Below are 72,089 nucleotides of genomic sequence, written 5' to 3'. Positions count from 1 at the left end.
TAGTAAAATATTCCTTTAATGCAAATTCTGTTTCCAAAAAATCTTTTCAAATTGGAGATCTCATCCTTAAATGAGACAAGGCACATGAGGAAAAAGGAAATCATACTAAATTCCAGAAAATTTGGCTTGGACCATTTCAAATTGCTGAACAAGTAGGCCTATCAACATTCCTGTTGCAATATTTATCAAGAAAAAGAGATTCTCTTCCTGTCAATGGGCTTATTTTGAAAAAAATATTTTCTTAGAAGATTACATCTTCTACTGTAACATTATTGCATTTACTTTTTGTGTTTTTTTAGAAAAATAATGTTAAATAGCATCACTTTTGGCTTTACAATAAAATATGTTGAAACATTTTGATCTTGCGCTTTGAAAGTAGAAATTCTTAAGGAAATGATCACAACATTTGAAAATTAGCTAAGTATCATAAAACTCTAAAATTTTATTTTCCATTGAAGTTCTAAATTCTTTGAAAACCTCAACTTTATAAAATCCTTTTATTCTATTATTAGTCAAGAAAGGTTATCTCTAACAAAGTAAAGACTATTTACAACTAAGTACCTCTAAATCAAAAATTGTCATCCAAAACTCTTAAGGAGGTAATGATTCTCCCCATCCATTAATTTTACTATTTTTAGAGTGTAATTAAAAAATATATTACCCTTAAAACATAAGGGGTCTCATCACGAGCCTACTTATCATGTTCATAGGGAAATAATAGACTGACATTACCAACACTGAATACCAAACCAGGGTAATGGCTTATGATTATTTTAATCTTAAGACAAGGGGTCTCATCACGAGCCAACTTGTTCAATTCAATTACAACCAGTGAATGGCATTGTCACTTTCTGGTCATCAAACCAGGACAATGGATTTTAGGTAATAAAAAATTGTTAAAAGAAAAGTAAATAAATAAAAAAGAAAAAATGAAATATATATATACTTTTGAAATTATCTCTAAAGACTACACTCTTATATGGATGGGATTTTGAATCATTGATGGTTAAAAGGTAACACTGTCGAGGCTATAAACATTTGCTGGCAGCAGTGGCTCTACCTGTGACAAATGAGTATATTAAAAACACTAAGTTGTAAAAGGCCCCTACTTTATCTTTACAACTAATTAGTGACTGATATAGACAAAAAGGATTTTCATCTACAAGAGGATATAAAAATAATTATAATTAAGTGACTTTTTTATGTTCAGAGTAATGTTACTTATCTAAATATTTCAAAAATAATTTTCTTTTCCTAAATGAATTTTTCTTAGAAAAGTTTTATAAATTTCACTATTATAAGAGATAATTGGTTCTTCCAGTGAATCACCAATTGTTTGTGTTGTACAACAACCCCCCATTTATTTGACATAAATGACTTAAGAAATTGTTACACAAAATATTGTCACCATGACATTCTGCAGTCAGTGTGAGTCTATCACCACTCATACTGTCCTCCTTTGCAAGTCTTAAACCTCAGCTCTTCATGTGAAGCCTTGAAAAATGAGAGAAAGTCCTTGAAAATCCCTAAAACTTTGGTTCTGCACTCTCTTAGCATTACATGCGGTCCCGCACCCCTTGGTCATGTCCCCTGCGGACCTGCCTGCTCTGTCTCTAAAGGAAAGGGTTTGGACCCCTGTAAAATTCAAAAAGGCGCAAGTTTATTCTTAAAAACTCACTTTGGGTTAATTCTGGACGCTTCTAGAAGGAATCTTGAGGTGGCAAGTTCGCTCCTAGGTGGTTCATGTATCCCATAACTAAAGGAGCTAACCCCTTGATGTGAGGAGCTTATCCCTTTGAAGGAGGACTCTATCCCTTCATAGGTGGACCTGGTAACTTCCTTCCTCTGCACTATAAAATGAGGCATTGGGTTGGTTACTAAGGGGGTGGAAAGCTGAATATTTTTTAGGGTAAATGCTGTTGGAATTTACACTTCCTAATTGAGCTTGAGAGGAGAGATTACATACCTTTTGATCTCATTGGGAAGAGTGTGAAGCTTGTCAAAGTAGAGGAGATTCTTGCTGGACCCTGGGAGGAGCTTGTACAACATCAAGGCACCAAGGTTGTAAAGTTCTTCTTTGTTTAAAGTTAATACAATCAAGTTTATTTTTCTCAATAAGCTGTCTCTTATGGTTTATTTCATGGATTCCTTGATCACCATGATGAATATGATTTATTATATTGGCTATGCAGGTGTTATTTGATGTGTGCTTGTTTGTGTTTGCAGGTTCTCAAAAGGAAACTCATTTGGACGGTCGAAGCATGGCTACCACAAACTAGCATTGGACTTAAGGTAGGGTCTAAAACACCTCTTGGTTTTTATTTATAAATCGCAATATTTAGAGAAAGGTAGATTTGCTTGTTCTGCTTGTCGCTAGATATCAGTTGATACTAGGGAGATCGGTCTTGTCCGCAAGAACGATTTATCCGACCGACAAAATGGCGACTCCACTGGGGACTTGAATTTTGGTTTTTTGCCTTTACTTTTACTTTGACTTGAGAAACTTTTTCTTTGTTTCTAGTTTTTGCTTGATGTGTGTGGGATTGGGTAGTTTTTAGATCCTGAATTGTTTTTTGTTTTTTCACGCTTTTGAAAGAGGACCGCACGTTCTGTTTGTAACACAGTGCAGACATCCCCACACTGTTGCTTTACTACACAGAGTGGTACCACACCTTGTTATACCGAGATCCTGCGGACCCTGTCAAAATTTTGAAAAACCTAAAATCTTTTCATCCAGTTAAGCTTAGGATTTGTTTATGTTTTTTAGCCTCTGCCCAGATCTACATGTGTCTTGTCAGAAACTTCTTGTAGGGGAGTTCCATTGGCATTTAGGTTTTAGGTGATTTTCTAGAAGTTTTGTGTGCCTGGCTTGATTTTCGTTTGGTCTTTGTAGTAACTCAGAGATTAGAACCCTAAGAAACCTCAGATTACCCTGGTTTTTGCTGGTCTTCTTAATGAGTCTGACCAATTTGTGAAATCTTCCTTTGGTGAGGAATAGATCAATTCTTCTCATTGCAAATCTTTGAAAGAACTTGTTTTGAAAGTTTTGAATTTCAATTTTTAAAAAGAAAACATAAGCTGGTTGTTTTTTGATTAATTTGTTATTCTGAACGAATTAGTCCTTAGTTTGCTGATAACTAAGTAAAACATCCTCGAAAAGAAATTTTGTAAGCTTTTACTTCAATTAGGTTTTTAGAAGTTGTAGATCTCAAGATTAGATTTTTCATAGTTTTGAGTGTTTTCTAGAAATTTTAAAATCTCTTTTGAAAAAGAATTTGTTTTTGTAGTTTTTGAGTGTTGAAAAGAAAGGGATATTTTTCATGAGCATAATTAGTAGTCTCATTTTTGAGTTTATTGAAAAAGACAAAAAAGTTTTTCTTTTCATTTATATGTTAAGGAAAGATTTGTTTTTCAAGCATTTGCATTCTCAACTCTTTCTTTAGCTAGAAATTCATTGAAGAAAAAGGATTGTTTATCATCTTAGGTGCATTTTTAGTGTTTTGGAGTCGAGTCTTCACACCATAAAGTTTCATCTCCACACCTTTTGACTTAAGAAACAACCATAAAAATAACGCTTAAAATAAAATTTATCTAGCAATCTTTTTATTTCTAGGGCTCTTTATCACCAACATAGCTTAGGCTAGTATCTTGGAGTAGGGAGTAATTAACTCTCCAAGATAGTTAAAACAAACAAGTAGCTATATCTTGCGGTAGGAGATAAATTCCAATTGTTACATCTATGCTCTGGGAAGCTCCTCTTATAGGAGTCAAGCACGAGATCATATCCGAACCAGTGGGGTAATCAATCCTTCCTCATTGGGAACGATAGAAGATATACACGTATTAAAAACGGTAAACCTCGGATTGACCATTGTCAAGGAGCCTGGGGTCACTTGTTGGTAAACCTTGGATTATGTCAAGGAGCCTTCAAGGGGATTGAGCTTTGCTACTCTGCCCTTGCGTGTGTATCGGATCACAAACTGTTCCCCCAGGTATATTTGTTTCTGTTGGTAACCATAGTGACCATAATCTATAGGATTCTTTCCTAAGTTGACGGTGGAGGGAAGATCCCACTGTACCTGGAGTAGATGTCGATTAGACTCACTTGGACTCTCTGGGGGGTTCTCTTCACTCGAGATGGTTTAGTGAAGAAACTTGTGCCAGTCTGTTTCATTAAGCAGGTTGTCGGGGTAACTGTTCCAACCGCCATTTCTGTATTGAACTCTGTGACGTTGGATTTCATCACCAACTAGTGTTTTCGGTATGGAAAGCTACTGTTTGTGTGTGATTTGAACTCCTAGATTCTTTAGGCGTGTGATTCAAATTGTTTGGTTCCTTAGAGACTTTAGGTGGCTTTATTGAGATTTTTCTTTGTTTGCGTGTGAAGTAATTAAAATACTTAATCGTGGCTGAATTACCGAGACAATCCTGTAGACTTCGGGGGCAACCGCCCGAGTATTCACCAAGTCAGCTTGAAGGGATACAAGCTCTTGTAACTCCTAGTGACAGTAGAGTTGGGTCACCGGAAGAAGGCGAATCTTCTTTAGTTGTGCATCTTGATTATCAAGTTCTAGCAACAGAGTATATTACTGAACCAATTTCATTTTTCAAAGTCACTGGTAGTGTTTCCTCTACTAGTGAATTAGCTGAAGAACCTAAAATTTCTGAACTTGAAACTGAACCTGTTGCTACTCCATCGTCAGGAATTGCTTCTCCAACTTCCAGTGGTCCTGGTTCACCCAGGGTAGGAATGATCATTACCCAAAATCTTCCTTCTGGACTTATTGCTATTGAAGAACTTGTTAACCCGGAAGAAGGTATAACTATCCCTGAAAATCGACCAACTATAGAACTTAGGGAGCGTGAATTGATCTTTTACAGTCCACCTAGGAGGGACACTTGGTATCTGTAATTGACCAAATTTTTAGAAAATCTGGGTCTCAGTTTTTCACCACCTCGAGTTCCTTATCATCAAACACCTAGAGGTTATTATCCTCCTTTGAATATGTCGAGACAATCATCCATGTTTTCTCAATCTCCGGAAACATTTTTGTATGGCAGTCCTTCTATTCCTTCTGGGTATCAGTCACCCACTGGTACTTTTTCGAGAGCATCTCCTCAACCTGTTGAACAAGGGTTATTAACTGGTAATTACGGAACTAAGCCGTTGAGTGTAGAAGACATTCATATGATGTCAGGTACCATTCCAAATCTGCAGCCTCAAGGTAGTCGGTTACCGCCTAGGGGGCAACCTCAAGGTACTCAATTATCACCTCGGGGGCAACCTCAAGGTACCCAGTTACCACCTGGGGGGCAGCCTCAAGGACAGTACATACCTTCGGGACAATACATTTCTCAAGGTCAACCCCAGACTCAGTACGTACCTCAAGTTGAACCCCAGTATCAATATATGCCTCAAGGTCAACCCCAGTTTCAGTACGTGCCTCAAGGTTATCAACCTCAAGGTCAGTACCCAACCCAAGGTTTCCAACAACCTTCAGGTCAATCATTTGTCCAAGGAGCTGGAAATGTACCTTTGAATTATCAACCCTACCCTCAACCCGGTTATGGTCCTCAATATACTCAACCTTCTATGGGTCCATACCCCAGAATGAACGTAGTGTGGGATCCATCTCAATCTCAACAGATCTTGCAACTGAATGTGCAGTTGTCATCTCAATCTGGACAACCTTTGGTTTCTAGTTCAACCCAGTGTTATAGACATTTTTGTGCCTAACAGCATGGAGCATGAAATGTCAATAATCTGAGGGATCCAAAGTCCCTAAACATGTTGTTCTTACCCTTAGAGGAACAAGGTCTGCAAACCACAGCACTGAAAATCAGTTCTCCACCTGAAAACACTCAAAAACAGGCTATTTCTGGATCATGTCAGCTGCTCCACTGAGCATCTGCGCTGAATGTCAACTGCTCCTCCTTGTACCTGCGCTGAAGGTCAAAACTGATGAAGGCTACCTGCGCTGGGTGAGATTGGCCAAGTGGCACAGTCATTCTGCAAGGTGTCAACTACCCAGGAAGCTTCCAAACTGACACATGGGTCAAGGAATTCACCTAGTGATGAGTAAGAGGGTCTTGATCTCCAAGTGGAAGCAAGATTCTCCAAGTGGACTCAAGAACTGAAGATTAACTAAAGTGGGAGAGGACACAAGTCAGCTTCAGGCCAGTCTCAAGATGACTCATCCTTTCTCCAAAACCCTATATATAGATCTCTCTCATGAGGTCTAGGGAGGCTGGAATTTTGTGCAAGTAAGTAAGTGCTGTTGGTTTGTGCATAGAGCTATTGGGTGTTTTGCTTGAAGGAGGTGAAGAGGAGATTTCTTTCAGCTGGGAGGTGTTGCTGGATTGGGCCTACTGTGGTTGTAACTCTCTCAGAACTTTACTTCTATTATCAATAAAGTATTTGAGGTTCTTCTATATGCATGTATCTTGATGATGAATTGATGCTTGTATATTTGGTTTATGCTAATCCTTAGATCGATTATGGATGTATGCTTCTTGTAGTTTCCTTTTCTTGTGATTTTACAGGATCTGTGCGTAGCTGGGCCGGTGAAAGGGCAAGGAGCTAGGAGCAAGCAGCAAGGAGTGAAGACTGGATCGACTATTAGCGCAAGATAATGGTTAGTAGATCATCCCTTTCTTCCCTCTCTCATCTCATAAAGAAGAAACTTTGAATAGCTTTGCATTCTGTTGTTGCTGAAGTACTATCACCTTCAGAGTGGGATAGAGGCATTCTGCATTAGATACTTTTCCCCCCAACAAATTGGCGACTCCACTGGGGACCGTATCTTCTTGTTGGTTGTTTGTGGTTTTTTGCTATTCATTTCATAAACAAAGGGAGTACTGAATCGAACTGTGTTTGAATCCATCAAACACAAAGTAGATGGCAGCTACTCTAGCTCAGTTTCTGGGCAAGTTTATGATTTGAAGAGCTGATCCACAAGGACTCTAATAAGCTCTTAGTGATAGCTTTTCATCCTCCTTTACATCCCTTAGTGTGTCCTTGACTGATAGCTTCTGATTTGAGCAAAAACTGTGAATTTTTGAGCAATCTGTGACCCGGAAACCAAGACGGACGAAAGTCTCGTTCTTCATTGCAGGCTGTACAAAGGTTGTCTGCATTTCAGCGCAGTTCCCGAAGGGGCTACCTGCGCTGAAGGTCAAACAGGCAGTGTTACACCTGCGCTGGACCAGTCTTGGCTTGAGCTACTGGGGTTTCCTGCTGTGTCTTGCCTTGTTTTCACTCTTGTTTTTGCTGTTTGTTGCCAGTCAGTGGGCCTATCTGAAACCAACTTCCTTTGTCATTATTCCGCCTCAGTTGTATAAAGAAACTGTATTTGTTCTTTTGTATTTCTTGTGTCATTTACAGTTTCCAATAACGAAAATGAACCAGTCTTGCATTGACCTCTTAGATCTAGACCTGTGATTAAGTGTCGTTCTGATCTTAAGAGTTAGTTTATTTGCTGTTCATAGCTGATTGAGTTTGTCGCTTTCGTTATATGGTTTGGATTTATATATTTCTAAGTGTCGAAACAAGTGAATCGTAGGGTGTCTTTCGATTTTGGACAGACTTTTTTGCTTTCGCTTGAAATTGAATTCAAAGTTATACAACAGCTTTCTTTTTGCATTTCATCAACATTAAGAAAGAGAAAAGAAATACTTGCATTGTGCATGTGCATTATGACAGTTTTCATGTTGATTTAGGAAAGTGCATTAGTGTGTGCTCTATGATCTGTGTGAAAAGGTGTTATCTTCCTTCTCCCTCAGTAGTTAAGGTTTTCAAAGTTGAAAGATTGAAAAGCTTGCTTATCATCTTAGATTGCATTCAGGAGTGTTTCTATACATCTCGTGGTGATCCATAAAGGCAAACTGCTAAACAAGATCAACCTTAAAATAAATTGAATTTACATAACAACGCATTGAAACATAACGCAAACATCTAGAGGTCTAAGCTAGAGACGTGTTCCGGCGTCGTTAAACGTGATATCTTAGCGTTGAGTGGTTGGGTGATTCCTCCACGGTGAAGCGATAAGTATCAATACGGACTTGTGCTCCCACGTACCGTCGCGTATATATTGGGAGACCCCTATAGGATCAAAGCCTTTATCCATAGGAAACCGTGTCGGCCGCCCTACTGATCGCAATGCAGTGAACACAACATTCACGAAGATCGACCACTCGTACCGTAAAACGTATTCTGTGGTTTTGCGAAAAGTTTGGCACACCCTCTACCTAGAACTCCAGAGCAGTTTCTTTTGGCCTTTTTCAAACTCTATAACTGAAAAAGTCCATCCAAGCATTTGTCACTTCGGGCTCGTTAATACATCGAAGGAGACTAGAGTCATCTTTAGCTTTTTCTCGACTCTTAAAAAGTGAAAAAGCAAGTTGTGTCTAAGCGTCGTTATAAAATTTATTTTAAACGGAACATAATCATCTCCTATTCCCGCGTTGATCTTTAAGTTGAGAACATGGAACGCCCCAACCAAGGAACTCCACATGATGGAAATCCTGGTCCTTTCTCCTCTTGGGGAGAAGTTGGTGCGCCCCACATGGCCACATTGTCGCTTCCAGGACTGACAATTGGCCTGCCTGTTTGGCTATTCTCAACTAGTGTAGTTCAGAACACCATGGTTCCTGAGCAGTCGAGTCAACAGTTAGATGAGTCTAGAGCCTCCCACCAGCCTTCTACTTCCTCTAACCCTTCCTCCAATCCTTCATCTTCAAAAGGTGGGGCTGGCAAAAGCCAAGCTCCCATGGAGAAGAAGGAAAAGAAGAAGAAGGAAAAGAAGAAGAAGGAGCCTAAGGCGACTGGGGGAAAGCAAAAGACATCTGACAAAAACCCACACACAACATAGACCGGGCCTAAATCGCCATGTGTCATATGTAGAGGAGACCACTTCCATAGAGATTGTCCCTGTATTCCCCGGATACTAAGGGACTGGTCCCCTCGTCTGCACAATTCGGGGGCATCAACCTCTGATAGCCATGTTGATTGCTTACCGTCAACCAGCGAAAGTGAAGGTTCAAGACAAAGAGGGGGAGCAAGATCCCCCTGCAGACTGTGTGAAGGCGGTCACGCCATCCACCGTTGTCCCTTCTTAGACGAAGCGAAGAGAGTTTTGGAAGATCGTCCGGTTTCTCCGGTAGTACTTCCTCCTGGATACAAAAAACTCGTGCCAAGTCCTTCGTTGGTTGAAAATACAGCTGGCCCGCTCAAGTGGTCAGCTGAAGCGTCAGTCATTGAAAATGAACCTACTGAATCCAGACCAGACGAAAGTCTAAAGGTCGATACGGCAGTTGACCCGGTTCTTCCTTCAGAGGTTTCATCCTCAAATGACACCGTCACTGAAGATTCATCTTCAAATGACACCCTCACGGAAGAGAATAAGGATGACACCATCCAGATTCTTTTCATCAACACAGATTCTAATGAGCATCAGGGCAATGCGCCCATTCCTTTATCGCAGGAAGGAACATCGTCAGGATCGTATCCGGCCGTGTATTCGGTCCCACCACCAAGCAACCTGGTTGTGTCCTTTGATTGGAACCAACTGGGCAGACCCCGGTTACCAGCCAGTATACCATTCAGAATCATAGTCCAAATTTATAGAATGGTGATGGCTGGAACTATCATTGATGAAGGGGCATCTGTGAGTATCCTTTCCTCTGTTGCTTGGAAAGCACTGGGTTCCCCGGCGCTTTTGCCTGAGATAAGAAATCTCTCGGGCTTTGATAAAGGAACCAGTCGACCGTTAGGGATCCTCCCCAATGTGCTTGTTACATTGAAAGGGAAGACCGTTAATTTGAACGTGATGGTCGTTCAGGGACCCTTGGATTATAACCTACTCCTTGGACGTGACTATATATATTGCATGGGAGCTATAGTCTCCTCACTCTTTAGAGTAATGTGTTTTCCACACGAAGGAAGGGTGGTCAAGCTCGTAGACCAACTTTCATTTCCGGGATCACGCATCGCAAATAGTCAAATACCAACCCTCAATGGTCTATTCACCCAAGAAATGTCTCCACCCCCAGTCCTCCTTCCCGATGAATGCGAGTGATTCGGAAAGATAGAACTGGAACCCAGGGGGCATGCATCCTGGTCTGCTTCGGGCAGAGGAAACCTTGGGTATAAAGTAGAATTTCCGCGAAAGAATATGACTAGTCCGTACCCCGTCCGTGGATGGAAGAGGGGTTGTTCTAGAATAGGATTCTTTTGATAAGGTTACTTGTCTGACAAAGGTCATTCAACTTTGTCTAAACAGGTAGGCTACCAAGGAAAGAGATTCTATTGTGGCAGCAAATGGTAACCAGCTTTGGGTAAAAGGCAAGCCTCACCCATTAAAACTAATTTTTTAGAGGATAAGTAGGGGCAGCCTCCAAAGAAAGGGATTCCTTTGCTGCAACAAGTAGTAACCATCTTTGAGTAACCTAATGATAGACATCGCCGAAGAAAGAGTTTCATTTGCGGCAGCAAATAAAACCATTCTTTGGGTAACCAGAAAGAGGCAAGCCTCACCCTTTAAAACAAATGTTTTATCGGATAAGTAGGGGCAGCTTTGAAATTGTACCTTATACCTGGGGGCATGCAAACCTTTTGGAGTGTAAGCAAAGAGCGGTCATTGATCGTTTCCTAACTTACATAAAGAAAGGATGAGAGGGAGCATAGCTTTGGTAAGGCGCAAGCTCTATAAAAAATGGGATCTTTCAGGAGACATTCTTATCTTATGACTGGTATATCGAGCAGTTTTAGCATAAAGTTCATGCTCGTTAAAAAATAAACGCAAAATCCGAGCAGTTTTAACGCGGTCTTCATGCTCGTTAAAAAATAAATAAAAGCAGTGAGCAATGTTTCCCCCAGAGTTTAAGCTCATTTTTAAATAAAAAATGAACCTATTCCGGTAAATAACCATTGTGATCGTAAATTTATTAGCCATAAAAGCCTTGGTCGTGTTTTTCACTTGCCACCTCCATTCCATTTGGCCAATCGTTCACCTCCATATGATTGTTTACCCATTTTGAGGAACAGCTGCGAAGAGTGATTTCACTTAGCCATCCTTGTGACACTGCCGTGATTGGAAAATTCCAACCTGTACCTGGAATCTGCTGCTATCCCTGTTTATCACTCGTTCCTCAAAAGACGAGTCTTCTTTGAGCTCTTTTCATCTGACTCGTAAAATATGAAAAGTTTGCCGAGTTTTGGCCTTCCAGCTCGTTAAAAGGACCGGAAGAGCTATCCCTCCTCTAGATTTTAATCTTTTTGGACCTGAGGGATTATTGCACAAAAAGGTCGAGCGCTTGTTTTATTCGGCTCATTAAAGTTATCGAAAATTCATCCCTTTTGTATTGTTTTATACTTTTTCGGACTTAAGGGATTAGATGACGAAAAAGGAATTTTGGAGTTAACTTTCTGTACCTTTTCAGACTCTCTAAAAATGAAAAGGACCGAGTTGTCTTTGTCGCTAGACTCGTTAAAATGATTAAATAGCGACAAACTTGTCTTTAGATGAGAACGAGTTTCCCTATCGCTAGGCTCGTTAAAACATAGCGATGGGCTTGCCCGAAGGGCAGGTTATAGAACAAGCATATGTTATCCTCCTCAAGCTTGACAAAAATAAAGAGGTACTGGTCAGAAATGACTGGGGAAAAATTGGGAGAACCTCAAAAGCTTTGATGGTAGCAAGTCACTCTTGAACATGACACTTTGTCCTCCGTACCACATCGGGTTGGGTTGTTTCATTCACCGGTCTCATCACCATGGTCTTTGCCAAACCATCCATATTTGGGGTAATGCTACCGATCCATCACATTAGTGTCGTTATATGTTCAAGAGATGTGTTCAGAAAGAGTCAACCGTGTCCCATCCACTGCCATACATTATCCTTCATCCATCCATGATCGCCACCCTGAATCATATCTCACAGATTGTTTTCACCTCCACTAAAATCATTAGCTCCGTTCCGTGTCACTGATGTGGGATTCATTAAGGCCCTCCTTTGACGGATCACTTCTTGTCGACTTCAGCTCATTATCCAAGAAGTTGATCTAGGAACACCCCCCCCCAGTACTTTGAAGCTTGCATGCCTCAATGGCAAGTTTCTCACTTCCGGCGACAGGTATACATCAATGACCTTCGACCAGAAGATTTTGCGTGGTGTTCGATGCCAAGTCCTTTATTCACACCACGTGAATTGTACTGCAGTACCTTGAGGGTCATTGTCATTATTGGTGATTCCTCTCGCGCTTGTTAACGGTTCACATTATTGACCGGTAATCAAGCGATGTCTTTCCGTGTTCGGCTTCAACGCAATTCTCACATGGATCGACTTGTACTTAGAGTGAAGATCGAATGAGATTGAAGACCCCGGATCTAGTTTCATCCATCTGGGCTGCGATATATATTCAGGAAATATAAAGACATTTGATATGTACATTATTGCGGCAGATGATCATCCTACTCAAAGGATGATAATTTCAGCAGAGAATTATCAGTCTATCATCAGACGGTCGTCTGTTATATGTATCAAAATGAATTTATAAAGCTGAGCATGGGAATGCCCGCCTCGGCTAGATCATGAAAGCTGAATGAAAAATAATGTATTGTATTTTATTTTATTGCAGGGCACCTCTCAGCGATTGAATGAACTTCGGATCCTCCTAATAAAGCATTTCACCCGATAAACGACCTCATACTTTAGGGGGCAACTGTTATAGACATTTTTGTGCCTAACAGCATGGAGCATGAAATGTCAATAATCTGAGGGATCCAAAGTCCCTAAACATGTTGTTCTTACCCTTAGAGGAACAAGGTCTACAAACCACAGCACTGAAAATCAGTTCTCCACCTGAAAACACTCAAAAACAGGCTATTTCTGGATCATGTCAGCTGCTCCACTGAGCATCTGCGCTGAATGTCAACTGCTCCTCCTTGTACCTGCGCTGAAGGTCAAAACTGATGAAGGCTACCTGCGCTGGGCGAGATTGGCCAAGTGGCATAGTCATTCTGCAAGGTGTCAACTGCCCAGGAAGCTTCCAAACTGACACATGGGTCAAGGAATTCGCCTAGTGATGAGTAAGAGGGTCTTGATCTCCAAGTGGAAGCAAGATTCTCCAAGTGGACTCAAGAACTGAAGATTAACTAAAGTGGGAGAGGACACAAGTCAGCTTCAGGCCAGTCTCAAGATGACTCATCCTTTCTCCAAAACCCTATATATAGATCTCTCTCATGAGGTCTAGGGAGGCTGGAATTTTGTGCAAGTAAGGAAGTGCTGTTGGTTTGTGTATAGAGCTATTGGGTGTTTTGCTTGAAGGAGGTGAAGAGGAGATTTCTTTCAGCTGGGAGGTGTTGCTGGATTGGGCCTACTGTGGTTGTAACTCTCTCAGAACTTTACTTCTATTATCAATAAAGTATTTGAGGTTCTTCTATATGCATGTATCTTGAAGATGAATTGATGCTTGTATATTTGGTTTATGCTAATCCTTAGATCGATTATGGATGTATGCTTCTTGTAGTTTCCTTTTCTTGTGCTTTTACAGGATCTGTGCGTAGCTGGGCCGGTGAAAGGGCAAGGAGCTAGGAGCAAGCAGCAAGGAGTGAAGACTGGATCGACTATTAGCGCAAGATAACGGTTAGTAGATCATCCCTTTCTTCCCTCTCTCATCTCATAAAGAAGAAACTTTGAATAGCTTTGCATTCTGTTGTTGCTGAAGTACTATCACCTTCAGAGTGGGATAGAGGCATTCTGCATTACATACTTTTCCCCCCAACACCCAGCAACCTGTCCAGCCTACTATTCAAACTTCTACACCTGGTGTAGTTTCTCAGCCTGGGCCTAGTTCGCCTCGAACTCCACCTCAAACGACTGCTGCAACTACTGCAGCATCTGTTCAATCTACCCCACCTACTTCTGGAGTATCGGCTGCTCCAGTTTCTACTGTTCATGCATCAACTCCTCAAGCATCTTTGCCTCAATCTAGACCCATAATTCAGACTTCTGTTTAGATGCCTGCAGTACAACCTGGTCCAAGTACAGTTGTCACAAGTCAACCTCAATTTACTTATCAACCGTACCAGGGATAGTACCAATTCGGTCCTGCTGTACAGAATCCAGTCTATCAGTATCAACCATACCTTGGATATACTTATCAGCAACCTCAACAACCCTAGTACGGTCCGGTTAATCCTGGTTTTCTGGGAGGATATAATATCCCAAATGCAATTCCAATTCCAAGTTATCCTGGATATCCTCCTCCTAGGGCTGGTCTTATGACCCAGGGTTTTCGAGACCCTAATCGTCAGTTACCGTTCATTGCAACTTTGGACTTGCCTGATTTGTCGCGCCTTACGAATGATCTGATTAATTATCTTCCGTTTTGGCCGCCAATGCCGAATAAGTTGCCCAGTGATATCCCAAAGTTTGAAGGTAAATTAGGAGAGGATCCGTCAAACCATGTGATGAATTATCACCTCTGGTGTGCATCTAACTCCATTATAGATGATTCAATTCGTTTACGTCTTTTTCAACGCACTCTGATTGGTCTTGCGGCCAAGTGGTACATTGAGTTACCGCGAGCCTCTTTTTATAACTTTAGTCAGCTAGCTACTTCATTCTTAACTCATTTTCAGTTTCCTGTTAGATATGACAATGGCACGGAATTATTAACTTCTTTAAAATAGTTGACATCCACATACATCTCAGATCACATTCATGAATGGAGATGTTAACGACATTTAGTGAAAGTTTTTATTCTGGATCAAATATTAGCAGAATGGTTTGTTAAGTCATTATTGCCTAAAATCACTGAGGATGTAGCTAAGGCTGGAGTTGTTATTGAAGAGCAAGTAATTGCTCAAGCTCAGTACCTTGACCTCGTTTATACGCAGTTGGGTACTTTACATGAGAAAATGCCCGACCTTCCTAAACAAAATCAAATAATTGCAGCTCCTTCAGGGTCTCATGCTGCTGACGGTATGATTGGTTTAGTTAACACCAAAAGTAAGAAGAAATCTTCAAAGAATTCTTCTCCTATCATTACTTTACTAGATTCCCCGACTAGAGACTCTTCCGCGAAAATTCCTGCTGATATTCATGTCGTAGAATCATCTACGACCAAATCAAAATCTGGCGGTAAAAAGAAGGGGAAGAAGAAAAATAAGCAAAATTCGAAAGAGAAATCAGATAAAATGGAATCTATTGATGAGAAACATAAACCTTGTTATCCTTGTCTCATTTGTGATGAAGAGCATTTTACAAGAGACTGCCCTCATCGCGCTGAGGTTGCGAAAATTGTCAAAGGTTCTCAAACGCTTGCTGTCTTGAAGGATCCTTTTCCTAGTCAAGATAGTAAGATGATTGGTTCTTCCTCAAATGCCTCAGAAGAACCCATAATGATGATGTCCCATGTTAGGATTGCGACATGATCGTAAGATTATGGAATTAAAAGTCCTGTTGGTGGTAAGGAAGCAGAATCTTCTAATTCGAACCCATCAACTTCAACTCCTAGTTCTGATCCACTACAGATCGAGAAACCTAACCCAGACCTAGTAATCAAATCGCCTGCTAAGGGTATACTTCGAAAGTCAGCTTTCAATCTGCATGTGAGAGCTTCTCAGAACTATAACATTGTTGAAGATTTAGCTATTTCACCTTCAACAATGTCAGTTTTGGAGGTGCTGCAATCATGTCCAGCACAACGTAAATTGCTATTGTCGGCTATAGGAGCTGTTGATATTCACGACTCGAACCTTATAATCTTTGATTTAGAAAATAGTATACCTCGCTTACCTCATCAAATGGCTTTCCAGATTCTAGTGTTAGTAAAAAACAAACCTTGCTTTAGGACTGTGATTGATGAGGGAGCTTCAACGTGTATTATGTCGATCCAGTGTTAGAGATCGCTTGGTTCTCCTACACTTAATCAATCCTTGACGATTCGAAAGGCTTTTGATGGACGTGGGTTCCATCCTTTTTGCATTCTACAGGATTTACCTATAGGGGTTGAAGGCAAAACTATTAATCTAGATGTGGAAGTGGTTGATGCCCCTCTAGATTACAACCTTCTCTTGGGTCGTAGTTGGTCTTATGCTATGACTGCTATTGTTTCATCGGTCTTTCGGCTTATAAAGTTTCCTTATAATGGAAATATCATAACTATAGACCAGCTAACTTACTTTTCATCCGACCTAGCCTCTTCTGAAAGTATCCAGCATGTCGGAAAAACAACTATCCCTTACAAGGATGTTGGAGTAGGATTAGTTAAAGATTTTGGATTACTAGGAACTTTTTCCTTCCCTCCTCCTAATGTATCGCCTTCTGCTACAACCATTCATATGATTTCATCAAACACTATTGTTTATGATGATCCTTGGATCGTACCTTCTGAATTCGAGGTGGATTCATTTGGTGATGCTATGCCTTTGAGTCCCTATGAAATTGCGTATCAGGCTGTACAGTCGTTTTCCGACTCTTCTTCAACCGAAATTGACCTAATGAATGTGGTCCATGAAGAATCACTTTCAACATCAAACTCAGATTCAACAACTTTTTCTGAACTTGTTCATATTGATGAGCAGATTCGAGAAATTTTGTATGTTGATGATTTACCATGGGAAGATATTCATCATAGATCTTCATTTTTACCTGAGATTGATCATTTTGAAAATGATTTTTCATCTATTTTTACTAATGATTTTGTCAAAGAACCTCAGAATCCATTGCAAAATCCTGATTCTGAATTAAATTTGGGAAATATTTCTTGAATGGTTCCTATTGACATTTCAGTTAAACCTGGAATTGTTGAAAACATTCATATAGGTGCCTCCTATACGGAAAATGAACTCCAAACTTATAAGGCCCTATTTCAAGAATTCCGCGATGTGTTTGCCTGGTCATATGAAGAAATGCCAGGAATTGATCCAGCAATTGTTGTTCATGAAATCAAAACTTACCCGGATGCTAAACCCGTCCAGCAACGTTTGCGTCAGATCCACCCGCGAAAAGCTGCTGCTATTAAAGCAGAAGTTGAGAAATTACTTAAAGTAGGTTTCATTTATCCAATTCCTTTAATGGATTGGGTATCAGATATTGTTCCTGTTAACAAAAATCAAGGAACGATAAGAATATGTATCGATTATAGGGATATTAATCGAGCTTGTCCCAAAGACAATTACCCAACTCCCTATATTGATCAAATTATTGATGATTGTGTCGGTAGTGAAATATTCTCCTTTATGGATGGTTTTTCCGGTTACAATCAAATCCACATTCTACCTGTTGATCAACCAAAAATGGCTTTTATTTGTCCATGGGGGATATTTGCTTATTGCAAATTACCTTTTGGGTTGAAAAATGCCGGAGCAACTTTTCAAAGAGCTATGTCTTACGCATTTCATGACATCAAGCACATTGTGAAACCTTATATCGATGATTTACCTGCCCATGCATTACGTAGAGCCGATCATCTCATTCATTTACAAGCAATCTTTATGAGATGTAGGCATTATCGAATTAGGTTGAATCCACACAAATGTGTTTTCTATATAGAAACGGGTCGTTTACTGGGATTTGTTGTTTTGAAAGCTGGCATTCATGTCGATCCCTCGAAGGTTGAAGCTATTGTCAAATTGCCTCCTCCTTCGACTCTTCGCCAACTCCAAAGTTTGCAAGGGAAAGAAAAATTTTTACAACGATTCATTCCTAACTATGCCGAGATAACAAAGGGTTTTACCAGGGTGTTGAAACAGAATACTCCATTCTTTTGGGATGAGATAGCTGACAAATCTTTTGATGCACTTAAACATGCGTTGACCCATGCACCGTTATTGCATCCTCCCAACTACAACTAGGATTACTTCTTGTATCTCGCCGCCTCTCATTCCAACATCGGAATGGTGTTAGTTCAGGAAGATGAATTTGGTAGCGAACATGTGATTTACTACCTTAGTTGAACTTTGAATCTGACTAAGTTAAAATATTCACATGTGGAGAAATTGGCCTTGGCAGCTGTTCAAGCTGTCCAACGATTTCGTCACTACATCTTACTACACAAAACTACCGTAATTTTCGACTGTAACCCTATGATCTATATTTTGACTAAACAATTACTAGGGGAAAGTATTCCAAATGGATTGTTATCCTGCAGGAATTTGACTTGGAATTTGAAAAATCTAAGTCAAAGAAATCTTTAGTTTTTACAGAGTTGATGTGTGACTTCCTGTGTGCTGATACTGAAACTGTGGCGGAAGAGCCCATTGCGAATGAATCCTTGTTTCTTATCAGCACTCTTGATCCATGGTATGGAGATATCGTAGTTTATCTCCAAACCCAATATTTTCGGCCTGAAATTTCACGATCTCAGCGACGGAAAATACATTTCCAATCCCAACAATACAAGATTATTGGAGATACACTATCATCGTGGGACGAACACTGTTTTCCGACGTTGTTTAACTCATGAGGAAGCTGAAAGGGTTCTAAATGACTGTCACTCTGGAGCGTGAGGCGGTCATATGTTTGGGTATGCCACAACCCAAAAGATATTGTGCGCTGGCTATTTCTGGCTGTCTTTGTTTAAAGATTGTATTGACGCGGTCCAAAAATGCCACAATTGTCAAATTTTTTATCGAAAGATGCGTGCTCCACCTACTCCTCTCCACCTTATAATTGCCGTCGGTCTTTTTGCGAAATGGGGTATCGATTTTATTACATGTAACCCTCACTCGACTGGGGGGCATGCGTATATCATCCTTGCGGTAGATTATTTTACAAAGTGGGCCGAGGCGATGCCTACATTTTCGGCAGATGGAAAAACTATTGTGATTTTCATTTTCAATCATATAATTACTAGATTCGGTGTTCCACAAGCAATTATCACTGATCATGGACGTCATTTTCGAAATATCATGATGATTGAACTAACAGATCAACTTGGCATGCGTCACGATAGTTCTACTCCATATTACCCACAGGCTAATGGTCTGGTTGAAGCCATCAACAAAGTTCTAGTCATTATGATCTGACGAATCATTGGGATTCATAGGTCGAATTGGCATAACATGTCATTTTCAGCGCTTTGGGCGTATCAAACCTCAGTAAAAACATCAACTGGTTTCACTCCTTTCCAACTAGTTTACTGTTTGGAAGCTGTGTTACCCATTGAATACAAAATCCCGTCATTGCAAATAGCCATAGAGTTACTTCCAGCCACTTCCGAAGAGGAGAAACGTTTGTTGTACTTGGTTCAGCTAGATGATAATCGACGTGATGTTGCACTAGCAATCGAAACTCATGCCAAACGAATTAAAGCTCAATATGATCGAAATGTTACACCTCATAACTTTTCAGAAGGAGACCTAGTCTTACTATACGATCAAGCAAATGATAAGCTAGGCGCTGGAAAATTCGTACCTATGTGGCATGGTCCTTATGTTGTTAAGCAAAAGCTGGCAAAAGGGGCCTATGAATTGGTAGACTTTGACGATGTCTCTTTAGGTAAGCCCATAAATGGTCTTTATCTGAAGAGATATTATGCTTAAATCTAGGTGTGGAGATTTTAGTTTAGATTAGTTTTCTTTCTAGCTGGTGTGTTTTAGATTAGAAAAGTGTGCTTAGTTTAGAGAGTTTTTTGTCATTATTCCTGCTTATCTTGATTTTACTCTTGATATTGCAGACGTCGACGACTCTTCAAACATACATTGGTTTTGCTGATGGTGCTTGTCGTAATACACGGAACATTTATTTCACAGCTTGGGTTATCTATTCACCCTCTGATGAGTTGGTATCTATGCATGGGGTAAGCCTCAGTCAAACAACAAAAAACATTGCAGAGTATAGTGCAGTGATTGAGTTATTGTCTGAATCCATCTCATTTGGAATTCGGAGTTTGATTGTCAGGTTAGATTTTGAACTCGTTGTATTACAGCTTAATAGAGTTTATGCCATTAGAAATCTAGTGTTATTAAGATTATTTTTGAGAGTTCGTCTCTTGGAACGTGAATTTGACTACATTGAATATCAACATATTCCAAGATATTTAAATACATTAGCAGATGCAATTGCTTCTCGAATGTTAAGTAGACATTTGCAATAATCAAACAGTAAATTTAAAAACATCCCATAACATGTTTTACAAGATAGCCAGTAATAGTGATATAGCATAGCATAGAAGTGTGTCAAATATACATCGTCTTCGATCATAGTTTGAAAAACACCTTATGATCGGCAAAAATAATAGTACAAAAAGCAAAAATGTCATATGAGTCTACAAAAGGCAATCATCCTATCACTGGTGATGATCACAATAAGAAACCACTACTCGGGCCACCCTACAAAGGAACCTCCTGAAAGGTCCTGGGACCCCAATCACATAGCACTGTAACCTAAGAGGGATGTCATCTATGCTAGTCTCTGGAATGTCTGCTGTCAAACGCTCTAGATGATTTTCCAATTTGGCCAAGGTCTTTGTAGATTCGTCCCATGGGGCTGGTACTATTGCAATTGGGTGTTTCCTCTCATAGGCCCGGAGAGTGGCTGGTCGCCGTGGACCCACATCTGCATTTGAAACTTTTTACTATCAGTTTTGAACGATTTAAAAACAAAAAAAAATTAAATTAGAAAATGTTGAAAATGATTTTACCTGAGTCATCCCATTGCTCTCCTGGTGGAAGAGCCCTGTCTGGGTCACCATGATAATCCATCCCAGCATAAGGAAAATCCTGAATCGCAAAAACTTCGTTCTCTAACCAATGAAAATACTTAGGAGGAAATAAAACAACCTCTAAACCCTCCTCAGGATGACGGGCCATAACTGCAACCCAACGCATCAGTTTGGGCTCTCGGGGAAGTCGAGCTCCAACGGAAAGATGTTGTGGGAGCAACATCGGGATTCTCTCTAGACCAAAGCTCACAACTAAGAAACCATATCCAAAGTTTTTTAGTTGTCCGTTCTTTGCTCTAGTCAGTTGGCCTTTTACATTAGCCAACACAACTTTGCACCAGTTGAAGGCGGTGCCTCGATAACAGTCTACTGCCATCCGCATTTGGGATCCAATGGCCATATGCAGTGCTGCGCTTCCATAGAGTCTGGTGACAGTGAATGTAATCACTTTGAGTTCAGGACGGGAGATGGTTTTGATATCAATCCCTTTGTCCTTGGTTTGATCATTACAAAACTCTAGCTAGAGACTATCGACAAATTGGCCACCTAGCCTAGTCCCGAATAGAGTCAATTGTTCACCTCTCTTAGGAAAACCAGTCAAAAAGTAAATGTCCTCTGGCTCCATTTCGAGCTGGTGGCCACCAATAATGAAACACTGGTCCTGTATATTCCATTTGTCCACCAGCCACTACAAAAAGTCTACTTGGGCCCTCATGCCAGGTATGGCCCAGAATTTAAATAACCCGCATGCCTTCAATGCATCTATTGAAGGTTGATGATTAATTGCGGCAAGGTCCACGTCTTCGTGCTCTTGTTCCCGCCAACTAAGCATGGTGTATATCCTACATTGAAGGAAAAGGCAGATTAAAACATTTTAAATCAAAGTTTTTGGGCGGAAATTGAAGAATTTGAAATTATAAAATCTATGTCACGGGGACTGCACTCTCCAGTTAGAGACAGTGCATAGGTCCGCACTCTGTCCAAACAGAAGGTGTGGGCCCCTGGCTCTTTCCTGTGTAGGAAAAAGTTGGGGTCCGCAGGTTTCGCATGCTGCGCCTATGGACCCCCGCGAACGGTCTTTTAAACTAAATTCTTCCTAAAAATCAAAATAGAAACCTAAAAACAAAATTCAAATGGTTGAAATGCAAGATTAAAGTGATGTGGATTACCTGGAGGTGACGGTTTTCGATTCCAACGGACGGATTTTCAACAATCTTCACGGGAAGTTTCTTACCCAAAAGCTCTTTTTCTCACTCTAAAATCAAACGGTAAAAATGAATTTACAAAAGCCCTTTTTATAAGCTTTTTTGAATAAATGAATTTTTAATTTGTTTATTTTTCACTTTAAAGAGGTAACTTTTTGATGCATTTTTATTTATTTTAAATAGGTATGAGTAATGTTTGAGTTTTTGTGTAGAATATCGAATTTTTCAGGAAAAATTGATCATTTTCAACAAAAACATTAGAGTCATGTTTAAGATTTTTTCTGACTCCTAAAATATGAAAAGATTGCCGAGTTTTTCTTTTTAAGCTCGTTAAAACGGAATTAAAAATATGATCGACTTACAACGCTTTTCTGACCGTATAAACATGAAAATATTGCCGGATTTTTGTCATTTCAAATTCGATATTGGTTATAAAACGACGTGTCATTGATCACTTTTTTACTTTTTCGGATCAGAGACACTAATTATGAAAAGTACTCCTTGATCATAATGGTCAAGCGGTTCTCTCAAGTATTATTTTATACTTTTTCGGGCTTGGGAGACACAAATTTACGAAAAAGGACAACCATGGAGTTTTCTTAAGTTTTTCTTCTGACTCCCTAAAATTGAAAAACGCCGAGTTTCTCCTATATTGGACTCGTTAAAATTTAACAGTAAAGGACCTGTTCAATTACAAACAGGAACGGACCACTCCTTCTTAGGGTTCGAATTTAAACTAATTTGGACTCATCCAAAGGATGAGCTTATAATCAAGCAAATGTTATCCTCCTCAAGCTTGTTAAAAAATAAAGAGGTACTTGCCAGAAATGGTGGGGGAAAAGAGAGAAAAATGAACTTGTTTGTTATACTCTGTGTCTCAGAAAAGCATTCAACCACTCTTGAACACAACACTTTTTTTTCACCTGGGTTGGGAAATCCTTTGCCTAACAGTTAATCAAACCATATTGAAAGTCTTCAGCCAATTTCTGGGTATTAGCTTTGGGTCAGTTGTCACCAAACCATCTGCAGTGTCATTATGTGTTCAAGAGGTCAGTGCAAATAAACCATTCATCTGCAAAATATCTGTCATCTATTTTGACCATCCCTGAGTCGGTCCTTGCAACTATATTTCTTCAAACTTGATCTATGGTTTCGTGTTGTGGACTTGCCTACGACGGATCGCATTCTATCGACTTCAGCTCATTATCTAGAAAGATGATCTAGAAATCGTCAGTACCTTGGGATCTGCATGCCTCAATGGCAGGTTTCTTGCCTTCGACGACAGGTTGCATCATTGACCTTCGATCAAAGGATTTCGTGACATGTTCGAAATCAACACATCTATTCACATTTCATGGATTGTACTGAGTACTTTGAGAGCCATTAACATTACTGGTCGTTTCTCTCACACTTGTTAACAGTTTACATCATTGACTGGTAATCAAGTGGTTTCTACCATGTTCGACTTCGACACATTCATTCACATGGATAGAATCGTACTATTTCGGGAAGTAGAAATCAAGACCCTGCATCTAGTTTCCACCATCCAGGCTGCGAGGAATTTTGTTATTCATTATACAGTGGACTATTCATAAACAGATGGATGCGCCCATACTGTGTCTACATATGTGTATACTTGTGATGTATTACAAGATCATTCCTATATCAGAGCAGTTTAGTTAGTTTTCTAGTCAGTTTTGATTTGAGTATGGGAATGCCTACCTCAGCGATGATATGATCACATATATATATTTTGTATTGAATGTTTTTACAGGTTCCAACTAGGCTCTCCACAGGATGATCCTCGAAATGATAAAGTACTTTACTCTTCTTATATGAGAAATACTATCTATTACAGACTTCGCACTTTAGGGGGCAATCTGTTACACAAAATATTGTCACCATGACATTCTGCAGTCAGTGTGAGTCTATCACCACTCATACTGTCCTCCTTTGCAAGTCTTAAACCTCAGCTCTTCATGTCAAGCCTTGAAAAATGAGAGAAAGTCCTTGAAAATCCCTAAAACTTTGGTTCCGCACTTTCTCTTAGCATTACCTGCGGTCCCGCACCCCTTGGTCATGTCCCCTGCGGACTTGCCCGCTCTATCTTTAAAGGAAAGGGTACGGACCCCTGTAAAAGTAAAAAAGGCGCAAGTTTATTCTTAAAAACTCACTTTGGGTTAATTCTAGATGCTTCTAGAAGGAATCTTGAGGTGGCAAGTTCGCTCCTAGGTGGTTCATGCATCCCATAACTAAAGGAGCTAACCCCTTGATGTGAGGAGCTTATCCCTTTGAAGGAGGACTCTATCCCTTCATAGGTGGACCTGGTAACTTCCTTCCTCTGCACTATAAAATGAGGCATTGGGCTGGTTACTAGGGGGGTGGAAAGCTGAATATTTTTTAGGGTAAATGCTATTGGAATTTACACTTCCTAATTGAGCTTGAGAGGAGAGATTACATACCTTTTGATCTCATTGGGAAGAGTGTGAAGCTTGTCAAAGTAGAGGAGATTCTTGCTGGACCCTGGGAGGAGCTTGTACAACATCAAGGCACCAAGGTTGTAAAGTTCTTCTTTGTTTAAAGTTAATACAATCAAGTTTATTTTTCTCAATAAGTTGTCTCTTATGGTTTATTTCATGGATTCCTTGATCAACATGATGAATATTATTTATTATATTGGCTATGCAGGTGTTATTTGATGTGTGCTTGTTTGTGTTTGCAGGTTCTCAAAAGGAAACTCATTTGGACGGTCGAAGCGTGGCTGCCACAAACTAGCATTGGACTTAAGGTAGGGTCTAAAACACCTCTTGGTTTTTATTTATAAATCACAATATTTAGAGAAAGGTAGATTTGCTTGTTTTGCTTGTCGTTAGATATCAGTTGATACTAGGGAGATCGGTCTTTTCCGCAAGAACGATTTATCCGGCCAACAAAAATTATTGTATAAATAAATAGGGACCCTTAAAAATTGAAAAACATAGAAATATAGTTTAGTTTAGGGTTTTTGTTAAGAAGAAATTTGATTTTTTTTAATAAACAAATCCTCATAAAAGCTTGAATGACTTGAATAAGGCTTACCTTAAAGAAAACTTGACAATATTGAATGTCACAGAGTTTCAAAGCAAACAAAGTTTCATTTACCCATTCAAAACTTGTGATTGCAATAAAAGATAGCCCTCAAGAACTAAAACATATCTATTCCTTTAAAAAGCTTAAGTATTGATGATATTCCTTTACGACAGAAATTCCCCACATCGAAATCTTATAACAAAAGCGATATATCATAAGATCGAGGAACATCCCGATTTCAAAATACGATAAGCCACCAGACTTGAAAAGACAATAAAACAAACTCTTTAAAAATATTGCGTCCGAATAATTCGCAAGAGTATCAACATGCTCCTCGCTTGTATCATTCCCAATTCCCCTAATTTGCGATAAAGTTATTTCCTAAAGAACACGCCTAAGGAAAATCATAAAGATAAAAACAAAAGCTGCGCTTAATAATAAACCCATAGGCCCGCTACAATTCCACGCCACTTCTTGCAAATGCACAATCACTTAAAGCTTTCAGCCATATCCATTCTCTGCTACTTTCGAAACCACCGATTGCGATATTGCGATTATCGCAATCTCATATCTCTCATACTTAATAAACCAATAAAGTGATATCGCTATCGCATATCGGCGGGGTACTTGAAGTTAAGTTTTATTTACCATATGAAGAGGATTTGGGATGCGATATATTAATGAATAATAAAAAACCACGTGAAGCCATGATTTCTATTATTAAAGGATTCTAACAGTATTGGTGATTTCAAAGCCCAAGGAGATTTGATGGTCTGTTTGGATTGATTTACATTTAAACTTCCTTTTTTTGTCATTTCAAAGCCTTATGTGTTTGTATGCTTCCACGTTTAACTCCTATTTATCTTCATTCCTCTATAATCTCAATTTGCAGGTTTTGCCCGAGAAATAATTGTGTAACAAGATGACTAGGTTGAAGAAAGGAAAGAAACCCAGTGAAGCTACACAATCTTCTACATATGATGTAACAGAAATGCCCCCATTGTTCTCAGACATGACATGCACTATTGACAATGATACTTCCTCATGGGCAACCATGTACTAGTTGCTGGAGAGTGAAGGTCCTAGGATAATTCAAAGCAAAGAAACAACAGATGTCACTGCCTCTTCTAAAGCCTCCCACTTTGAAGCTGCAAGTTCTTTCCTCCAAATAATTGCTGCTAGACCTAAGATTTTACCATAGACCGATATGGTAAAATGGATAATAGACAATATTAACATTGTTGACCAGGCATTCCAGACTTCAAGGAAAATGGTTATTGGGTCCTTCACAGCAGAAGACCTGAAGAACATGTATCATATACTAGACCCACATAAGGTGTATGATAAAGCCTTCCTCGAGCATTTCACAGACGATATTGAGGAACCATCAGACCTAATAAATCAATGCCGGTCCAATTCAAATAAGCACAAATATGAGAAATCAGGTATGTATTCTATATCATCTCTTGCTGCTCCCTACTCTTATATCGCAACTATGATGTGTAGATTGTTTGGATATGCCGATACCACCAAATTCTCTATTGAGTGGGTTCCTCTAATTGATGCAGTAATAAATTATTTTATAATGGATTGGGGCACTATCTTGTCTAACAACCTTGCCTTACAAATTCGGGAATATAGGAAAAACCGATATGTCACCTCTAGAACAATCCCACCATTTTTTATGAGTGCCTACATTATGGATGCAGTATGTTTCACTACCCATTTCCCAACTATGGCATGGATATGGACTATTCAAGATCCTACCCCCATTCACATATATCAAAAAATCCTGTGGGAATCCAATTTCCAAACCCATTTCTACAAAATATGCCAAGGAAATATGCTACCCATCCACCAAGCTATTTTTGATAAGAGGGCCCCAAGGTTATCTGATGAGGTCAAGATTGAGGAAAATGAGGAAAATGAGGAAAACAAAAGCATCATCAACAATAATTCCTGATAATGAACCCATGGATGTAGTGTGGAAGGATACCCCTATGGATCCTTCCGACAATTTGACAAAACTATCATAGTTTGTAGGTGCTTATGCATCTACTACTATTGACAAGGTAGTGGAAGTCAAACAATTGGTAAGAGAGAAGGTAGAAAGAATACAATAACTAGAGCAGTAGTTGGTAGAAGAGAGATAGAGTGTCGACCATCAAATGTAGGAAGAAATTGCCCCATTACAATAGATATTTGACCAATTGAAGCTCTGTTATCAAGCAGAAACAAGTGCCAAAGATAGTCAAATACAACAGCTGCAGTTTACCATGGATCAATTGAAAGATGATCCTAAGGTTGAGGAGTTTATAAAAGAAGCATTATAACTCAATTCTTTATTATCAAAGAAACAAGAAACATTCTGTAAGAATCTATCAGTCATCAATCCAATGTGCAAGAAAATTGATTCACTGATGAATCAAGCATACAATCTCAGGATCACATTTAATGTGATTGATGATAATATTTCAAGATACATAACATGGCAGGATACTCTAGAGGGAAGAGCAACAAATCTTCCTAGGATAGAGGAATCTCATAAAGACATCCTCTTTACCGATTGGGATATTCAGCTAAAGCAGGCAGAAAGAGTAGTTTCAAGAGTGATTGATGTTGCAAATAATATCATTGAGACCATCAATGATAATTTTCACAACGCTAGTTTGATACAGGAATGCCCACCTGGGAGTCTCCTCGATATCAGAGCCCTAGAAAGAAATTGGCAAGAAACTTTCAGAGCAAGAGAAGAGGTGACTAAATAGCTAACAAAACTTGACTGGGGAGTATATTGGAGATATCTAGTGAAGCCACACCATCAATGGCTAATGCTACACTGCCTCGTTGACTCATCCATGCATATGCTTCCAACTCTCTTAGATGCAGTGTATATAAGACAATTGTGCATGAGGACAGGTCAGCCTCCTGAAGTCAAGCCGATGATGGATATCTACGAGCTCAGACAACAAATGAAAGAATAGACATCGTTACATACTGGAGCTCGTCATTTCAAAAACTTATGTTCTATGTAATTCTATCACTTTTTTTAAGAAGAGTTGTTTAAGCCTCCTCAACACTTTCATGTAATTTCTATTTTAGTACTTTAGTTTTATTAGATAAACCCTTTCATGTCTTTGAAGAAAGGGTCCCCAATTTTATTAAAAAACACTTTAAAAGCTTGCACTTCTGTACTTCTAAAGCTTATCTTAGTAAAATCATTGGATCAGAGTCCTGAAGTTTTGTGAAGAATGCTTTTAGAAGCTTGCACTTTTGTACTTTTGGAAACCATCTTAATGAAAAAAACTAGACTGGAGTTATTTACTTCATGAGCAGATTTATATGCATTATATACTTCTATCATTGTATATTTATTTGTTTTATGAATTGATAGCCATTTTCCTTTATATTGTTTGTCATATGTATCTTTTTTCATGTAGTTCTGTATTCATTCACTTCTGAACATGCTTGGACTGTTATTTTCAATACATAGATGAGAAAGTGTTTGAATGATATTTGATGCTATATATGTTTATCAATTATTTTGATTAATTATTTAATCAAAATTATTATTTCAAAGGCTTTTTATTTCTGTTAGTGTTTGATTAATCTTCATTGTCGTGCACTAAAGATAGCCATTGTAGATCACACATGTATAAGTAAAATCCCAGGTAATCTACAAATAGGTTAAATATATATGTATTTCAGTTGAAAAACACCCCATCTATCACTTAGTTAATCAATATCCTATCCATCCTATCACATTTTTATTGGGACACTGGTCCCATTATATCTAGTCAACGCCACTAATCCAAATGGATAAGGGACGATATTCAAGTCCCTGACCGGGTGGTTTTCCCCCATGTTGTTATAGCAATTTTCGAGGCTTCAACAGGGCTTGAGTCCTAGCCATGAAAAAGTGGCTCATAATTTGGGGTCACAACTGACTGAAAAAGTCCACAGTCGTTTGGAAGCAAGCCTATGTGTGTGACTGGAGGGTTATAGTTGCTTAGAGGCCTTGGCAAGGGTGTGATTGAGGCTATAGGTTAGGGAAAAAGAGAGTTAGCTCAGTGGTTGGAAACCTAGAGGAGATGGGTTGCTCCTAGACGTCCTGTGGCACCTAAGGGAGGTTAGTGAAGTCTTAAGTTGTTGACTCCATTTCCTTAAGGTCATATAGGAGGTTGAGTATTATCATAGTGACCCTCAACTCATGTTTACCCTGGTAAAGTTGGTGAAATTGGGTAAATATGGGAGGAGGCGGGTTACATACCCTGTGTAAGTTATGGTTTGTAATGGGTCCTAAAATTAGTTTCAAAAAATTGAGCTTGGAATTTTTGCTATAGCCATTTTTTCTATGATACTTAAGACTATGAAATTTCCAAATATTTGAGGAGACATTATGAAGCACCTTAGGTAAAAAGTTTAAAATTACATTTGAATAATTAAACATTTGGCACACTATACAAGTTTACTATTAGGAAAGGCCATAAATCAACATTTTTTTGGAAAGTACCATAACTTTCATTTCGCACATCAAATTCTAGTCACACATGTGGAACTGTAGATAAGACATATCATAGTGTTACATATCAAAATTTCATATCCAAAGGGGCTCAAATCTCAAAGATACATCACGAAAAAGGTCGGTCATTTAAATAATCTCCAAATTAAGGTTTTGAAGTTGCATAATTTATAAGTGACATAAATTTTGATTAGAAGATCCATTTTTTTTTGGGTGATTGAAAGTTTTGACAAAGAGTATTATTTTTATTTTCCCACATTCCTCCAAAGAAATATCCAAAAGCCACTACACCAATTAAACCTCCTAAAGGCTTATCCATGACTCATGAAGAAATAGAATATGTCAACTACTAGGTAACCAAGTTGGTAAGTTAGTTGTCACGGTGGCAAGAATAAGTTAAAAGGGACATTGAACAAAAGGTAGATGAAAACAAGGAAGAAATGGATAAGAAGTTGAAACAAATGGAACAAAATATTATAGAAGTCATAAATGGGAAGCTCCTTAAAATTGATAATAACAAGGAACAAATGGATAAGGATTTGAAACAAATGGAACAAAATATTATGTAAGGCATAAATGGGAACTTCCTTAAAATTGATAATGTGTCTAGAGGAACTCATGAAAATAAAACTATTATTCAAGTTTAACGACTTACCAGTAATAAGAAAATTTCAAGTGGATTTGACTCTAATTATGGAGATACTCATTGATGGTTTCCTAAAGGAGTGAACCTTCCAAAGGTTGAATTAAATAAGTTTGATGGAATATAAGTTTTTACCTAGGTGGACCAAATAGAGAAATATTTTGAATTGCATAAAATTATGGATTATAAGCGAACGATTCACATAGAAAATTCGATCTTCGAGATAAGGGTCGTTAAAATCCCCATTCAAATAATTATATTTGGTTTTTATTTACAAGAGAATTATAAGAACAATATGGAAAAACTTGGGAGAAATGTTATTTCAGTCAATTGACAAGAATCAAGAAATTTGGTGATATTGAAGATTATAATTCAGAATTTCAATTTTTGGCCATAAGGGTGAATAACATAACTGATGAAAATTTATTGGAATTGTACATGAGTGGACTAAAAGAAGATATCAAACATGATATTTTTCTAAAATAGATAGAGAATGTTATGGAAACTATGCAATTTTCTCCTCTTATTCAAGCCAAGAATAATGCTACACATAATTTTTCCATGCATGATAACATACACAGAAGGCATATATAGTTTTGGATTTCATGCGACAAACCTACTTCAACCTACTAGAATGTCATAGAAGGAAATGGGAGAAAGAAGAGAAAATTGACTATTCTTTAGTTGTAGTAACAAATGGTCAAAAGGGAATAAATGTCAAGAAACAAAATTGTTCACCTCGAGAAATAATGGTGAAGAGGACATGGAGGCATCTACTCAAAGAAGTGAGGAAGGACTTGTCAGCTAAAATGAGTAGGAAATACAAACAAAAATGATGAAAAACATTGATTTAGGCAGGGGTGAGATATTTGGTCATGTATTGGCAGGTTTTCTAGCTCCTTAGACCCTAAATATTGTTGATTTCATTAAGAAGAAAAGGGTCATAGTTCTTATTGACATAGGTAGTACCCATAACTTCATTGATAAAATATTGGAAAAGCACCTTGTTGATAGTGATGGATCCTGCCAACATGCAAGGGGGTCTCCCTAATGAAAATTCCCAATTAAACTTCATACCGTTTGGTATAGGATCCCTTCCAGAAATAAGGCACGACTGCCATTTTTATTAGAGATTTATTTTGGCTACAATGGTTAGCACGAGAGAGTAATGTACGTGTACTTTCAGATGAACAAGTGAGTATGCCTTGTGGAATGTTTAGTTGCGGAATGTATCAAGGTTCTTCTACCAAAGGGGAAATAAAAGTTAGCCTTTAAGAGAGGAGTAATAGTATTGATGTAATAAAGAGATATGAGCATATATATATGAATGAATCATTAACCAACTAGTGAAATAGTTCACATAGAAGAAACGACTGTTAAAATAAATACAACACACCTTCAGAAAGATAAGCATCAAAGCCATCAAAACAATTTAGTTTCTTCAGTATAGATGAAAACAACATATATCACAAACATTCAAAGAATAGCCTTACAACAATGATGACATATGCATGAAAGTGTGTTGGCTCAACGAGATTCAAGTATTAATAGAAAGTTCCTAGATACATACGTACAATGAACAACACTAGCTCCAATAGTGGAGCATTAAAGAAACTACTTGCTCCTCCAAAAGAACTATCTTCCTCTCTAATGCCTGGTAGGAGGAGCCAAGGTGAAAAGCGCTTTGCATGAGCTATGAGGGTGTATATATAACAAATGGGGTGAAACTTCACCTCCCTTATGACTCTTGGACTACCCTCATGACTATTTGACTTCCATGTGACCTTTTGACTCCTTCATGACTTTTCACATTCTATATATGACTCTTGGACTTCCACTTTACATTACATTTTCATATATTGAAAATTACATAATCATATCCAAAAATGATGTGGAAAATGATGACTCATATAACATCTTGACATGACACCTTGACAAGACATGACATGACATTGATGACATGGATTGAATGATGATATGGAAATTTCAAGCCATTCTTTCTGTTGTTATATTGGTGTCTTCTTGAAATATGGTACATGTTTTTCTTCTGCCTCCTTCATAAGGATTAATGGTAAGAAGTATTCACTATGATCTTGATCTCTAGTTGTTGTCATAATCTGGTGTCCCTTTATCTTTATGTTCAATGATCAACTTGTCTTTGCAGCTGCATAGGTGTCTTCTATCATGGTATCCTTCTTCTTCTCCTTCATCATCATCCTGACATGACAATATATAATACTTGCAACTTGAAACAACTCATGACAATATATAATACCTACAACTTGAAACAACTCATGACAAGAAGACATTAGTCCAAAAACTCCTAGTCTAACATGTTTCATGAAAATGATTGACTGAGATGGAACTGGGTGTTGGGCTGAGAGATTGGCTCAAGGATTGTGTAGTGCACAATTCCAGAGGCAGGAGTCGGGATTGAGGCTTGAGACTATGCATTGCACATTTCAACGCCGAGGCAGGGTGACTGCACAATTGAGGGGCTCAAGGAGGTAGTATTAAGGCTTGAAGTTGCCTAGTGTGCAGTTTTAGAGGGAGAGAGGACTAGGGATTATGTAGTTGTGCATTTCAAGGAGGTAGGATGGAAGCTTCAAGATTGACACTGTGCAATGCGAAGAAGGAGTTGACTAGGAGGCTGAACCGCATAGTTCTGGAGCTCAAGGGGTCAAGGTTGAGCACTGAGACTACACAATGCACAGTTTTGAGAGGAAAGATCGTGCATTGTGTATTTCTAAGAGACAAGGTATGAGCTTGAGGGATGAGACTTCATAGTGCATGTTTCTAGAGGGTTGTGTGAAGTTAAGTTGCTTGAGCAAGAAATTTTTCAGGATTTGACTAAGTGTAGGATCAATGAGGCCAAAGTGAGCAAGGAAAAAACTTGAACATGATCACATACTCAGAATGAATGTTGACACAACATTGATCACTCGAAACACAAGAACAACATGATCCCCTCAATTCGACGACAATACAACAACTTTCCCCAAGTGTGAAACTTAAGATACACTTTGCGATGACAGTGACGCCACTTGTGTGCCATGCATAAACCTATGGGGATGAGTCCAATACATGTTTATATGATAAATAAGACTCATTAACACTAAATTTTCCCCTTGAAACAAACCATAAATCTTCTTATGCAATATGCGACACTCCCCATGCCAAAAGACGACACTTTAGTTTTCTTCCAAACGAGACTTGAACAATTAGAGAATATACATGGAATGACTTTTACTACCAGTGACGAAAATATGCAAGGTAAGTAGGCTCAGAAAGAAATTTTTTTGGAGGGTGTTGTAGTAGCGACAATATTTGGTGACATACAAGAAGAACTCTAGCTTCTCTGCCTTGGTCTAATCATCTGTGCAGGGTATAGCTTCTCAGGAAGTATTGATTCATTGTGCATATTACTTTGGCTTCCCTTGTTAAAGATATAGTCCCCTTCATCCCTTTCTTAGTTGAACACCTTTATAATTCCAACCATATCACAATTGTTCTAATTCAAGAGAAGGGTAATATCATTCACTATCTTAAGATATTCAAAGTATGAATTTTCGTCTATGATGTTGCTCCACTACCAGCGTGCCTTAACAGTAACCAGATGGAGTCAATACATGAACAAAAGAATTGCTTCACTACCAGCAAGCCTGGACATTAACCTGGCGAAGTTAGTTGATTCACCTCCCTTCACAAGAAGCCTTTCTCTTCTTTCACCCTTTATTTATTTATTTTTATAAGACTGTGCTTCGACACTTATTTATTTTATGGGGTGTAAGAGGGATCCCAAATTATTAAGAGTAGAAGAGGTTGTTGCTTTAGAGAACATATATATAACCTCTGATACGAATTTTCTTGTTTATATTTTCCCCTTTTCTTTCTCTACTTGATTGGATTGGCATGAAAAACACCAAAACAAAAAGAACTGAGCATAGGAATGAGCTTTCTAGAATAGATACGGGTATCATGGTTTCACACAAAGCTCTCCTTACACAAGGACAATATTTTCCATCAAAACAACGTTGACCAACAGGTATGAACCAAGATAAATAAAAAGTATTAAAGGTTAGCTAAATGTTGTAGTGTCCCAAGGCCATTTTCCATTTTGCCACATACATTGAACCAAAACACACTTTTACACGAGGCTTGTTCACAAGAACAAAAGGACAATGAAAAGACCAAACATGATAGATAACCAAACGAAAACAATGGGCTATATACATAGGGTAGGGCACAATCATAGACAACTATTGAAAGTATTGCTTTAAATATTAGCCATTGACAGGAAGAGATTCAGACTTCCCATCCAAATATTGGAGGTGATAAGTGTGATGGCCAAGCTTCTCATGAATAAAAAATGGTTTGATCCACAGGGACTTGAACTTAGTGTGTTTCCCCTTCTCTTTGTCAATTTTATCCCACTTTAATACTAGGTCTCACACACTGAATTCCTTCTTCCCTCCAAAATTCTTATCAAACCACCTCTTGATACAGCTTTGATGAAGATGAATTTTTCTTTTTCTTTCCCCCTTTCTTCCTGTAACTTCAAGAGTGTGTCTATCATACTATGAAACAGAAGGCAAGGTTTACCCTGATATTCTTGTGAAAATTGAAGGGTAGGAAAGAAAATGTTTGGAGGTAGGATGGCTTCTTTTCCATACACCATAAAGTAAGCATAGGTTTTCAAAGAAGGTTTAGGCATGACACGGTCGACCCATAGAGAGTTCACAAAATCATTGTGCCAGTTCCTTTGTTTAGAGGAGATAGTCTTTTTTATGATACATATAAGGATCTTATTGGTTGAATCAACAAGACCATTGCCTTGTGGATAATAATTAGCTGATTGATTCAATACAATGCCATTTTCTAATGCAAAATCATAGAGTTTAAGTGATGAAAAATAATTTTCATTATCGAAAAGAAGTGAAGTTGGAATGCCGAACTTGGTGATAATTTTCTACTTGAGGAAATTGAAGCCTTCCTGATAATTCACTTGCTTGAGAGGTGTTATACGAAATTTCACTTCTGCGGATAAAAATGAATTACCTAGATCTAGTGGTTTGATCTAGAACAACAAAGGAAAAAAATAATCAATGATTTCCTTAAAGAGATTGGAATATGGAAGAGGAACGTACCTGAAATTCGTAGCAATTCCTTCTCTCTTATTCACTTCTAAGCTCTAATCCTATCTCCACATGCTATAAATGGAACCTACAACAATGACTAAAACAAGCAATGAAACTACAACATTGACATAGCATAATCCCAATATATTTATTCATTGAGTCAACATGGAATTGAAATACAAGAGCAAAAGCTTGACACAAGTATAGGAAAACATGATGCCTTTTGTATTAATAATAAAGGAGAGAGTTACAACCATAAATAGAAGTTGACTTTGTAGATGTGTCTCCCCACTTTACTTGTCCTTACTTGTCACAAAGAACACCTTCACACTCAACCCTAATGTAAATGAATGATGATTTCCTTAAGCTCAAAGCAGCAACATGAGGGCACTAGCAATCTCAAAAAGTCAACCCAGACTCCATGGGAGGCAGTAAATTTATAGGGAGTTGCAATTGAGGAAAAGTTAGAAATGAACTTCCTCCAATACTGTGCTGCTCCTAAGAAGCTTCTCACTTGTGTAGCAAACTTGGGTTTAGGCCAATTTACAATGACTGCCACTTTAGAGGGATCTATTTTCAATTCACCACCCCCTACTATGTGACCCAAGTAGTTTAGAGATGTTTTGCCAAATTCACATTTTGAGAGTTTAACATAAAGTTTTTCTCTTTTCAAAACATCTAGTGTTTGCTTAACATGCTTTAAATGTTCTTCCCACATTTTACTAAAAATCAGAATGTCATCCAGGTACAAATAACAAAATCATCAAGAAAAGGTCTGAGTACATCATTCATTAATCTCATGAAAGTAGCAGGAGCATTGGTCAAGCCAAAAGGCATAACCCACCATTCACACAATCCCTGCTTTGTTTTGAAAGCAGTCTTCCATGCATCTTGCTCTGTAACTCTGACCTGATGGTATCCACTATGCAAATCCAGCTTGGTGAAATAGACAGCTTCCTTTAATTGATCTAAAAGATCGTCTATGCGAGGAAGGGGATAACAATTTTTTATTGTTATCTTATTCAGTGCTTGGTAGTCAATGCACATTCTCCATGAGCCATCTTTCTTTCTCACCAAAACGATTGGTGACCCACATGGTGATGTGCTAGGCCTAATGAACCCTTTCTTGAGCAACTCCTGCACCTGCTTCTTGATTTCATCATTCTCTAAAGAAGACATCCTGTACATTCCAATGCTAGGAAATGGAACATCTTGCTGCAAAATAATATCATGTACTATTCCCTTTTTGGGTGGTAGATCTTTAGGCTCTTGAAATAAGACATCATACTCTGAAACAACCTTTTCTATATCAGCTTGTTGTTCAACATTACAGCCCTCAAATGCATTGGTTTTATCGGGTTTATTTTCCTTCACAACCATCAGTAAGAATTGTTTGCATGAATTTATCATTATTTTCATCTACCTTGAGTTTATGAGAGTATAATTATTCTTGAGCTTATGAGCTCTTACAAAGTATTCGATTCCATCTTTAACAAGTAGATACTTGTTCTTAGCTCTATAGAAGATAACCTTTCTATCATACAAGTAAGGACTTCCTAAAACAATTCGATATATATCCAAAGGAATTATGTCTAATTCAACCTCATCTACAAATGCTGACCCAAAAGAAAACTTGAGTTTGCACTGTCTAGTCACTTGTAGTTGTGCTCTATCATTCAACCATCCTAATTGGTATGGTTTCTTATGAGGTGTAGTTGCTAATCCCAATTTCTTTACAATTGCTTCAGAAATTAAATTTGTTGGCATTATGGCACTGTTTTGGAGCTTTGGCACAGGTGTTGTCCTTGATGGCAACTCTCTTTGGTAACAGATCTCAGTTCAAGCTTTCAGAATGAAGGAAAAGACATATACACAGGTTAATCTAAACGAAGACGTGTATACACGCGGGTTAGACATTTAAAAGGCGCGTATGCTTATACACGCACTTTCATGCAAGCAAAAGCGCGTATATGTTGGAGAACTTACCTTTGGTCCGTGGTAGTTAGTCCTTGGTATTTGAACCTATGGTTTTGGACCATGGTACCTCGTCAGAAGTGTTGATCCCAAGTATTGGGTCCGTGGTATTGGTTTATTATGGTTTTGGACCGTGGTATTGTGGAAGGCCTAAAACTATAAAATAGGAAGGAGATCATGTGGCAAAGGATCATCTGAATTATTATTGAATATCTGATAACGTGCTAGATGTGGAATACTGGTAATTGGGTTATGGTGCAGATCTGGATATGAATGAAGGAGGAACCTTAGCGCAAAGAGAAGGATAAGTTCTATTGATGGGTCATAATCTTTAAGCTTGAATGATAGTATCTTTGTATGATTTTGATCTGCTATATGTGGCGCTTGCTTGATCTATAAGTCTGATAATCTGGGTTAATTAGTGTTTGAATATCTGAAAGAGCGAATTATCCTTTATAGATCTGTACACAGGTTCAATGAAGCTAAGGTGCGTATACACGCTGGTTCAGTGAAGCGAAGGAGTGTATACGCAGTTTGTTCCATATGCAGAAGCGTATGCACGCAGGTTTCAGGTTATTAAAGTAGCGTATATCTTTTGAGTTGTGATCTAGCTGCCTCTATTTATTGCTGCAATGTTCTGGGTTCAGATTTGGTGTGTGGTTACTGTTACTGTGATCTGGGTACAGTCGTTAGAGAAGTGTTTATGTTGATTCAGTTTTGATTGGTGAAAAGGTGATTGGTTGATGCAGAAATTCTTGATGTTATTTGTGGATCCAGTCTGAAAATTTATGAAACGTGGTCCCTGAAAGAAAGAGAAGGTTGTAGCCTTTTGTAGGCTAGCACCTACGTACTAGTATCTTGGCTAGTGCAAAAGCTAAGGGGGTTGTAGCTCCCTTCCAGGAGAAGCTGGAAAACGAGAGAGGGTTGTAGCTCTCTGCAGGTTGCAGCCTGCGTACTGGTAAAGGACTGCACCAGTACAATTGTAAAAAGAAGTTTCTAATTAAAGAGAAGATAGAGACGAATTGCAGCAGGTGGTTTTCACCCACATTGGGTTTCCACCTTATATCTTGTGTTCTTGTGTGCGATTGTCTTTCTGCTCTGTTTTAATATTTCTGGTTACTGGTTATTTGCTTCTGAAACACAAATTAACAATCAACATCAGAAAGATAAAGTAAATTAAAAGGTTTTCATTATATACGCGGGTTTCCTTCTACATAGTTGCGTATATACGCGGGTTTAATTAACTGAAGTAGCGTACATCATTTGATTTTGAAAAATGAATATTTGACTTGATAATACTGATTCACCCCCCCTCTCAGTATTATTTCCAACAATTGGTATCAGAGTAGGTTCTTCAGAAGAAGCTTGATCGCTTGAAGAAAGATCTTTCATCATGAGCAACTATGAGAGGGAAGCATCAATCAGGCCACCGATTTTTGATGGGACAAACTTCGTTTATTGGAAGGTAAGAGTTACTTCCTATCTTCAATCTCTTGGTACAGAAGTCTGGGATATCATAGATACAGGGTATACTTTTCCATCAACAACACCTACAGATCCGGCTGAGAAGAAGAAATATGAAACAAATGCAAAGGCGGTCAATACTCTATTAGGATGCCTATCTCAATCAGAATTTGTTAAGGTAATGCAGTTTAAATCTGCAAAAGAGATATGGGACAAGATTGTTCTGAGCTATGAAGGAGATGATCAGGTAAAACGAGCAAAACTTCAAACCCTCAGGATTCAGTATGAAAATCTCAGGATGTATAATGATGAAAGTGTGGCTAACTATTTTCTTCGTGTAGATGAGATTGTTAATTGTATGAAAAATTTGGGTGAAGAAATAAAAGAGGCTGTTGTGGTTGAAAAAGTTCTAAGATCTTTGTCCCCTAGGTTTGAATCTAAAGTTTCTGCAATAGAAGAAAAAGAGAATCTACAAAACCTTAAAACGTCACAGCCACACGGAATTCTAACTGCTTATGAAATGAGGAAAGGAGGTCCATCAGACAGGAGAGAAGCTGCCTTCAAGGCTTCAGGCAAAGGAGAGTACTATGAGTCAGGACACATGTCAGAAGAAGAAGAAGAATCAAATTTTGTCAGAAATATTCAACGGGGTACTGGAAGATTCAGAGGTAAGTTACCTTTCAAATGCTTTGCTTATGGAAGAGTAGGTCACTATGCTGCCAAATGTCCTCATAAGGATAAGATTGACAAGGGAAAGGAACCTGTTAGATGGAACAAGAAACAGAATGCAAATAAGAAAAGCTATTACACTCATGAAGACAGTGATGGACTATCAAATAGTGATGAAGCTGAACCAGGTAATGACTATAAACTTTTAATGGCTTTTGAAGATGATGATTACTTGGATGCTATAGATGTGGATGGCTTTTATAAAGAGATTTCTAGACTCAAGACATGTTTAGAAGAAAAGAATGTGATCATTGATACTCTACAATTTCAACTTGATGAAAAAGAAAAATTTCTTGAGAAGTTAGAATGTGAAATTGTTGGCCTTAGAAAAGAAATTGAGAAAACAAAGGCTCTTAATCATAAATTTGTTAAAGGATCTGAAACTCTAGATGAGATTATCAATGTACAACGTTCTCCACTAACCAAGACAGGTCTGGGTTATAATGGAGAAACATCTCAAGCATCCACCTCAAGGAGTTATCTTGATGCAGCAAGGAGGAATGAGCAAAAGCCCAATGGAGATCAACAGGTAAAGCAGGGACGAATTACATCAAGAACAAACAAAGACTATCAGGTAAACCAGGGGCAATCCATCTTAAGGGTGAACAAAATCTACAACCAGCCACAGGTAAAAACTTCTCAATTTGCTTCAAGAATGGATGACAATAGAAATTACAATCATTTGGCTGGTAGATTTGATAATCGCAGAAGTTTCTTCAATGGCCAATGTTTCTCTTGCCATAACTTTGGTCACAAAGCAACTCAATGTGTTGCCTATAAGACAATCATGACTAGAGAAGCTCAAAAACAAAGAAGTATGACTGGGATTACGAAAAGGACCTATAACAACTTTTTGGCCCTTGAAAATGAAATTGAATGTTCTATTTGTAATAACTTCGGTCATGAAGATTCTGAATGCAGGAGCAGGTTTTGGCAGACAAAGAAACAAGCCTCAAGCACCAGAACATGGAGAATAAAGGTACCACAACCAGAAAGATGTGGGATAGCTTTTTATGCAGAAGGACAAGAAAATCTATGGTACATCGACAGTGGATGTTCGAAGCATATGACAGGTGATAAAGAAAAACTTGAATCGTATACTGCTTTACAAAAGGGAAAGAAATTTTCTTTTGGAAATGATACCCCTGCAGCTATAAAAGGAAAAGGCACTACTCAGTTGAAAGAAAAGGTCAAAGTTGGAAATGTTTTGTATGTTGATGGCTTGAAGCATAATCTACTGAGTGTCAGTCAGATGTGCGATCAAGGAACTGAGGTAATATTTCGATCAAATGGATGTAGTGTTCGTGATTTTGATACAGGAAAAACAGTGATCAAAGGCAGAAGAACTCCAAATAATCTATACATATTTGAAGAGGGACAACAACAATGCTATTTGAGCAAGGATGATGAACACTGGTTATGGCACTGGAGGTTGGGGCATCTAAGCTTTTCACAAATAAGGAAAGCATGCAAATACCAGGCAGTTCGTGGTCTTCCAGATATCAAAATTCTAGACAACACCATATGCAAATCATATCAGTTTGGTAAGCAAACCAGAACTAACTTCCCTGAGAAGGAAGGATCAGCCAGTAGGCCTCTTGAACTAGTCCATACAGATGTATGTGGTCCATTTAGGACAAGGTCACCTCGAGGAGAAGAATACTTTATATTATTCATTGACGACTTCTCCAGGATGGTTTGGTTAGGAATTATGAAGCACAAATATGAAGCATTCGAAAAAATCAAATCCTTCAAAGCTTTGGCTGAAAACGAATCAGATCACAAAATTAAGTGCCTCAGGTCCGATAGAGGTGGAGAGTTTACCTCAAATGAATTTTTCAATTTCTGTGAAGAACATGGAATAAGAAGGGAATTCTCTACAGCTAGGACTCCTCAACAAAATGGAGTGGTGGAAAGGATGAACAGAACGGTCCAACAAATGGCTCGTGCTATGCTTGATGAGTCTCGAACTCCCGCAACCTTCTGGGGTGAAGCTGCATTTGTTGCGGTTGTTATTCTCAACAAAAAAAATGTCCGAGTGAACAGCACTCAAACTCCTCATGAGCTCTGGTATGGTAAGACTCCTTCGGTAAAGCATTTCAAAATTTTTGGAAGCAAATGCTATATTAAGAATAATGATGAACAGCTTGGCAAGCTTGAACCTAGAGTAGATGAAGGCATTATCCTTGGTTATTCTCCCCACAGCAAAGCATATAAGTGTTACAATAAAAGACTTGGAAGAATTGTTGACAACATTGATGTCGTGGTTGATGAAAAAGGATACATTCCTAGGCAAGTAAATTATGAAAATATCGAAGAGGATGAAGACTACTCTCCAAATCAGACTGACGATGAAGAAGAACCTCAAGAGGCACCAGAGGAATAGATAAGGATAGAAGAGAAGACTCCATCTAGGTACGTTCAGAAGAATCATCCAGAATCTCAGATTTTGGGACAGAAAGAAGCAAGTGTACAAACAAGAAGAACAATTGCAGAAGCCTCAAGCTATTTGGCATTGCTCTCCTCCACTGAGCCACAAAATGTAAAAGAGGCATGCAAAGATGAATGTTGGGTCAAGGCAATGGATGAAGAACTTGAGCAGATCGAAAAGAACAACACTTGGGAGTTGGTTCCTAGACCAAAAGATAAGAATGTCTTAGGGACAAAATGGATCTTTAAAAATAAGTTGAATGAAAATGGAGAAGTAATTAGAAACAAGGCCAGACTTGTGTGTAAAGGGTATGCTCAACAAGAAGGAATGGACTTTGAAGAAACTTTTGCTCCCGTTGCTAGACTTGAGGCCATCCGAATGTTCCTTGCTCTCTCAAGCTTTCAGAAGTTCAAAGTATTTCAAATGGATGTGAAATCAGCCTTTCTGAATGGAGACTTAGAAGAAGAAGTGTACATTGAGCAACCAGATGGTTTCATTCTTGGGAATGATCCAAATATTGTATGCAGACTAAAAAAGGCTCTCTATGGTCTTAAACAGGCTCCAAGGGCTTGGTACTACCATTTGGACAAATATCTTCATCAACAAGGTTTTTCAAAAGGATCAGCAGATAGCAATCTCTATATAAAAATTGAAAATGACAAATTGCTAATACTTGTTGTGTATGTAGATGATATTATCTTTGGAAGCAATGAAGAAGCTATGAGTCAAAGCTTTGCATTGGTGATGCAGAAAGAATTTGAAATGTCCTTGCTTGGAGAACTGACATACTTTCTTGGATTGCAAATCCAACAAAATGAAGGCAGTATCTTCTTCTCTCAAACCAAGTACCTCAAGAAGATTCTGAAGAAGTATGGCATGGAAGATTCGGAACCAGTATGTACCCCTATGGTTACAGGATGCAGTCTCAGTGCAAATGATGAATCAGCAACAGTACATCAACCAACCTATAGATCTATGATTGGAAGTCTACTTTATTTGACAGGTACCCGACTAGACATCATGCATGCAGTGGGAATAGTTGGAAGATTTCAGGCAATCCAAAGGAAACTCATCTTCAGGCAGTGAAGAGAATTTTCAAGTATCTTCAAGGAACTCAAAACTATGGCTTATGGTATCCTAGAGATACAGATCTCACTCTTCATGCTTATACAGATGCAGATTGGGCTGGAAGCATGGATGACAGGAAGAGCACAAGTGGTGGTGCATTCTTTATGGGTTCCAGATTAGTATCTTGGTTCAGCAAGAAACAGAGTTCGATTGCTTTATCTACAGCTGAAGCGGAATATGTGGCTACTGCATCTTGTTGCACTCAACTTCTTTGGATGATGCAAACCTTGCAAGACTTTCAAATCACTTGTACACCATCTATCTCCATCTTATGTGATAATACAAGTGCAATTAGCATTTCAAAGAACCCAGTCATGCATTCAAAGACTAAGCAACATATTGATCAAGTATCACTTTCTCTGGGAACAAGTGTTGGAACAAAAGGTCAAATTGGAGTATGTTCCTTCTAAGGAACAAGTTACTGATATTCTCACCAAACCACTGCCCAGGGAAACATTTGAATACCTTAGACAGAAGCTGGGAGTATTTGATGCATCATCTTGCTGTTAAAACTTGTCTGTTTCAGAGAAAAATGGGTGTATGCGAGTTTCCTGAGGAGGATCCGCGTACATATGCCTATTTGTGCAGGGATAGTCGCGTATATGGAGGTTTGATGGATATCAGTAGGAATAGGCTCTGGTTGAAGATATTCTGATATGGGTCTGACAGAGACCATTCGACACAGGTTCAGGGGGAGCAGATAATCTTCTAACAATGCATTGTTGGCATTATCTTAGAAGCTTTTGGTTCTAGTTCATAGCTGTTGTTGGTTTCAGGTGGAACAGAGGCAGAGGGAGAACAAAAGGAAATCTTGGTTGTTGATCTGAATGGTGATTGTCAGATGCTGCTGCTATCAGTTATTGGTGACTTTCATAAGTCTTGTTCTAGATATTTAGTCTCTATGTCATGTATCTCTTTTGTGGTATCTCTTTTATGGTGTCAAGGTCATTTAACGGCCTATTTTGGTTTCCCCACTATGCCTGGGATGAACATGTAATGAACTTGGTTGTCATATGTAAATTTCTGATGTATCCCCACTTGGTTGGGTGGATGATCCCCACTTGGTTGGGTGATGGATGTATGTATTGAGTCTTTTGGTGATAGGTCTTTTATGATGTATAAGTCATGGTTCTTCTTAAAGAACATCTTTTGCAGATCTTGCCTACAGTCAGGGGGAGCATGGTCAGCACAGCAGGGCAGAAATTTCAGCATGTACTCAGGGGGAGCACAACCCTTTTCCCTTGATAACAAAGGGGGAGAATGAATTTGAGGATTTTGGGTTGCCATCAAGTCCAAAGGGGGAGATTGTTGGCATTATGGCACTGTTTTAGAGCTTTGGCACAAGTGTTGTCTTTGATGGCAACTCTCTTTGGTAACAGATCTCAGTTCAGGCTTTCAGAATGAAGAAAAAGACATATACGCAGGTTAATCTAGACGGAGACGCATATACACGCGGGTTAGACATTTCAAAGGTGCGTATGCATATACACACACTTTCATGCAAGGAAAAGCACGTATATGTTGGAGAACTTACCTTTGGTCCGTGGTAGTTAGTCCTTGGTATTTGAACCTATGGTTTTGGACCATGGTACCTCGTCAGAAGTGTTGATCCCAAGTATTGGGTCTATGGTATTGGTTTATTATGGTTTTGGACCGTGGTATTATGGAAGGCCTAAAACTATAAAAGAGGAAGGAGATCATGTGGCAAAGGATCATCTGAATTATTATTGAATATCTGATAAAGTGCTAGATGTGGAATACTGGTCATTGGGTTATGGTGCAGATCTGGATCTGAATGAAGGAGGAACCTTAGCGCAAAGAGAAGGATAAGTTCTATTGATGGGTCATAATCTTTAAGCTTGAATGATAGTATCTTTTGATGATTTTTATCTGCTATATGTGGTGCTTGCTTGATCTATAAGTCTGATAATCTGGGTTAACTAGTGTTTGAATATCTAAAAGAGTGAATTATCCTTTATAGATCTGTACGCAGGTTCAATGAAGCTAAGGCGCGTATACACGCTGGTTCAGTGAAGCGAAGGAGTGTATACGTAGTTTGTTCCATATGCAGAAGCGTATGCACGCATGTTTCAGGTTATTAAAGCAGCGTATATCTTTTGAGTTGTGATCTAGCTGCCTCTGTTTATTGCTGCAGTGTTCTGGGTTCAGATTTGGTCTGTGGTTACTGTTACTGTGATATGGGTACAGTCGTTAGAGAAGTGTTTATGTTGATTCAGTTTTGATTGGTGAAAAGGTGATTGGTTGATGCAGAAATTATTGATGTTTGATTGATGTTATTTGTGGATCCAGTCTGAAAATTTATGAAACGTGGTCCCTGAAAGAAAGAGAAGGTTGTAGCCTTTTGTAGGCCAGCACCTACGTACTAGTATCTTGGCTAGTGCAAAAGCTAAGGGGGTTGTAGCTCCCTTCTAGGAGAAGCTGGAAAATGAGAGAGGGTTGTAGCTCTCTGCAGGTTGCAGCCTGCGTACTGGTAAAGGACTGCACCAGTACAATTGTAAAAAGAAGTTTCTAATTAAAGAGAAGATAGAGACGAATTGCAGCAGGTGGTTTTCACCCACATTGGGTTTCCACCTTATATCTTGTGTTCTTGTGTGCGATTGTCTTTCTGCTCTGTTTTACTGTTTCTGGTTACTGGTTATTTGCTTCTGAAACACAGATTAACAATCAACATCAGAAAGATAAAGTAAATAAAAAGGTTTGCATTATATATGCGGGTTTCCTTCTACATAGTTGCGTATATACACGGGTTTAATTAACTGAAGTAGCGTACATCATTTGATTTTGAAAAAGGAATATTTGACTTGATAATACTGATTCACCCCCCCCTCAGTATTATTTCCAACAAAATTTACTTGTGAGCCACTGTCAAACAAAGTATCAACCTTTTGATGTTTGGAAACAACTCGAATATGGAAAATCTCATGTCTTTTTCTCTCATTTTCTTCATCAATAACAGATTGAGCAAAATTACTAGTAGATGCTTCATAATTCTTACATTTTATACCTGTGGCTGCAATAGTTGTTTCATCTCCTGAGTCTGACCCCAAACCTTTCTGAATAGATGTAGCAGTCTTCTTCTTCTTGCCCTGGGACTTCTTAGGTCTTAGCTCTGGACGCAAAATCCAACAATGCTCATCGTCATGACCATCCTTTTTACAGTGAGTACATGAAGCTTTTCTTTTTTGTGCAGTGTTAACCTTCCTTGCTTTCCACTTTTGCTTTCTTTCCTCCTTGCTCTTGCTTGCAGTGGGTTGGGATGGTCCCCCAACTTCTGGATTTCCATTCTTTCCTCTAGCTCCTAGATGAGTAGCTTGTACAAATACCTCATCTATACTAGTGGGATTAAACATGAGGATGGTATGCCTCATGTAGCTGTGTAGACCACCAATGTACTTCAAAAGAGTCTCTGGTGAGTCTAGTGAGATTCTTAGAATCAATGCTCTCTTTCTAAATTCTTGAGTGTACCCTTGCACACTTTGCCCTTTCAACTACCGAAGAGTTTTCCAACTCATCATGGCTTGTTTCATGTAGGCCAATGGATAGAACTGCTTTTTAATTGCAGAAACAAAGTCACTCCAAACAGAGATAGTCTTACCATGTATTTTCATGTCAGCTTGGGTTCTGCCTTCCCACCAAACCAAGGCAGTGCCTCCTAGGCATAGGCTTGCCAGCTGAATCTTACTCTTGTCTGAGTCGATGTTCTATACTCTACAATACACATCAATTTGTCTAATCCAATTGTCCAACTTTTCAGCATTTATCTCTCCATCATATATAGGAAAATCAAATTTAACATCTAGCTTGATCAAAGATGCTTTCTTATTATGCACAAGGCTAATAGGAGGTGTGAGAAAGCTTTCCTCTTTCCCTTTTCCCTTGGAGTGGTCATGGGAGTGAGACTCATCTTCTTCTTTATCTTGTTTAGAACTTGATGAATCTTTAGCATTATGCTTTCCAAAGTCCTTATACATTTCTTCTACCATAGACTTTATATCTAGTAAACATTTTATGAATTGAGGGTCTAGCCCCACAAAACCTTCCTCTGACATTGTCTTCCAAGGATAGACTCTCCCAATTTCAGGATTAGTTTCAACCAACGCTTCTTCTCCTAATTTGAGCTTCGATCTAGTGAGCATTCAACAGCTAAACCAACACAAGCTTGTCTAACCTTACAACCTAAAGCTCTGATACCACTTGATCTGATAATCACCCATGAGTGACCTCATTTAAAAATTTATTGAACAGAGGTATTACAGACTCATGTGCTGGTGTGTGTCCATGTTATTTAGGCAACGGATCGATCAGATTGCAAATACACAGACACTTAAAATGGAAAGACAACAAAGAAATATAGTAAGCAAATACAAGAACACAAGAGATTAATAAGGAGTTCACCCTATCCTCCAGGGCTACATCTCCGGTCCAGCTCTCAGTGGTGGCCTTATTTTATTGTGTATTAAGCAGAGAATTACAATGCAGAGACTCAATATGAGTCTCCTAGAACAAGTTTGCTTGGCAGGGTGGTTCTTGGATTCCCCAAACCACTGGAGTGCACAGACTCTTTTGCCTACTAGCTCTTTGATCTCTTTGGTCAGACAGATCCTCTCGGGGATGGCTTGAATCTCTCAAGCTCTCTGGTGCTCGACGCTGCCTTTGGTCAGCTTGGCCCTCTATCTTCTTACTGCTTTTGCTTCACTATCTTCTTTGCTTCTTGTCTTCTGTCTTCCTCTCTCTCTCTATGTGTCTTGTGTTCTCTGTTGATGGCTTTAAAGCCATTCATTCCCATGTCTATTCAGTTCCTCTTCCTCCTCTGTTGAATCGCCTACTGCAGTTGCGCTTGGAGTTCCCTGTTCAGCGTCATCATCAAGCTCACAGGGAGTGGCCACATGTCCTCCTGTAACTGTGTCAGCCTGCTTCATCGATTCAATTCTTAGGTTACGTCGTGGAATGAGTCTTCCTCCATCGTGGCGGTCAAAGCAGACTTCAAATACTTCTAAATTGTGGCTTATTCCCTCATTAAATCTGGTCTTGTCATCATGCACGATGTCAACCATCAGATCTGGATGCCCCAGATCCAACATCGTACGCTCATTTCTCGTGGTTAACTTGCTCGACCGTTAGCATGCGATGAGCAATGGTTTTCTCTCTCCTCTGCTCGCCATGCGTCGGGCGCTAAGTGGGATCACTCCAATGTCACCAATTCCGGTTACCGCTCAAGGAGCCCCTGATCAATACCGCCGGTTTCGGAGTGGGTCTCGCCTTTTAGCTTTAGCCCTTTCCCCACGGTTCTTGGCTCTTACATACGACTGACGCTCGGGGCTTCCCATTTCGATGGTTTTCGCCCAACAATGCACGATTAGCGCTAAGTGCTAATCACGCATCAGAAACCTCCTCTGTTTCCTGATTTGGGCCTCACAGGGGCTAATTTCGCCTCCCGCGCAGTCTCCATGGGCCTTGGTCAGCTCGATTTGACCGAGGTCCTCGTCGTTCCATGCTGGTTGCCACTGCCACTATTTTAGAGGTGTTTTTGACCACCGTTTTGAATTCTTTGAAGTCTGTCCTGACCTGGTACAGCCATGGTTCTTCTAATTCTTCTTCATGGATCCAATTCGGATCAACTAGATCTTCAAAATTAAAGAAAGCATTTAAAAGTACATAAGTGTATGTTTTTAAAGAGTCTCAAATAAAATTGTCAGACCCTTTTCTAAATACATGAAAGGGGTTTAAATAACAAAAAATATTACAAAAATAGCTAAGCGCTAAATTCTAAGGAGTGAAACGACTCTCCTTAGAATCAGTGCCAAAAATGCAAAACTAAAATTGATTTAAAATTCAAAAATATGATCTTGATTGGTGTTGGCTTCTGATTTGTTTCCTCTTCTCATAGATATCTATCATTGCTTGAACTCCTGGAGGCTACCTAATTCTTATCTTCACTTGTCCCGCATAAACTGTATCTGATAATGATGGTGTCATATGGATGATAGAGTTGGTTAAGAATCATAGGGCCATCAATTGACTATGCGGTTTTACTAGGTATGACCAATAAGCTTCCCAATTCAAATGTGACAGCTGTCTAATCCGTTGTTCTTTTGCTACAAGACTTTCATGCCAACTTGATTACAAATCCTCGATCTCGGGCAGATTACCTGGCGAACATTTTTTAATAATCCTGCATACCAAATATTATCATTAACAATTTCTATCATATTGTTGGATGTTTCATTTGCACTAGAAACTGCCCTTTCAGCCTATTTTATCTAGATTTCCCAATCAGTGAAGAGAATGTCCTTGTGAGATTCTTTGATATTTGGCATTTTTTCTATTTTTCCCTTTGAATTGTCCTACCATGTGATCAAGTTTGAAATCTTCTCATCTATTTCCTCAAAGTTGATTTTAGCATCTTTGGATGCTTTCTTTGCATCATTCTTTAAGACATTAGTAGAAACCCTTTCTTCCTAAGATTCATGCCGAATTATTTGAAGTAGATTCAAAGGTACTTGCATTAACCTTTGATTTTTGTACTCCTTAAATTCTGCTAATTCAGTTGGATTCAGTCTGAGGGAAGTTAAACTATGTACTTGTGAAAATTGTTCAGTTGATTCAAAATATCATCAAAATGATCATCCTCATGAATAAATGCCTTTGTCCAACTCTTTGCGCACCTTATCCTTATACTTGAGATTTACATAGTAGGGTCTTTGTTTCATGAGCTTCACATTGGGCTTTAAGGTGATCTTCATTACACACAAATCCCATACTATTCCCTTCAGATCCGAGAACTTGGTAGGAAACAAGTCCTGGTATACGCACAGTAGTTCTGCAACCTTATCAATTGTATCTTCATCCAAATAATCTCCTTTATTTGCAATATTAGGATGCGTGTCAGATCCAATGTTCACTTGCCTAATCTTCAAAGGTTCTATTATATCAGGGTTTACTGCTTTGGGTCCTTCAACCTTGCATTTTCCCTCAGACTCTGGAATGTTGATATTTCATGGATCCTCTTCTTCTTCTTTTGTAGTCACGTTGTAGCATTCCAATGCATGGCGCAATTGTGTATTCTAGTCTGGTTGAACTCATTCTACCATCTCCTCAGGCATCCTGAAGATTTCGTCCTTAATTTCTTGGAGCACTTCATCAATACATGCAAATCCATCCTCAAAGCTTGAAGTTGACAAGAAACTTTCCCTCAGGATATCCCACTCATTTGTCCCATGACGTAGTTCTGTTTCCAAGTACCAGTTCATCGGAATAGTATCTAGGGTGTGACAAAAGATGTGTACCCATTCAGGTTAAGACTCCTCCCCCCAAGCTTTAGCCCATCACGCCAAATTCTTGTGTGGATCATCCTTGCCTGAGTATTTCTCCGTTAGGCAGGTATTCGCGTACCCAAACCTTAGCTTCATCATTTGTTTGTACTCTTTCTAGTCAGCGAAGCTATCCTTATGTGTCCCCCACCATCATGCAGGTGTAGCGCGCAGTGCCAAATCTAACACCTAGATTCGATATTCCTTTGGCACCTCCTTTTCAAACTAATCCAAAAACAGGTTAACATCATTCAACCATCATAATGAGGTAGATTTTGTACTTCTATTGATAAGCAGCAAAGATATTTTGTCATCATATTTTAGTGTAGCGTTGAGACTTTGTTCAACCTATTCTAACAGTGCTCAAGTTATTCATCTGAATCCAAGGTATAGGAGCTATATATATCCCATGGAATTCGCCCATCTACATTGGGATTAATCCAATCCTCATCATGCATAGTGATCTTGTATATTTGATCTAAATTGTCTTCCTCTTCATAGCCACAGACTGGTTCAGTGTAGCGCACTGCTTCAGTGGGATCCAATGGGACAATAACCTGGACTACCTTCTTCTCAAATGTCATCCTTTGCTTCTTCAAACCTATTACCGCATCCATGTCGAAGGCCCAATCAATTCCTAATAGTGCAAGGTAAGGATTGTTGTCATCCACTATTTCAATTACTTCGAAGTCGACTAGAGTGCTTGCTCCCTCAATGTCTATTGTTACCTCGTACAGGCGTCCGATAGGAATGATCTTCTATTGATTGGCCATGCACAACTATATAGGAGACCACTGTAGTGTAGGTCTCCCCATAATTTCCCACGTTTGATTTGGCAGCATGTTTGCATCAGATCCTAGATCCAGGATGACTTGATCCATTTCATACTCTCTAATCTACAGTCAGCCTCATTTCGCACCCTGTCTACTTCTTATGTTTACCCAATTTCCTCACAACGTTTTTCGGGAGGAGTCTTGATTTTACCCGTACAGTTGTCAATTAGCTCCTAGAGCCCTTCCACCACCTTCCTATCCTGCAACAACTTCATACAGGTTTTCAGAAAAGTAGCCAATAGCGAGGGATCCACATCTTGCGCTTCATTGTTTTCAGCCAATTTCTCCTGACTTCCTGACATAGAAGCCTCAGCGAAGTTATTCTTGGCTTCCATAAAATTTTCTTTAGCCCTGTTGAGATCATATCCGACCTCTTTTTCGACAGCCTTTTGCAGCGAGCATTTGGTTTCTGTTTTCTTTCCTTTATCTTCTCCCATGGAAATACCACTTTGCATCACGATATTGATGCTATGGTCCTCTTCGCGAGGCCCCGCCTACATCATCTGTATATTTTGCGTAGGTGGTGGGGTCTTTTTCTCCTACATTTTGGCTATCAGCACTAGGCAATCCTCTATCACATGATCAAATTGTCTACAATACTAACAAGATGAATGCATTGGGTTCTGACAGTCACGCGCAAAATGTCATGCTTCTCCACAGTTGTAGCAAATAACTTTTCTGCAACATTTTTCAGCCCCTCCTCCTCTTCCTCTTCCATGACCCTTGAATCCTCCGCGCATTGTACCCGCGCCCTAATCCTGAGGCATAGTTTCTGCTTTCATTTGATATGCAGGCATCTGATCCATCATTAATTCATATCTTTAGTAGTTTCGCTCATCATGCCCAACTGATTTATAGAAGGTACAAAACAACTTTTGTGGAGTCTGTACAAACTTTTGAAAGAGGTGAAAATGGTCAATCATGTGCTTCCCAACTATCAGACAGATGGCGCACCATAAGGGTACTCCTACGCTTGATCTCGCAATGTTCTCAGGCTGCAAAGGAACATGACCTCCTCCAATCAGGTAATTCTGATAAATAGGACAATGATCCTTATCATGTCCCTTTTCTTTACATTTTATGCACCAAACTTTTGTGCACACCTATGACTAACCTTCCTTTCCTATCTTCAAGCTCTTCAACTCCATGTGCAGGGTTGCCAGGTGCGACTGAATCTTTTGTACTCCAATGTTCATATCCTACACTGGTGAGGCTTCGAGCCTCATCATGATCTCCACATTATCGGCTTGTGTTTCTATTTTCTAATGTGATAATGGTAATCATAGATGGGGGAGGAGAGAAGCGATGTATCAGTACCTATGCTGAGAATTCGTGATAGAAATATTAGCCTACCGGATTAGGCACTTTAGCCTTTGATCAAAGTCCTACGCGAACTCTGTTACAGACTGCGCCTGAGACTTAGGCTTTTTAAACTCATTGTTTAGTGCCTGCTAAGTCTCTGCCATCATTGCAACGGGTTTATCCGTACAGAACTTGATATACCAAGTCAATGCCCTGTCCTGCAGGGCTATGACCAGCTATGCTTTCTTCATATTATCATCACTAATCTGTTGTCATTTCCACACAGCATTCACGATGAACTAGAACTGTTCGGGGTCCTCACTTCCCACCCCTTTAAATATAGGCATATTCATCATGTTTGCCATGTTGAATGGTTGATGTGGAGGTGTAGGTGGAGGTGGAGGTGTAGGTGTATGTGGCGGTGGTGGAGGTGGCAGTGGAGTTGATGGATGGAGTATCCATGGGATACCCTAGCTTACTATCTACAGCGTGCTTCGAGGTGTTCTCAGAATAGATCCTTCGTCATCACTATCAGGAGATCCTAATAGCGGACTATATTCAGAGCCTAATTCTTCATTTCTTCTTAAGGGTTTTCCACTTCATGTAGCCCCAAACATCAATTTAAGGGCATAACCCGCTTTTTGCTCAATAGCATATTAATCCAAGCCTTCAGAGATTTTAAGTACTTACCTCTTGGTCCCTTGAAGAACCTGCACTCCGCTTCACTATAGATAATGGTCGTATCAATTGCAAACTCAGTGATGAATCCTCCTAAGATATGATCAATCTAGTGATCAATGACCCACGCGATGTTATTTTATGAAGCCTCCAAGCACTTCACCAGTTCTAGGGTCCACACAATAGGGTCATCAATATTCCACGTACCCTAACTATTTGCTAACCTGAACATCCACTCATGCAATTTGCAAGGAAAAGAGAAAAAGAAGATTTCAAGCTCGTACATGTACAAGTATCTGTTCAACCACTCTTCCTTGGATAAGCGCAGATTTCTGGTCTCCTATGCTACAAACACGTGCATTTTCCAATCAACCCACTTCTCAATTTATTTCTTCATGGGGAACCACTTAGCACACATTCCTTAGCAAAATCACGGTCCCGACAACAGAACCATTTATTGGCTTGATAGGGCCTAACCCAGGTTCAACGTTAGTTGGGACAACCAACAAAACCCCAACTATTCACCCTTTCAGCAACAACCCACATAATGCAGGCTGAAGTCTCACCCGAAGTAGTATTGGGGGATTACAAAACCAGGTTTCTTCATCTACAGGTCTGTGTGAAGGGTTCCTGCGATTCTCATGGCTTATTCCTATCGTCATGAACCTTAACCCTTCTGAATCAGATAATTGCAGTAATTTACTTAAACAACTTCCAGATCTTCATGAAGGTCTTTAATCATTCATAACATGCATAAATAGTATTGATATACTACTTTCGCACACCAAATAAGCATTAATTCATATAAATTTCAACACAGAGTGAAATTCCAAAAGCTAATAGAAGTAAGAAATAATACACAGATACATAGGAATTGTCTCAAAACTGTTTTTATTAGGTATAGCCATTCAAGTACAGACTTATTTTCCCTGTGTACTCAGCTGCAGGGGCCCGTGCACTCAGCGTACAGACTTACCAAGGTCTCCGCGCACTCAGTTGTAGAAGCCTTCCCCTTCGCCTAAGTACAGGAAACAGATATTTCCTACCTTATCTTACTTTCCCTTACAAATATTTCTATCTTATTTTTTTTCTCTAAACTCGCCATGACTCATCTATATATAGAATTTCGCTTAAAAAACCATGGTCCGCGAACCATGGGCGGGTCTCAAAATCTCCCTATCACTTACCCACCAAAGGGACTAAATCCCCTTTGACTCATACTATCTTTCACACTCCAATTCCACATTTCGCAAAGACTTAACATTTTATACAAAACTTAACCCAAAATTTGACCAAAAATTAACCCTAGGGACCCCATCCCAACATTAACTCGAAGGTTGAGAGAGACAAGGGAAACAATTGAAATATGCCTTTGAACGATCGTGATGAAACTTATACGAAAATGTTTACAGCTTAGTGTATGAGTGCAACCGATGTCAACAGAGTGAAAACAACTCATACACATAAAGACAGACCTTCCAAATTCCAGAACAAACTCGCAAGCATGACATAGCAATCAACATGCCAAAAGACGACCGGTGATTGACCAAGCGAAAAGGGTGTGAAAACGCAACAAGAGCTCTTGGGATGAGCTCGAGTGTTTGCAACCATCAAGGTAAAAACCAAGGAAGGCTCTAAAATTTGGATGCGAACCAAAATTTTTGAGGGTGTTGCAGTCGCTACAACACTTGGTGACACACTGGTTGAATACTAGTTTCTTTGTTTCGCTTCATTTGTAGCATAGGGACTTGGCCTTTCAGGAAGTATTGATTCATTGTGTAGGTTACTTTGGCTTCCCCACTTACCCCATGGACAGACATGGTTCACCTTGTACCAACTCAGTCAAACACAACAAAATTTTTAGCTGGAGCAGTATGAACTAGATTATCCATAGTACTATGTTTATTATGTCTACAGTGTTTCAAAATTGGGAATGGTAGTTTGGTTCGCTAGCTTAAGGTTGACAAAGTATAAGTTTTCATCTTTGATGTTGCTCCGCTGCCAGCAAGCCTGGACAGTATGCCGGCGGAGTCACACACGAACACAAGCATTGCTCCACCACCAGCGAGCCTAGTCAGTGCCCCGGTAGAGTTGTCTACTTCACCTCTCTACGCATGAGGCATTTCTCTTCTTTTGCCTTTGCATCTTTTTTTCTGAAAGAGGATGGTGCATAGGCATTTATTTATTTTGGGGTAGAAGAGGGATCCTGAATTATTGAGAGGAGAAGAGTTTATTCCTTTATAGAAGCATATAAGGCCTCTGATTTAGGGTTTCTCATTCAAATTTTCCCCTTCTCCATTTCTACTAGTTGGATTAAGCTTGAACACACAGAGAAGAAGAATGAGTATAGGCATGGGGTTTCCTAGTTTGGACACAAGTTGATGGTTTGACCAAAGCTTCCCTTACAAACAATGTATATTTTATGTCCAGGCTTCATCAGCCAAAAGCTACAACCAAGCACAGAGAAGACAGACACAAGATTGGCCAAGTGTTGCAATGTCACAAGACTATTTAAACTCAACCACATACTTTTTCAAAAGCCAAAACAATATAGAACAAAAATTATTTACAAAACAAGATGAAAAGACAACCAAAACAAAGCAAAACAAGAAAGTAAAGCTGCAAAACAAAAACAGACAAGCAATAGAGCAACAGTAAGCATGATATGTACATGGGTGGGGCACGGCCCCAGATCATTGAAAATAACATTTCAAATCTTGTCCAATGACAGGAATATTGTCAATCTTCCCATCAAGTGATTGCAAGTGATACGTGTGTTGGCTAAGTTTTTCATGAACCGTGTATAGACCAATCCACAAAGACTGGAACTTCATGTGTATTCCTTTGTCTTCATCGGGTTTATCCCATTTCAAGACTAAGTCACCCACAGCGAAGCTAGCATTCCCTACAAACTTATGATCAAAACATTTCTTGATACGGTTCTGGTGGAGTGTAAATTTTTCTTTTGCTTTCATCCGTTCTTCTTGTAACTTGTATAATGTGTCCATCCTACACTAAATCAATAGACACCGCTTGCCTCGAGATTCTTGGGATAGCTGAAGAGAAGGAAAGTAGATATTGGGTGGCAAGATGGCTTCTTTACTATATATAAGCAAGTGTGGAGATGTGTTCAGAGAGGGATTGGGTGTAACTCATTCAACCCAGAGTGAATTCACACTGTGAACTCGCTTGATATCAAGATCATACTCTTGTTGAACAAGCAGTGCTCTAACTATTGTGTGTCGCACAAAGACTATGTAGTGCTTTTTCAGCAAGTAGGGTCTCAAATGTTTCACCACCTTGTATACATCATATGCATGTTTATCTACGGCATGATAGTTGAGTTAGGGTCTGTGCATGCTTGTGCTCATGAAGGAGATGGGATGTTCATTTTTCAACTCATCCTGTGTGAGCACTGCAGCAAGTGAATTGTCAGAAGCAAATGTATACAACAATAAATCTTTGTTAAAATCTAGGCTATACAGCATAGGTGCATATGTTATTGTTGTTGATCTAAATATTATTTGAGGTTGTCATTGATGTCAACCCAAGGAGCACCAGGGGCTACCCTAAGCTTGCAAGGGAATTTTGACTTGACAACTTACTCTATTTTGAGTCAAGGATATTCTAGATAGATTCTACTTGTCGAGATGTTTCCGTTGATATATGGCACACCAAGTCATTCTTCATGGTTTGAGAGATATTCATGTTTGAAGTTAGTAACCCCGGTTAGTGGGATAAAACCCTATGGGGTTGTGGCATGGCACTCATAATTGGTTTTGGTCATTGAATAGTCATTAATTAATAATTTTTTAAGCTCCTAAAATCCCTCCAACATTCTCTATAGAAGCCACTCTCAACTCTATAAAAAGAAATCTCATATATCCTCCAAAAGTAGTGATCGTGGCATTTTCACTATAACTTCATTTCTGTGAAGCCTTAGATTCTGAAATTAAAACCCATTTGATTCACAATCCTGATGAACATCGTGGCTAACTAAATTTAAGATCTTGGTTCGCTATATTTTTAGAGATATGATCTATGGAAGTTAGGGTTTTTGTAGGCTGCCGAATTTCATCTCAAAGACGTGACCTTAGTAAAATCATCATAACTCTCTCTCAGAGAAGAGGATTGGAATTCCGTAAAAACTAGCGGATAGTGCACGAACTTTAGTTTTCTGTGTATCAATTTCAGAGTCGAAGGAGGAAACAATGACACGTGGTACCTCATACAAGTTCTCTCTACTGAACTAGTCCATAATTAGGTCATTGTGAGAGATTGGGCATAACTTTGTCTTGAAGATTCCAAATCGGGTCAGACCTGTGGCATTGGAAAGAAGACTTAGAGGGATTCTACAGGAAAAGAGATCACATGTCGGGGATTTGAAATCACAGAGATACATCAGATTAAATATTGTGCTCCTAGAAGGCAAGGAAAACTAGATCAAGTGTTGTCAAGGGGTGAAAAGGACCAGAATTTCTAGGGCGGCAAGGAGAAAGGTGCAGCAAAATGATGCAGCAGAGGTAAGCTATAGGTAAGTATTCTAATTTGTTGTTTTTGTTTAGCATTGACATATGCTCTACAGGATGAGGTAAGTTTTGCTATTATCATGTCATGGGTATTTCCTTGAAGACTTTTTGCAGGTATTATATATTCATCAAGAGAAGACTCAGTGCATAATTTAATGTTCTGAAGAGTGAGAAAGGGTAGCATGACAAGAGCAGCAATCAAGGTGCAGAACAGCAGCAAGAAGTTCACCACATGAAGTCTTTAAGTAGGAAGCATTGCATACAATCATTGTAAAAGTATCATTGTATAGAGTCAATGTAAAAGCATCATTGTAAAAGTTGTACAAGTGTCTATCTCCCAAGAGTTGAAGAGGCAGTGTTGGGAGGTCTAGAATCATCATTAGGTGGTTGTGGCATAGTTGGGGTTATGGTCTAGTGTGCCTTCTTCTTCTACATCATTTTATATCATTGTAAAGTGGACCATTTTCCCTGGTACGGGAGACCATTCTTATTTTATTCTTCTATAGGGTGGTAGGGTGGTGCTAGGCTAGTGCATGAAGTCACCAACAGGTTCAAGTCTGTGAAAGCCTCAAGTAGGTAGGGTGGTGCTAGGGTGAGTTGTAGCTCATTGGGTGCTGGGGCATCCGTTCAGTTGGCTACTAAAGAATATTGGGCATTGGAACGTCTATCTAGTGGGAGCTGGAGAAGAATTCTTTTCTAGAATTCTAGGAATTTGTTGCTTTCATTTCAATTGGGGTTGAAGATTAAAGAATTTATTAGAAAATCATTCAGTGGTTTTTTACCCGGAGGGGGTTCTCCACCTAAAATCTTTGTGCCTCCTGGGTTCTTTTATTTACTATTATTACTACATAAACATTAATAATAATTGAAGATTAACTAATGCTCCGAAAATATTTAAAAGTCCTAATTGCTAACGAATACTGATTCACCCCCCCCCCCCCCCCCCCCCCCAGTATTTTCCAACAATAGGTATCAAAGCTTCATTCCTTCAGTAACCGCTTAACCATTGGAAGTTAGTTTTCAAAGCATAGAGATGGGAAAGTCAAAGAAGTGGGTTACAAGGATTTCAAAGGAAGGTACAGGTACAACAAAATCTCAAGAAAGTGAGTATTGTGTACCAACCCATGATTTTGATGCAGATAATTACTGGATATGGGAATCCAGGATGGAAGTATCTTCGCAGGCACATGGAGTATGGGAATCAATTGTTTTTGGAGACACATCTACCGACGAATCTAAAAGGTACAATTCAAAGGACATGAATGTAATTTTGAATGTTTTGCCAAATTCTGTGAAAACAAAAGTTGGTCAATGTTCAACAGTTAAAGCTCTTTGGGAAAATCTTCATAATCTATATTCCACAAAGAAATCAGTACAAGATGTTATTGAAAACTCAGATCCTTCTGAGTATGATGAAGAAGGGTTGAACATAGAAGAATTTTCTAAGGAGGTAATCAAGCTTATAAAAGAGCTCAAGGCTGAGAATATCCTTTCCAATACTCTTGAAGAACAAAAATTTATTGAAGAGTCACTTGAAAAGATGTTGGAAGAAATAAATAATACAACAACATGAGACCTCAAGAGAGAAGTCCAATAGAAGTAACAAGAACTCGTCACAGCATTTGCAGAGATTAGCAAGATCACACAATAGATGCAGGAAGCAGAAATTGAAAGGAAGGAATCTAATCAAAGATGCATATCTACCATTGACCAAAAGCAAAAGGAATTAGAAACATCTTCAATATAAATAAGCAGGCTCAGGATTGAAAATGAGAAGTAGAAGGAACAGATACAGGTTCTCAACAGAGAAGTAGAGAAGACCACTCTTCTCAAGCTACAGTTGAGGAGGTAGAAAAAAGAAGGAAGATCTTGAAAATATGGTTTCAAGAAGATCTTGCTCAAAAGCAATAAGAACTTGATGCAACTCATGATGAGATCAACAAACTCAAGGAATCACAAAAAGAATATGTACAAGATAAGATAGATGAAGAAGCGAAAATGAAGGCAAGTAAAGATGGTAAAGCTCCAGTTGATGAAGGTACAAGCTCCACAGCTTCGCAGGATGATTCTAAGAAGGAAGTTGATCAAAGTGAAAAGCCAAAGAAGAATGTTGCAACTCCAAAGAACAAGACCAAAGCAATCAAGAACAAAGGACCACAAGAAACTACAACATTGCCTCCAAAGAAGAATGAAAAATATTCCAGGTATGTTCATTTATTTAATGGTTATTGCTTTTTATGTGCTAACTATGGACATATGGCTAGGGATTGTGAAGTTTTTTACAGGTACAATCATTATCTACAAAACCCTAGAAGCAAGTTTGTAGGATCATGAGACAGGTTCAACGATGATTTTGTCAGAAGAGAATACGTGCTAGATGGGCCAAATATTGAATGTTAACTATGGCCATAGCACTCGTGGTTGCAGATATCAGATGGAATCACCTATGGAGAACATTGAATGCTTCAAGTGTCATAACTATGGGCACATGGCTCGAGATTGCAGGAATAAGAAGGTCTGGCAAAAGGAAACAGATATAGGAAGACAAAGCAGATAACAAGGTTTCATCAGTTATGCTTTCAAGATTTGTAAAAGCAAAAGGTCATGAGGAATTAACAGTTTCTTCAGATAATGACTCACATCAAGATGGCCCGTTAGGTGATTCACTATTTTGAACAATCTGGCTTTTTGACTCCTTAATGTTTGTACAAGAGGAGTCTATGCAGCAATATGTGGCACAAGTCTACGATTGACCGGAAGGTAGTTTGAACAAGATGGTAGTTTCATTAAAGGTTCAGGGGGAGAAAAACAGTGGAAGGATTATAGGTTACCAAGAACAAGACAATATTAGTCTGCAAAGGATATGCACAAGTGGAAGGAATTGATTTCGACAAAACATTTGCACCAGTTTCCATAATGGAATCCATTTGGGTGTTTCTCGCCTATGCATGTTCAAGAAAAATGAAAGTCTACCAAATGGATGTTAAGCCAGCATTTCTGAATGGAGAATTAGAAGAAGAAGTTTACATCGAACAACTTGAAGGTTTTCTACTATCAGAAAAAGAAGACTATGTTTGCATGTTGTAGAAGGCTATGTTTGGTCTCAAGTAGGCTTCCAGAGCATGGTATGCTCATCTTAATGGATGTCTACATCAGCAATGGTTCAAGAAAGGTAATGCTGATAGCAATCTTTACATACAAATAGATAAAGATAATTTAACAATCATTGAGGTATATGTGGATGCTATAATCTTTGGTAGCAATGATGATCGACTAGGTAAGAACTTTGCTACAAATATGCAAAGTGAGTTCGAGATGTCTTTACTTGGTGAGTTGACATACTTCTTAGGGCTTCAAATATCTCAGCAAGAGAAAGCAATATTTATATGTAAAGGCAAGTACATCAAGGAAATGCTCAAGGAATTCAAAATGGAAGATTGCAAACCCGTCCTTACTCCAATGGTAATAGGTTGCAAATTGAGCATAGATAAGTCATCTAAGGATGTGGATCATAGGTTGTACAGATCTATGATTGGTAGTCTTCTATATGTAACAGCCTCCCGACAAGATGTTATGCAAGCAGTTGGATAAGTAGCAAGACTCCAAGCAACACCAAAAGAATCACATATTATTGTCGTCAAAAGAATTCTTCGATATCCAAAGGGAACAACAGAATATGGCATGTGGTATCCCAAGGGAAACAATCTCATTGTTCAAGCCTTTACAGATGCAGATTAGGCAAGAAGCATTGATGATCATAAGAGTATTAGTGGAGCATCATTCTATCTAGATGGTTGTCTCGTATCATGGTTGAGCAAAAAATAAACCTCAATCTCATTATTCACAGTGAAAGCAGAATACATTGCAGTGACAACTTGTTGTACTCAAGTCCTTTGGATGAAACAAACTTTGTAATATCTTCAAGTACAATTCAGTGAGCCTATTCCCATCTTTTGTGATAATACTGGTGCCCTCAGCATCTCCAAGAATCCTGTCATGCATTCAAAAACAAAACACATTCTGATAAAATATCATTTTGTTAGATAACAAGTCATTGAAAATAATATCAAACTTGAATATGTTGGTACAAAATAAAAAAATCGTTGGTATCTTCACTAAACCTTTACCTCGTAAAGCATTTGAATATCTTCACCAGAAGCTTGAGATTCTCCCAAGTTCTCATTAGATTTTCCTTATTCAGAAAATAAAGGAGGAGTGGAAGTGTGTACAGGTCTGTAGGATGGTTGTGTGTCAAGGGGAGTTACCCTTTGCCATTGATGTCAAAGGGGGAGAGAAGGCAATAGGAAGAGGTGCCCTGATCGCAGGGAGAGTACTTTTATTGCCATCAATGCCAAAGGGGGAGATTGTTGATCTAAATATGATCATAGGTTGTCATTGATGTCAACCCAAGCAGCACCAGGGGCTACCCTGATCTTGCAAGGGAATTTTAACTTGAAAAATTACTCTATTTTGAGTCAAGGATATTCTAGATAGATTATACTCGTCGAGATGTTTCCGTTGATATATGGCACGCCAAGTCATTCTTCATAGTTTGAGAGATATTCATGTTTGAAGTTAGTAACCCCGGTTAGTGGGCTAAAACCCTATGGGGTTGTGGCATGGAACTCATAATTGGTTTTGGTCATTGAATAGTCATTAATTAATAATTTTTTTGTTGGAAATAAAACTGAGAGGTGGGGGGGGGGGGGGGGGGGGGGGGGGGGTGAATCAGTATTAGCAAATCACTAACTTTTACATTTCCATAATCAGATTCATATACGCTACTTCAGTTAAGGGAACCTGTGTGTATACGCAACTGCGTTTAATGCAACTAGCGTATATCCAGTAAACATATGATTTAGTTTATCCATTATATGTTGAGATTTAATCAGTGCATTAGGACTTCATTAACCATATAAACAGTAAACAGGTGCGGTAAAACCGAACAGATCATCACACATAAGAAACACACATGAACACCATGATATAAGGTGGAAACCCAATGCGGGACAAAAACCACCTGCTGTCGTCTTCCTTTAATATAAGAAAAACCTGTTTACAATCTTGTACTAGCGTAGACTCATACCAGTATGTAGGCACCCACCTGTAGAAGGCTACACCCTTCTCTCATTCTCCAGCTACTATTGGAAGGGAGCTACAACCCCCTGGCTCTTGTACTAGTCGATATGTTTACTAGTATGTAGGTGTCGGCCTACTGAAGGCTCCAACCTTCACTCATTTTCCAGCTGCTTCTGGAAGGGAGCTCCAACCCCTTGGCTCTTGTACTGGCCAATTTTTTTACTAGTACATAGGCGCCGACCTATAGAAGGCGCCGACCTATAGAAGGCTACGACCTTCTCTCTTCCTCCAGGGACCACGTTTCATAAATTTTCATACTGGATACTCCTGAAGCACAACACCATAATCTGAAGGCCACGTTTCATCCAATTTTCATACTAGACCCATCAACAACATTGAAGCACAAAATTAATCACCACTGCAATACACCCATCAACTACACCTGCATCATCAATCTTTGAATCACCCAACACTGAAACACTGAAGCCCTGTCAACAAAAAACAGTCACCAAAACACAGAGTAGACCACAGAATTCTGCAACAACAACCAGATCCAACTGAAACTTCAAATATCATACTTCATACTGTATACGCTACTCTAATGAGCTAAACCAGCGTGTATATGCGCTTTTACCAAAGCGAACCCGCATACAGATCTACAAATATTTATTCATAACTTTGCAACTATTCCAGACATCAATCATACACAGATCATATCATTTATACAATAAAACATGCGTCAATAATTCAGATCTAGTCTATCCATGATCAAACCACATAATGATAATACATTCCTAGCCTTATGATCCTGATCCGTCATCCATCATCAACTGCATAGGTGCATCCTTGGTTTTTATCAAGCAAAGCATCACAAACCCATAACCAACATCCTAGACCTCACACTCCATCAGATATTCATCACTTGTGCACTTTGGCCTAATGATCTTCTTCTCCTTATATAGGTTTAGGCCTCTCTCAATACCATGGTCCAAAACCACATAGGACCAATACCTTGGACCCAATACCTGGGGTCAATATCTCGGACCAAATACCATGGACCAATACCAAAATACCATGGACCAAATACCACAACCAAAACTTAATTTTCCAACATGTACGTGCCTTTACTTCTATGAAAGTGCATGTGTACGCCATATGCACCTTTTGTTCTGCTAAACCGCGTGTATACGCTCCTTTGTCACAGTGAACCTACGTATACCTCTCTCTGATCATTAATTCTTTGCTATTTACCTGCTGCACTATGATCTATGATTTGAGTGAGTTGCCATCAAGGACAACACCTATATCATACCTATATCATAATGCCAATAATCTCCCCCTTTGGACTTGATGGCAACAACCACACCAAGTTACTCTCCCCCTTTGACATCAAGGGAAAAGGGCGGACCATGATATTCTCTCCCTTTGATATTCATTATGCCATCCATACTCCCCCTGAGTACATGCTAAAATCTCTAATTGAGCCCTCCCTTTGTACATGCTGAGATGTACCAATCCGTCCATGATCCCCCTGAACACACGTAGAATTCTTTGATCGAACTCCCCCTTTGTACATGCCAAGATGTACCAATCCGTTCATGCTCCCCCTGAGCACAAGCAGAGTCTGCAAAAATATTTTTCAAAAGAATAACATGACTCTAAAACTCAACTAAGTGAGTATGACCTTCCTATCACCAATGACTCATACATACATCAATCTCCCAACCATGTGGGGATACACCATTTTTGACTCATCCACCCAACCAAGTGGGGATATACCAAATGTTTATACATGACTGAAATAGACATTATTACATCATCCTCCCATGCATAGTGAGGGTACAAATTAGGTCTTTGCATGACCTTTACATCAAATGATATACATGACTTTTATAACAAAGACCAACAATCTAAACAAGACCATGATAGTCATCAGCAACTATCATACACCATATATGATCTGCACCATAAGCATCTATCAACATCATCCAGACTTGCAATACCATTCTCTTGACCAACCAAAAATAAGTAGCAAGATGTATCATTTAGCCACATAAGCATCGTTACCAAAGACTTCTAACCATAATTCCAACAATGCATTATTCGAAGCATATGCTCCCCTTGAACCTATTCCATCTGTTCATTGTCAAATCTGATCATGCATATATCAGCAAGAAGTATCAAGGCATCATCATCATTCAGATATACATCAAGAACTTCTAAATAACAACACATTTCCACACATCATCAGCAGATTGTAACCATAATCAAACAGAGCAAATAATTGACTAAACCATATCAGACCCTTTTTCCTGAGTCTGTCCCACTGCTTTTCCTCAAACCAACATATACGCGACTATGCAACTCCGAACTTGCGTATACACGTAACTTGTCTTTATGAAACTTGCGTATGAGATTTAGAACATTGAGGTTCCACACTTTCAACTCCCTTTGAGTCTGTCATGTCTGTATACTCTGCTATGCCACATCTTTCTGACTGTACTTCCTTTTTCTTCCATATCTTCAACTGTGATGATGTTTTCTCCTTTTGGTATGGTGCCCAAAATCTTCTCCTGCATTCCTTTGCTATATGTCCAAGCTTGTTACATGCATAACATCTTACATATTTCATATTCCTTCTGTAGCAGTCAACAGCTTTGTGACCAAACATATTGCAAGAAAAACAATACCCCTTAAAGTACCTGGAATGTGATGCTCTTTCTGTGTGATGGTCTTGAACCATTCTACTTCTACATCTTGCTGCAACATGTCCAAGATTATGACATACATAACATTCAACATTATTTATCGGAGGAAATAACCGTCTATCACTTCCACAGTTAGGAGCAAAATATTTTCTTTGAAGACTTTCTTTCCTTGGTTGTTGATGGGGTTGACCTCTCATCTCCTTGTTGAACATTTCGGATTTTGCATTAGAGTTCCTTGCCTCACCTTGTGAGCTAGATTCACCTTCAATAGATTCATAAAAACCAAGACTAATTTTGATAGCAGGCGACCTTTGACTACTAAGAATATCATCCAAAATCTTAGTACTGTCTTGAAATCATAATAGTTTATGCTTTTCTTCTAATTTACCTTTCAAGATATTTACCTCAACCTGATGTTGTTCTTCCTTTTCCAGATATTGCTTTTTCAAGATTTCTTCATACTTTCTTCCTTCTTCCACTTGTTGCCTTAGTTTGAGAATCTCATTTTCTTGTTCTTCATTCTGCTCCTGCAGCATTTGACGTACTCTAAAGGCACACTCTAGCTGAGCTTTTAAATTGATAACTTCTTTTTTGAGGGCACTCTCCCTTTTGTTAAATAGGTCTTGTTGATCTATGATTTTTTCTGATGCTTCATTTGCTGGTTCATCTTCAATCAGAGGTGATTCAGAATCTGAATACTTGCTTCCACCTAACAGTAGGCTGTCACTATTCCTTTGAGCTGTCTTCCTCTTCTGAGGCGCTTTCTTTCCCATTGTTTTACAGATCTCCTTCAAGTGATCAAGCTTCTACCAAAGGACCTGCTTTGATACCAATTGTTGGAAATAATACTGAGAGGGGGGGGGGGGTGAATCAGTATTAGCAAATCACTAACTTTTTCATTTCCATAATTAGATTCATATATGCTACTTCAGTTAAGGGAACCCGCATGCATACGCAATTGTGTTTAATGCAACTAGCGTATATCCAGTAAACTTATGATTCAGTTAATCCATTATATGTTTACCTTTAATCAGTGCATCAGAACTTCATTAACCATATAAACAGTAAACAGGTGCAGTAAAACAAAACAGATCATCACACATAAGAAACACACATGAACACCATGATATAAGGTGGAAACCCAATGCGGGACAAAAACAACCCGCTGTCGTCTTCCTTTAATATAAGAAAAACCTGTTTACAATCTTGTACTGACGCAGACTCATACCAGTACACAGGCACCCACCTGTAGAAGGCTACACCCTTCTCTCATTCTCTAGCTACTATTGGAAGGGAGCTACAACCCTCTAGCTCTTGTACTAGTTGATATGTTTACTAGTACGTAGGCATCGGCCTACTGAAGGCTCCAACCTTCACTTGTTTTCCAGCTACTACTAGAAGGGAGTTCCAACCCCCTGGCTCTTGTACTGGCTGATTTGTTTACCAGTATGTAGGCGCCGGCCTACAGAAGGCTACGACCTTCTCTCTTCCTCCAGGGACCACGTTTCATAAATTTTCATACTGGATACTCCTGAAGCACAACACCACAATCTAAAGGCCACATTTCATCCAATTTTCATACTGGACCCATCAACAACATTGAAGCACAAAATTAATCACCACTGCAATACACCCATCAACTACACCTGCATCATCAATCTTTGAATCACCTAACAGTGAAACACTGAAGCCCTGTCAACAAAACACAGTCACCAGAACACAGAGCAGATCACAGAATTCTGCAACAACAACTAGATCCAACTGCAACTTCAAATATCATACTTCATACTATATACGCTACTCTGATGAGCCAAACCAGCATGTATACGCGCTTTTACCAAATCGAACCCGTGTACAGATCTATAAATACCCAGATCATATCATTTATACAATAAAACATGCATCAATAATTCAGATCTAGTCTATCCATGATCAAACCACATAATGATAATACATTCCTAGCCTTACGATCCCGATCCATCATCAGTCATCAACCGTATAGGTGCATTCTTGGTTCAAATCAAGCAAAGCATCACAAACCCATAACCAGCATCCTAGACCTCACACTTAATCAGATATTCATCACTTGCATACTTGCACTTTGGCCTAAAGATCTTCTTCTCTTTATATAGGTTTAGGCCTCTCTCAATACCATGGTCCAAAACCACGTAGGACCAATGCCTTGGACCCAATACCTAGGGTCAATATCTCGTACCAAATACCATGGACAAAATACCACAGACCAGAACTTAGTTTTCCAACATGTACGTGCCTTTACTTCTGTGAAAGTCCGTGGGTACGACATACGTGCCTTTTATTTTGCTAAACTGCGTGTATACACTCCTTTGTCACAGTGAACCTGTGTATACCTTTCTCTGATCATTAATTCTTTGTTATTTACCTGTTGCACTATGATTTGTCATCTGAGTGAGTTGCCATCAAGGAAAACACCTGTATCATAATGCCAACAAATCTCCTAAAATCCCTCCAACATTCTCTATAGAAGCCCCTCTCAACTCTATAAAAAGAAATCTCATATATCCTCCAAAAGTAGCGATCGTGGCATTTTCGCTATAACTTCATTTCTGTGAAGTCTTAGATTTCGAAATTGAAACCCATTTGATTCGCAATCCTGATGAACACCATGACTAACTAAAGTTAAGATCTTGGTTCGCTATATTTTTGGAGATATGATCTATGGAAGTTAGGGTTTTTGCAGGCCACCAAATTTCATCTCAAAGACGTGACCTTGGTAAAATCGTCATAACTCTCTCTCAGAGAAGAGGATTGGAATTCTGTAAAAAGTGATGGATATTGCACGAACTATAGTTTTTTGGGTATCAATTTCAGAGCCAAAGGAGGAAACGGTGACATGTGGTACGTTGTAAAAGTTTGCTCTACTGAACTAGTCCATAATTAGGTCATTGTGAGAGATTGGGCATAATTTTGTCTTGAAGAGTCCAAATTGGGTCAGACCTATGGCATTGGAAAGAAGACTTAGAGGCATTCTACCAGACCTAAGATCACATGTTGGGGATCTGAAATAGAAGATATACATTAGATTAAATATTGTGCTCCTAGAAGGCAAGAAAAACTAGATCAAGTGTTGTCAACGGGTGCAAAGGACGTAACTTTCTAGGGCAGCAAAGAACAAGGTGCAACAAAATGATGCAGCAGAGGTAAGCTACAGGTAAGTATCTTCTGTATGTGCATGTTCATTTCTTAATTGCAATAGTTTCTTTGTATTCTAATTTGTTCTTTTTGTTTAGTACTCACATATGCTCTGTAGGATGAGGTAAGTTTTGCTATTATCATGTCATGGGCATTTCCTTGAAGACTTTTTGCAGGTATTATATATTCATCAAGAGAAGACTCAATGCATAATATAATGTTCTGAAGAGTGAGAAAGGGTAGTATTACAAGAGCAGCAATCAAGGTGCAGAACAACAGCAAGAAGTTCACCACATGAAGTCTTCAAGTAGGAAGCGCTGCATACAATCATTGTAAAAGTATCATTGTACAGAGTCATTGTAAAAGCATCATTGCAGAATTTGTACAAGTGTCTATCTACCAAGAGTTGAAGAGGTAGTGTCGGGAGGTCTAGGATCATCATTAGGTGGTTGTGTCATAGTTGGGGTTATGGTCTAGTGTGTCTTCTTCTTCTACATCATTCTATATCATTGTAAAGTGGACCATTTTCCCTGGTACATGAGTCCATTCTTCTTTTATTCTTCTATAGGGTGGTAGGGTGGTGCTAGGCTGGTGCATGAAGTCATCAACAGGTTCAAGCCTGTGAAAAATTCAAGGTGGTAGGGTGGTGCTAGGGTGAGTTGTAGCTCATTGGATGTTGGGTCATCCATTCAGTTGACTACTGAAGAATCTCGGGCGTTGGAGCATCCATCCAGTGGGAGCTAGAGAAGAATGTTTTTCTAGAATTCGAGGAAGCTTTTGCTTTCATTTCAGTAGGGGCTAAAGATTAAAGAATTTATTAGAAAAGTGTTCGGTGGTTTTTGACCCAGAGGGGGTTTTCCACCTAAAATATTTGTGCCTCCTAGGTTCTTTTATTTACTGTTATTACTGCATAAACATTAATAATAATTGAAGATTAACTAATGCTCTGAAAAGATTTAAAAGTGCTAATTGCTAAGGAATACTGATTCACCCCCCCCCCCCCCCATTATTATTTTCCAAAAATTTCCTGCTTGATACGGGAAAATGCATCCTTTTCCTTCTTTCACCAATTGTAGACTGCATCTTTCTTGATCATATCTTGGATAGGTTTGACAATCTGTGCATAATCTGAGATGAACTTCTAGAGGAAGTTTATCTTTCCCAAGAAAGACTACATAGCTTTCGTATTGACTAGGTGAGGAATTTGTGTGATAGTCTGAACTCGGTCTGAATCAACCTTGATCCCTCTTGGCGATGATATTTCCAAGGAGGTTCCCCTCAAACACTACAAATACGGTATTCTTGGGATTCAAGGATATCTTGTACTTTCGACACCATTTGAAAAACTTCTTGAGATGGCGTAGTTGGTCTGACCACTTTCTCGAAAATATTGTCACATCATCAAGGTAGACCACCATACTCTGTCTGATCAGCCTATGGAAGGTGATGTCCATAGTGCACTGAAATGTTGCGCCTGCTTTTACAAGCCCAAATGGAATTCTTCTATAAGCGAACATACCTCACTTGGTATGGGAAGTAGTTTTGAGTCTATCAAGTTCTACTACCAAAACCTGGTTATATCCAGAAAATCTGTCAAGGAGAGAGAACATTTCAGCTCTAGATACTATCTGCAAGATGTGCTCCATACATGACACATGCTACTTGTCTTTGTCCAAGGCCCTATTAAGATTTTGGAAATCTACGCACAAACTAATCTCCCGGGAATTCTTCCTTACAAGAACTAAATTTGAAACCCACGTAGAATGAAGAACCTTGTATATGATCCGAGCATCCAACAACTTAGTCAATTCTTTCTGTATGAGGGGTTCAAGTGACGGATGGACTTTTCTAAGTTTCTGCTGAAACAGATTGACCCCTTCTTTTATTGGAATGACGTGTTGGATTATTCACATGTCATATGTTTTCAAATCATCATATGTCCACATGAATACATCTCGGTACTATCTGAACGAGATAAAAAAAGGCTTTCCTCTCCTCTGGTGTGCAACATGTACGAAGATTTATGAATTTTGGATCTCTTTCTATTCCCAAGTTGATCTGTTTGCTCATCAATGTGGAACTTTGGATTTTGGTGTCCCAGGGCCCTTTGAAGAAGTTCTACAAGTCATGGAGTTTCTCAAGTGAAACCACACCCTTGGGGATGGGGTTTCTTTTGCTGTCATCAGGTGTGCCTTGCAGAGACTTCTCGTGTGCATCTTCATCTATGGCTGCATCTTTGAAAATGTCAGCATTGGCCATAAAGTGAAATATATGTTCATCATCATCAAAAACATGCAAATTAGTTATGTTTTTAGGGATAGATGGCTTATACAAAATCTCAATAGTAAATCTATCCCTAAGCGGTGTCATCCTAGTAGCTGCATTTTCCAGGGCATCTGTAGCTACATTGCACATTCTTTGTATAGATATGATATTAAAATCTTGAAAATTAGAAATAAGTCGCCATACCTCTTGTTGGTAACCTTTAAGACAAGGTGAGACATAGTGTATGGTGTTACGTACCCATCGTACCACAATATCTGAATCACCTACCACTTTAAGCATAGTGACATTGAGGCTGAGGGCTTTTTGCAAACCCAAGACGAGTGCTTCATATTCAGCAGTGTTGTTTGTGCACTCAAACTCCAAGTGGCCTGAGACTAAATGCTTTCTTTTCCTTGGGTTGATCAAAACAAACTTGGCTCTAGAGCCATACTATGTTTTTGATCCATCAAAACACAAGGTCCACAAATAATCTATACAAGGACCACTTGCCATGCTAGTAATGCTAACACTACTGCTACTAATGCTACAAAATATGGTACAAGTTTTATTTTCACTAGTTGGTCAAGGAAGGAGACCCAATTGTGTATCTGGTGGGGTGGGACTCGGTTGATAAAGATAGCACCCGAGTTGTGTTTCTAGAAATAAATTTCCGACCAAAACATCTGTGAAATCCAATGGTTCATTTTGTCCATCGAAGGGAATAATGTTGTGCTTCATATACCTCTCAGAGAATACTCGAATCTGGTTGTTTATTCCCTAATATAGAATCCATAAGTGTGACCAATCTATAGAAAAATATCCTTGCAACTTGTTGGACCACTCTCTACTGAGCAGTAATCCATATGCTTCTAGGATGTCCACTATCATAATGTTGATGCACTGGTGAACTCGTCCATCGGACGCTAACTGGATGAACATATTCTGAAGTTCATTAATGGTTGGTACACATGTTCAATCAAGTTGGATGATCTCTACGATTGTACTGCTCCATTACGAATTGATATTTTTAGAAATGGAGAGTGCAATGACATTGACTGGTGTGCCAGAGTCAACCAAACAGTTGTGGACATTGAAGTTGAATATTTTGAAAGATAACAAAAATGGTGGGTAGAGCGAGTTCACTTCTTCTCTGTGAAGCACGTTGAGTACAGATGTAAGTGATCCGAGAGACTTACTTGATCCCTTGCTAGAAGAGGAAT

The sequence above is a fragment of the Pinus tabuliformis genome, chromosome 9 (assembly GCF_031772625.1).
Source record: "Pinus tabuliformis cultivar Carrire ecotype Pingquan chromosome 9, CPIR1, whole genome shotgun sequence".
Taxonomy (NCBI): domain Eukaryota; kingdom Viridiplantae; phylum Streptophyta; class Pinopsida; order Pinales; family Pinaceae; genus Pinus; species Pinus tabuliformis.
The sequence above is the reverse complement of the archived record's forward strand: the minus strand, read 5'-3'. Positions refer to the sequence as shown.